The sequence below is a fragment of the Quercus robur genome, chromosome 1 (genome assembly GCF_932294415.1).
Source record: "Quercus robur chromosome 1, dhQueRobu3.1, whole genome shotgun sequence".
NCBI lineage: Eukaryota > Viridiplantae > Streptophyta > Magnoliopsida > Fagales > Fagaceae > Quercus > Quercus robur.
The window spans coordinates 9,677,954-9,747,786 of record NC_065534.1 but is presented as its reverse complement, the minus strand read 5'-3'; the positions used below and the strand labels follow the sequence as shown (position 1 = coordinate 9,747,786).

At 35.9% G+C, this 69,833-nt stretch overlaps 5 protein-coding genes across 5 annotated transcripts; 2 read left to right on the top strand and 3 right to left on the bottom strand.

Annotated features, from left to right (window-relative positions):
* The first annotated feature begins 6,607 nt into the window (after nt 1-6,607).
* Nucleotides 6,608-9,120, top strand: LOC126719761 (ankyrin repeat-containing protein BDA1-like). The gene is made up of 2 exons (XM_050422284.1): nt 6,608-7,240; nt 8,152-9,120. Exons 1-2 carry the CDS (start codon nt 6,647-6,649, stop codon nt 8,947-8,949), a joined length of 1,392 nt encoding a protein of 463 aa, XP_050278241.1. The 5' UTR covers nt 6,608-6,646; the 3' UTR covers nt 8,950-9,120.
* Nucleotides 9,121-26,722: 17,602 nt separating this feature from the next.
* LOC126719751 (mitochondrial dicarboxylate/tricarboxylate transporter DTC) lies at nt 26,723-31,096 on the bottom strand. Its single transcript, XM_050422274.1, has 6 exons — nt 30,862-31,096; nt 30,547-30,630; nt 29,651-29,712; nt 28,918-29,279; nt 27,264-27,478; nt 26,723-27,067 (listed from the first exon to the last, which is right to left on the bottom strand). Exons 1-6 carry the CDS (start codon nt 30,979-30,981, stop codon nt 27,011-27,013), a joined length of 900 nt encoding a protein of 299 aa, XP_050278231.1. The 5' UTR covers nt 30,982-31,096; the 3' UTR covers nt 26,723-27,010.
* An 11,279-nt stretch (nt 31,097-42,375) lies between these two features.
* LOC126719743 (tubulin alpha-3 chain-like) lies at nt 42,376-46,396 on the top strand. The gene is made up of 5 exons (XM_050422269.1): nt 42,376-42,724; nt 43,660-43,874; nt 43,971-44,170; nt 44,506-45,014; nt 45,863-46,396. Exons 1-5 carry the CDS (start codon nt 42,612-42,614, stop codon nt 46,173-46,175), a joined length of 1,350 nt encoding a protein of 449 aa, XP_050278226.1. The 5' UTR covers nt 42,376-42,611; the 3' UTR covers nt 46,176-46,396.
* Nucleotides 46,397-49,745: 3,349 nt separating this feature from the next.
* Nucleotides 49,746-50,903, bottom strand: LOC126719737 (ethylene-responsive transcription factor ERN1). The gene has a single exon (XM_050422264.1). The coding sequence runs from the start codon at nt 50,890-50,892 to the stop codon at nt 50,032-50,034; it is 861 nt and encodes a 286-aa protein (XP_050278221.1). The 5' UTR covers nt 50,893-50,903; the 3' UTR covers nt 49,746-50,031.
* Nucleotides 50,904-54,167: 3,264 nt separating this feature from the next.
* On the bottom strand, nt 54,168-66,032 carry LOC126719667 (uncharacterized). The gene is made up of 20 exons (XM_050422200.1): nt 64,662-66,032; nt 63,796-63,999; nt 62,212-62,316; nt 62,044-62,109; nt 61,806-61,970; nt 61,234-61,308; nt 60,978-61,132; nt 60,394-60,529; nt 60,237-60,306; nt 60,005-60,132; nt 59,766-59,822; nt 58,729-58,914; nt 58,539-58,631; nt 56,990-57,075; nt 56,831-56,897; nt 56,681-56,747; nt 56,464-56,600; nt 56,016-56,107; nt 55,866-55,932; nt 54,168-54,777 (listed from the first exon to the last, which is right to left on the bottom strand). Exons 1-20 carry the CDS (start codon nt 65,889-65,891, stop codon nt 54,613-54,615), a joined length of 3,351 nt encoding a protein of 1,116 aa, XP_050278157.1. The 5' UTR covers nt 65,892-66,032; the 3' UTR covers nt 54,168-54,612.
* Nucleotides 66,033-69,833: the final 3,801 nt, after the last annotated feature.

Below are 69,833 nucleotides of genomic sequence, written 5' to 3'. Positions count from 1 at the left end.
TGCTTCTTCCTCTCTTCGTTCACTGGCGCCTCCCTTTGCTTCTCTTTCTTCTTCTTTCCACCACCAGGTCTATCCTGGTGCTTTTCCTTCTCCCTCTTTTGCTCCTTTCTCTTTCTTTTCATCTCTTCCCTCTTCTTCTCCTCCTTCTTTTACTCATGTCCTCCATCTTCCTCATTCATCTCCTCCAGCTTCCTCATTCAACTCCTCCATCCTCTTCTTCCTTCTCCTTCATCTTCTTCTTCCTTCTCCTTCATTTTTTTCTAAAGCAGGTTCTTCTCTCAACATGAGCAATACTGAGGCAGAGATTGGATAGACTTTGAAGACGAGTTTAAAAGACACCTGACTGTTTACTTATTTGTATTGCGGATGTTATCACTGCTTCGGCAGTTCACCTTTTGTATAGGCTTGTTTAAGCCCATTTTTGTACGTTGTAATAATTTTTCATATTAATAAAAATTGTTGTTATCTTACTTCGCATGTTTTGTCTCTATGTTTTTACAAATTTGCAAACGCTGCTCGGCATAATAGTATAGCATTTGAATCAATGATAACTAAGGCCAAAATACTTGCTAACAAAAAGATATCATTATAACTTTAATAGAATGGTTTAACACAGCAATGCCTACCTGTGAATAGCGATACTTACCCAGAACAATGCCGAGATTAGAACTGGATGCTCTATGCGGTGTAGGAAGTAATCATCCGAAAACATATCACCCGCAAAAATGAACAGCCCCCTTAGGCTACCGAATAGTGGGGCGTCTTGCCATCATCCTAACACTTTTATTGGCCTTAACATTTTACAGTATTTGAGCCGAGGACTTTCCCCATCCGAGTAGTTGGCGTCCCAATAGGCTTGAGTCCGAAGACTTCGCAACACCTTGGCTCTGTCCAACACCTAGTTTTGTCATCCAAGTAGTTGGTTTCCCCATAGGCTTGAGTCCGAGGACCATGCAAAGCCTTGGTTCTGTCCAAAACTTTTTTGAGTTCTTGGTTTCCCCATAGGCTTGAGTACGAGGACCATGCAAGGCCTTGGTTCTGTCCAAAACTTTTTTGAGTGCTTGGTTTCCCCATAGGCTTGAGTCTGAGGACCATGCAAGGCCTTAGTTCTGTCCAAAACTTTTTGAGTGCTTGGCTTCCCCATAGGCTTGAGTCCGAGGACCATGCAAGGCCTTGGTTCTGTCCAAAACTTTTTTGAGTTCAGTTTCTTCCTTTCCTTAGGTATTTCACGAGGTGCCGAGCAGGAGGTTGTCCTCGGCAACGGCTATTCCTCGGCGTGGGCCATAGTCCCTGGGCCCCCATGTAGAACGGGTCTGGGCCGCGAATTCACTAGGCCCACAAATTAAGAGGTATTTCTGTAGTTTTTGGTCACGCGGTACTCTTTGGTGTCCCAGTGTTCGAGGTGCGCCTTCACGAGACTCCTTTAATCTCATGGTTGCAGGTGGCGTTGGAAATTGAGCCAGAGCCATTTTGTCTGTAGCGTTCCTTGGGACGCTGCGTGAATTAAATGCCACCACCTTATCTTTTTAAATAAATAGGAAAGAAAGTTGCTTTACCTACGCACAAATCCTGCAGTCTCCTCCCAAATCACAACTCCCATATCCGGTGCTATCCTCCCTTAGTATAACATGTTTGAGGCGAGGGTTGGGGAAAAGGAACTCTCTTCGCCACAGAGGCGCCGTGTCCTCCTGAGACTCAAAATAGTGAGGTACGGGCAAAGGAGGCATAAATTCAAGAGAATATTCCATTTCGACAGAGGGGAAAGGGTGTTTCTCCCCCTTTTAGTCAAAATCCGAAGCAGGTTCTGTTCATGCCAGAATTTTGGTGTGTCAGAAGAAAGATTCTCCGCCATCATCGCCTCTGCCTTGTTGCAGGCAAATTTTTGGTGAAGGCTCCTCAACTTCCGGCTCCCTGCACCTTTCCTTCAGCGGTGTGAGGCTCAAGTTGGGTTTCATGCACCTTTTCTTCAGCTACGCTAGCCTGAAGCTGGGCTCTCTCTGCACCTTTTCTTCGACGGTGTAGGCCCCAAGCTGGGTTCTTTTGCTGCCTGAGTTATGGGCATGTAAAAGCATTGAGGAAGAACAAGGTCTTGAAGCAGTAGCCAACCTATCCTCTGTGCCACCACCTCGGCTTTATCTTATTCTCTTGTATCTTTCCTTTTGATTATGTGGTTAGCTTTAGAAGCCAACCTCTCGTCTGCACTGCCTCCTCGGCTTTGCCTTATTCTCTTGTATCTTCCTTTTCAATTATGTAGTAAGCTTTGACATAAGCTGATTCCAGCTTTTCATTGTACGCTGTACTATTTCTTTGTTTTAGTAAAAAGGAGAATTTATTTACTTGTTTTGAATACTATTCTTTTTGCAACACTATTTTGTGAAAGGGTGTACTCTATGTGTGTGTTTCTTCAATGATACTTTAGAGTAGGAAACCTTGAAACATAATCCAACTAATTCTAATTTACCAACACTACCAGGCATTACGACGATAATTCATAGTAAGTTAAACTTAGGAAACTAACCGAGGTAACAACTGAATATTCTGTGATAAGTGCGAGAATACCGTCCGAGAATGATAATCTCTAAATAATCCATCCGAGGAGTTGACTGAGCAGTAGGGAACCCCGATCGTTTTTCAGGCGACATATTGCTCTATATTGCATCGATCCCTTTGGTGCTGAAGATTCGAAAGCAGACTTGAGAATCCTCGCAATTTAGGAACTACCCCAATTGTTAGTGGAGAGTTTTCCTAAGGTCCCCGTAATGTAGTTTTTCCTTATAAGTAGTTGGTTTCCCCATAGGCTTGAGTCCGAGGACCATGCAAGGCCTTGGTTCTATCCAAAACTTTTTGAGTACTTGGTTTCCCCATAGGCTTGAGTCCGAGGACCATGCAAGGCCTTGGTTCTGTCCAAAATTTTTTGAGTACTTGGTTTCCCCATAGGCTTGAGTCCGAGGACCATGCAAGGCCTTGGTTCTGTCCAAAACTTTTTGAGTACTTTTTTGTACTTATTTGCTTTTTCGCAGGTCAGCCCCTTGACCATGGCGGGGAGAGCTGACTTGGGGTCGGAAGCCCCTAGAGCTGCCCGTGCCGTTGGCGCTACAGGATGTAAACCCTGGCACAAGTTTATGTCGAAATAACAACTGCATGTCGTCGGAGATGGGGGAAAACCCGCGAATCTCTGCTTGCTAGAGAGTTGACTCGAACGCCACCCGTGCCAACGCGCAAGTCTCCCCACAGACGGCGCCAATTGTAGGGACACGATTTCTTTAACGGCCCAATAATGATGTTGGGCTCGTACGTGAAAGATCCCTCACAATATGATTTGTAGAGAGTGGGCTTGAAAGGCTTGTCTTTGATCACGGGGCGATGGTCCGGTCTTGATTTAAGAGAAATTCATACAGAAAAAGGAGTTAGGTTTGAGCATTTAAACCTTATAGCATCGTATCCTGCGGGGTTGGTCTCCTCGGACTTGGTCCGAGGATCATTAAGGTCTTACCCCGGTTACCCAACGGTGGGTTTTTTCTGTCATGTGCATGAGTTGTTAAGATATTTTCATCCATGGAGTCTTTTTTCTCGAGGTGGGATGGGAGTCCCTCCTTTTTCTCTCCCCCTCTCCAGATTTACTTACTTCTTCTTTTATACTAGCCTGCGTTCGCTGTCCTTCGTTCACGTGTAGGGTCAACCTTTACAAGACTGATATTTGTCCCGTCAATCTAATCCCAGAATTGTTGGGGATGGTTGATAAAGCTGAAGAATACGGCTCTGTTAGGTGCAGAGTCTTCTCTGGGAAGGGTAGTAAGGGTAACTTTCCCAAGATATTTTAGATCTCCTTACAGATTTGTTCCTATACCTCTTTTTTACCCCTCTTCTCAAGGGAGCTTTGGGTCTGCCGAGGACTAAACTGTCCTCGGCTGCACCTCGGGGCCATCTTTTGCCTTATATTTTTGAGCTTGGGCCATAACCTCTTTCGGCTTGGGCCTTTGGGCTTCCCATGAGCAAGTGGGCCTGGCCCATAAACTATTGGGCCCCACATGTTCATTTTTAAAATAATATTTTGAATACCTTTTTGGACCTTATGCCAACTTTGTCTGGAATGATACATATTGACATCGGCCTATTTAGGCATATCCACCCTCTCTCACATGGGATGGTCCCACCAGTGTGAGGTCTATCCTTGTGAGAGGGTAGATAAATGTAATACCAAACCAGTATACCACATCTTGTCGATGTGGCCCACTTGCTTGCATGAAAGTCTCAAAACTAAGTCGAGTTCATACTCCAGTTTTCTGTGCTGCGTTCTGGAAATAGCGTAGTAGTCCTCGCGCCGTGCATTTTTCATAATAAACTTGTTGCTAGCAGTCCAAATTGCTATTGCTCAAACCAACATTGGCCAAAATTACGCGTACAACTCTCTGATCTCTTTATCTTGACTAATTGGTAGCTTTCAAACTACTTTTTTTTTTCTTTTTTTGGCTGAATATTCAAACTACTATACATTGGGTACGATATTTTCACATGAATTGTCCACACATGGCACAACCTTCAAGTTGTTAGATATAAGTCATTTCCATGTCACTAGAATACAAAGTAATAATATATCAAAGATAAGGTACGGAGTGAAGCTTGTGGAGGATATTGACGAGAGGAAAAAAAAAAAAAAAAGATAAATTTTTAAAAAAAAATATTCAGGTGAAGGGAAAAAAATTTCTAAGGTGAGATGCTCATTTGGTGAAAAAAATAAGTTTAGAATATTTTTCTATTATCTTGTTTGCGAGTTTTAATAGAAAGAATAAAAAGTTCATTCATTTGCTTGAAAGTTTAAATAGGATTGAATAAAATGAGTATGAAAAAACACTCATTCATTTCTATTCCCTTAAAACCTCTAATTTTCATTCTCCCAAAAATTAAGAGAAATTGGAGGGAATGAAATTAGATTTAACAAGTTTTTTTATTAAAACTACCCAAATACTCATATATATTCAATCATTTATTTTAAAATATGGGTTAATAGTAATATTTTCATAAAATAATTTTATTTATTTCTCTCTATATTACTCCCAAATAATTTTATTTTATTTCTCTCTCAATTCCATTCTTTTCTATTTGTTTATGATCATTTCATTCCTATATGAACTCCTAAATGACGGCATAAGATAGAGGAGGAAAGAGAAGAAAAGAAGGAAGGTGAATCTTTTTTTTTACTTTAATCACTAATCTCTATGACGAGTGGATGACCTGGACTTTTGGGTTCCTTCTTAGAAGTTTGGTGGTTCCTTCAGTACTAGACCTGGAATGAGACATATTGGCATCGGCCTATTTAGGCATATCCACCCTCTCTCACATGGGATGGTCCCACCAGTGTGAGGTCTATCCCTGTGAGAGGGTAGATAAATGTAATACCATACCAGTATACCACATCTTGTCAATCTGGCCCACTTGCTTGCTTGAAAGTCTCAAAACTAAGTCGAGTTCATACTCCAGTTTTCTGTACTGCGTTCTGGAAATAGCGTAGTAGTCCTCGCGCCGTGCATTTTTCATAATAAACTTGTTGCTAGCAGTCCAAATTGCTATTGCTCAAACCAACATTGGCCAAAATTACGCGTACAACTCTCTGATCTCTTCATCTTGAGTAATTGGTAGCTTTCAAACTACTTTTCTTTTTCTTTTTTTGGCTGAATATTCAAACTACTATACATTGGGTACGATATTTTCACATTAATTTTCCACACATGGCACAACCTTCAAGTTGTTAGATATAAGTCATTTCCATGTCACTAGACTACAAAGTAATAATATATCAAAGATAAGGTACGGAGTGAAGCTTGTGGAGGTTATTGACGAGAGGAAAAAAAAAATATAAATTTAAAAAAAAGAATATTCAGGTGAAGGGAAAAAAATAAGTTTAGAATATTTTTCTATTATTTTGCTTGGAAGTTTTAATAGATAAAATGAAAAGTTCATTTATTTGCTTGAAAGTTTAAATAGGACTGAATGAAATGAGTAGGAGAAAACACTTATTCATTTCCATTCCCTTAAAACCTCTAATTTTCATTCTCCCAAATATTAAAAAGAATTGGAGGGAATGAAATTAGATTTAACAAATTTTTTTATTAAAACTACCCAAATACCCATATATATTCAATCATTTATTTTAAAATATGGATTAATAGTAATATTTTCATAAAATAATTTTATTTATTTCTCTCTATATTTCTCACAAATAAGTTTGCTTACCTTTCAATCTTTTCTATTCCTTTTCATTCCTTTATTTTAAAACATCCAAACAATATTACTTAATTACATTTAACTCATTTCTTTTCCATTCCTTTACTTTAATGCATTTAATTTCATTCCATTTTTTTCTATTTGTTTATGATCATTTTATTCCTATATGAACTCCTAAACGACGGCATAAGATAGAGGAGGAAAGAGAAGAAAAGAAGGAAGGTGAATCTTTTTTTTACTTAATCACTAATCTCTATGACGAGTGGATGACCTGGACTTTTGGGTTCCTTCTTAGAAGTTTGGTGGTTCCTTCTTATACTTAGATGATTACTCCATTAACTTCTTCACTGCAGCTATAAAAATAGACGCTTAACTTTCATACTTCATACCAAGGAAAAGCCTAAAATTAATAGCCTTCTCAAGAATGGATGAGAGAATTCAGAGGTTGAATGGGATTGCTCAACAGGGAGATATTGATGCCTTTTACAACATAATTCGGGAGGATGTAAAACTTTTGGAGCACATCGATGAGTTCCCATTTGTTGATACTCCTTTACACATATCTGCATCTGTTGGGCATTTCCCATTTTCCCGTGAGATGATGATACTAAAGCCCTCTTTTGTCAACAAGCGAAATCCAGATGGGTATACCCCCATTTACCTTGCTCTACTGAATGGTCATACAGAGATGCTGCGTCAACTTCTACAACACAATGAGAACCTTGTTCGTGTCAAAGGAAGGGAGTGTATCACTCCTTTGCATTACGCAGCAACAACAAATGATCACCTTGCTTTATTAGAAATTTTTTTATCAATTTGTCCTGATTCTATTACAGATGTGACGACACGAAATGAGACCGCTCTTCATATTGCTCTCAAATTTGACAAATTGGAGGCTTTTAAATTCTTGGTGGGATGGCTCCAAAGTAAGTGGCATTGTCCGAGGAAAATTTTGGGGCAAAAGGATGTGGAAGGCAATACTGTATTGCACATTGCAGTATTTAACAATCAAACACAGGCAAGCTCTCTCATTTCCTTAGTTATGATTTTTAATTCCAAACTATCATCTACTTCAAATAGAAAAAACCAACAAACATCTACTTATTATTAAAAATATATGAATAAATAAATAAAATACAAAATAACAATTTCTTATTACATTTCAACTCAACTTTTTGTTAAAAGTCTTGTAACTCAATTATTGGTTAACACCTTATTGTGTTTTCAAATTAGATATTTAGGATTGAAATTACCTCTCCCAACCATTGAAGAAAAACAAAACAAAACAAAACAAGAGCTCAATTTTCTATTACACTAAAATGCATAATAATTTCCTTCTTGTAAAAGATCAGAGTTTGAAAGAAAGAAAAAAAAAAAAAAAAAAAAAAAAAAAAAAAAAAAAAAAACTGTCATTTTATTGCGAAACCTGTTTTGACAACATTTATGGAATATTTTACAGGGATCTTCTACCATAAGAATTAGCTAGATGACCACTTTTTTTTTTTTTTTGGAATATTTTTGAGGCCAAGATTTTTTTTTTTCTTTTTCGAAATTTTAAATCTAAATTTGTATTTAATTTTTTTTAAAAAAAATTAGAGGGTCATGGCCTCCCTAACTAGTTCCCTTGGTCTATATATAATTCCGTCTCTAGGAACATATAAAAAAGTTATCTTATCTTTTAAAGAATTATTGGCTTTGCAAATTAGAAGTAATAAAACATGATTTAAGATAGAGGTCTTATGAATTTGGAATAAGAAAAGAGAAGACGGACGACCTTACTTAAACAGGATCTATTCTATGGTTCATACTTCATACGTCAATGTCCTTGATCTCAAAGAAAAGGGATGGCGGTTGAGACTGGTCATGAGTAATATTTTACATAGATGATGAGATTTGTGACAGTATTTTATCACTACATTATGCGTGCAGGCTGTGTCTCACTTACTAGATTGGGGTAGGAGATCTGTGAACATAAACGAGAAGAATTTAGAGGGTAAAACAGCGTTGGACATCTTGGAAGGACAACGAAGACAAGGAGTAGACAACCGCGAGATGAGGGTTATACTAGAGAGTGCTGGAGCTTTAACAGCTTCATCTCTTCCTACTGTTACTTCTTCTTATGCACATTATCTAAGGATGCCCGGAATTTGTCAGCTAGTAAAAATAAAATTTATTGGTAATCAAGTGTCGAAGAGCATATCAGACGAAAAGCGCAATGCGTTGCTGGTGGTTGCTGCACTGCTTGTAACAGTGACCTTTCAAGCGGCAATCACCCCTCCTGGGGGACTTTGGCAAGATGATCTGTTCAAACCCAATACGACAGATGTACCCCAACGTAGCGCAGATGATCTGTACAAATTGAATATCACAGCACCACATAGAGCAGGGTCAGCCATTACTTGGAACACATACCGTTTTACGATTTTCGTGTGGTGTAATTCTCTTATATTTTATTCCTCAATCGTGGCAATGGTTCTCCTGGTTCCACCAGGCGAACGCATTGGTAACATTTTAGCTGTAGTCTCTCTATTCCTCCATCTCAGCTATTCTTGTTCATTGGGGACCATAACCCTGGGTTCAGACCTGTACACAACAGTTTATTTTTTTTCACCAATTATTGCCTTCATAGTATTATTCGTTGTAATCATTGCAATTATACGGTCATATTATTATTTACTGAGTCTTATAAGTAAGGAAGTACTAAAAAAAAAATATAGCCGAGCTTAGAGCTATTGCATCTAGAATGTGTGTCAGTTTGTATTTTTGTTTACTAAGAAATTTGGAGAATAAAATTTAGTTTATATAGGCATGGTTGGAAGTACCCAACGCCATCTATGAATATAATGTATGTATGTATGTATAATATTATTGCAATAAAGCAGTCTGATTGGATTATCATCGCTTTTTGTTTTCTTTTCTTTTTTTGATTTTGCAATGAAATTCCTGACACTCTGTCACACACCCAAATGGCAAAATCCACTTGCATTCAAAATTTATCATCTTTCAGCTAATATAAAAAATTTTGTAATCCTTATTTTCCTCTAGTTAAGAGTTATTTGCTTTGTAAATTTCACAAATTTCACTAGTTAAAACGACTTTTATCAAAACAGAAAACACAGGTCACAAATCTTCACAAAAACTACCAATAATTTCGGTCTACCAATTAAGTCCATTCAAATTCAACGTACAAACATTCTCCACCAAAAAAAAAAAAAAAAAAAACCAACGTAAAATTGCCCATTACATAAACACTCATGGATGAAATATTAAAGAATTTTAGTTCTAGGTGCAAGGTGTGACGACCTCCACCTTAAATGTATACTCTAAAAAGAAAGCAAGATTTGGTTGGTTATCACAATGGATTTTGAGTAACCTTAATTAGACCAATTGGGCTTTGGCTAGGGGGCCGGGCTTACACGTTACAACTGGGTGGACCTTCTTGCTTTCCCTCATAAGGGTTTGATCCCATCAAAAGAGTCAATTACATACTCTACCAACCAGTTGCTGGTACTTAAATTAGTACAAAAACACTTCAATTTCGCCTTTTTTTCTTTTTTTTTTTTGTGAATTCAATATTCCATGTTAGTTTAAAATACTAGCTAGCTATTCAGGATGTCATATAGGAGAAAATATCAAATTTCGGCCAAAAAATAAAAATTCATTGATAAAATAATTTAGACTAAAATGCAAAATCTATCTTCTAAATCTGACTAAAATTCATTTTAGCCCTCTAATTTTATTTTTGTTCAATTGTGTCCTCTAAGTTTTAAATTTAATAGCATTTTTTGATGAAATCAGACAGAATGACTAAATTAATTAAATAAGAAACTTAGATGACTCAATTGAATGAAAGCAAAATTAGAGAATTAAAATAAATTTCAGTCAAACTTATAAAATGCAATTTGCATTTTAACCAATAATCTATCTAAAACAAATAGCTCATATCATCACTCACTTTTCTCTAATATTAACCACCATCTTCTAATTTTGTTGTCCAAAACATCCTCAAATCTATTCCTTTTTTATTTTGCTAAGTGTGCCCCTGCATGACAAATTGAAAATCCGCCACTACACCCACGTGTTCAATTGAGTGCACAATTTGTCTATTCAATTTTTTCTATTATTGCCATTTATCAAAGATAAAAAACAACATGTTGTGATTGTTATATCATCCAAGTATATCAATTTATTATTATTAATGAGCTAATATGTTAGATAGAAAATAGCATATTAAGTGAGATATGTGCTAATTAATTTTGAATATTTTTACCAAATTATATGAATTTTAACCAATAAACACACATACATATATAAGACATAAATAGAAATAGACAAATAGTTGTATTTTTTTAGGAAAATGCTAACGATTGCCCTTAGGGCATTGGTTAATAATCCATTTAAAGAAAATTTTTATGAAGAAAAAGAAGTAATTAATGTTTAGACAATTTTGACATCTTTTTTGACAACTTTCCTAAAATGAATTGTTAATCAATGTTCTAAAAACACTCGTTAGCATGACTCATTTTTTATTATAATATATATAGTTGGCTGTTAAAGTGGAATTGGTGTAGTAACTTACGGTAGTAGATTGTCTTACTTTATTTTATTGTTTTGGGTGACAGTACATGGTGCCTTTTAAAATGGAATTGGTTTGAACTTTGAATGGTTAGTTGCTAAAATTTCATAAAATCAGTTGATTGTAGTGTGAATTGTAGTGCTGAGGTGTCTACATAGTATGTATTTTGTCAGTATTTACCTGTTTTTGTTCGTTCAAGTATTTGTTTATTTGTTGATAATACAAATATAATAATTGATGATTTTCAAAATTTAAAAGAAGGTTGTGTTCTCTCTAATAAATAAATTGTATTGCAACGTATTAAGAAATAATTATTTTGTGCTTGTTTTATGGATTGCCAAAATATATATATATATATATATATATTTAAATACATTTACCAAACACACTTTTAATTTTTATGAAATCTAACAATTAAAAATAGTCAATGGCCGCACCATGAAAATTTAATTAAGGGCATTTTTTCTCTCACCTCATTTATTACAACCTCGTTAAACGTTATTTATTTTTTTGATAGATCTCTTTGAACGTTTAGAGAGAGAATATTATGCAATATTTATTTATTTTGATATATATATCATTCAATATTTATTACTAACTTCTTCTCTTTTTGTACTACTAACTTCCTAAACGTTTAGAGTGAGAAGAGAGAGAACAATCGAGAGAGAAGATGAATTTGCAGAGAAGGTGAATTAGAATTACAAAAAAATTATATTCGTATAAGGTTGTGATAGTTTCTATCTTATGCATAATCCATATACAATTTGATAAAGATTTGGTTTGATTTCCTTTTTCTTTTTTTTACAATAAAAGCAATAGCTAACATCCATTAACAGTAACCCTTCTTCACTCACAGAAATATATCCGCCATTAAGAGCATCCACATTACTACATACCACCCATTGATCATTTTCAGTTTTCACTTAACAACACCTAGCACAGTAGCCATACCCATCCGTTTATGAGTTTAAAACACATTTATTCTCTTGGATATTCCAACAAGCACCTCATCGGCACTATTTCAAATGATGGCACCAATCCCCTGCCTACCCCTTGTTTCAAATAAATCCCATTAACATCAATATATATGTACGTAAATGCAACACAAGTGAGGAAATGGAAGCACTGTGATGTTATGCCATAAGTCTCCATAGCAAGAAGGGTGAAATTAAATAATAATAAAAAATTCTACCAAAATGATCCAAGGAAATTTTTCTCATTTTGACTTAATGAATAAGTAAAGTGAGAGAAATCAATGGTTGAAATAAATAAGGTGAGAAAAAAAAAAAAACCTTAAATAAATTTTGCTAATGTCACCGTTGACTATTTTTAACTATTAAATCTCATTTAACCCATCTTTTATTTTTAAGAGTGGCTTTAGGGTAATTATTAATAAACTATTTTTAAAAAGTTTTGACACTACTCTCATGTGAAATATAAAAAATTGTTTTATCATTTTTCCACAAAATATTTCTAAAAATAGTTCATAAACTTATGCCCTTGAGCATTTGTTAACTTTTTCCTATTTTATATATGGAAATGTTAACAAATACGCTAAGAGCATTGGTTTAAGTACTTTTAGAAAAAAGGGTTTGTGTTGCACTACTCTTTTTTTCCTGACCTAGGTTTTCTCTCGAGAAACCCTAGTGCCGTGAAATTTTTTGCCTACCTTAGGTAGGCCACCTTTTTCTCCTACGGGTAGAATTTTCGTACAATTTTCTCTACACAACTATGGAGGACATCACTGGTAGGTGGGCCAACTTGTCTCTGAACAGCAAGGAGAGTCATACCGTGGACTTGGTAACCCCAGACACTGATAACACCAACAACAGGGTATTAGTGGCGAAGTTTTTTACCAAGAGAAGACCAAATATGGACGCCATAACTCGAACACTGAGGAGCATGTGGAGATCGGGAGGTAACTTTGAGATCAGGGACCTTGGGGCAAACACAGTTCTACTGCTATTTGATGATGAAACGGATGTTAACCGTATTCTAATGCAAGGACCTTGGACTTTTGACAAGTATTTAATAGGGCTTTTCAAGCCTGGGGAGGAGGCAAGCGTTGAAGATGCTAAATTTGACAGAGCCTCTTTTTGGGTTCAAATCCATGGATTACAACTGAGGTGTATGCGGAGGGAGAACGCTGAGGCTATAGGAAAGACGCTAGGGATAGTTGAAGCCGTTGATGTTTCTGCTACAGGGGACTGCAGGGGTAAGTGTATCCGTGTACGAATTAATATTGACATTACTCAACCACTGTGCAGAGGTAGGATGGTGAATATTGGAGGGCCTCAACCACAATGGGTTTCCTTTCAGTATGAGCGTATGCCGATTTTTTGCTATTGGTGTGGAGTGTTGAACCATGATGAAAAGGATTGTAAGCTTTGGCTCAACAGCAAGGGTAGCCTTCGTAGAGAGGAACAACAGTATGGGGTATGGATGCGTGCAACAATGGAAAGGTTTTACAAGTCTCAACCTGTGACTTACCATGGGGGAACTCAGAATGCTTCAGTTAATATTCCACCACAGAGGACTACGCAATCACTCCGGATTACAGAAGTGGTTGACTATGGGGCACATACGGCGGCGACTACATCGGGGACGGTGAATGACCCATGCAAGGAAAACCCGATAAATGTGGAGGAGATAATACAGCCCGGTCCTTCAAATACGGAAATTCTTAACAATCAAGATCTTTTCCAAACGCATCTTGAGGAGATTGATCGTGACTTGGGAACTTTGCCAACTCTTACGGGGGAGGTTTCAATAGAGACTATGCATGGGAAAGACGCTCTTCACACTGATACTAGTAGTTCACAGGTGGAAGAAACTGTTGTGACTAAAACTGCGGGGACAGTCCAAAACCGTAGTACTGTACACATACAAGAGGCGCCTGGAGTTAAAGGACAGGAGCATACCCTTGGTACGTGGAAAAGGGTAACGGACAAGGTTAGGCCAATGGACACCAGGGAGTCATCTAGTGCGAAGTCAGGGCCAAAGCGAAAAAGTGATCAACTGCAGGAGGAAGATGGGATGGATTTTGAGAAGAGGATGAAGATGGATGAAGAGACTCGGGCTCTAGGTCAGTTAATGGCACACAATTTTGGATCGGCGGTGGCTGCTGCGCAGCACCGCCGGGTCCAATGAGTACCCTTAGTTGGAACTGTCGGGGGCTTGGGAACCGGCCGACAGTCCTAGCTCTAAAACGAGCATTGCGTGTGGAAGCTCCCAGGTTTGTCTTTCTCATAGAGACAAAACTTTCTAGTGATAGTATGAATGCGTTGAAGAATGAACTGGGGTATAGTCAAGGGGTTGCAATCTCTAGTGTTGGTTCTAGTGGCGGTCTAGCTTTACTTTGGAAACCAGAATCAACAGTGGAGATTAAGGGTATTACGAGATGGTACATTGATGCTGTAGTTGACAGTGATAGCAATGGAGATGTCTGGAGGTTAACTGGTTTTTACGGTCACCCTGAAACGAGTAAGCGAGAAGAGACATGGCAACTATTGGAGTCACTCAGTCATGTTAGTGCACTTCCATGGCTATGCATAGGGGATTTCAATGAAATAACCAGTGCCACAGAGAAAGCAGGAGGTAATGTCAGACCGGCAAGGCAAATGACTCGGTTTCGCGATGTAATACACTACTGTGGTTTTCATGACCTTGGCTTTCATGGTGTACCGTACACTTGGTTTAAGAACCAACCTAACGAGGAGCGCCTGAGGATTCGGCTAGATAGAGCTCTAGCAAACCATGCATGGAAGTCAAAGTTTGTTGGAGCTGAAGTTCACCATGTTCCTATGTCTACTTCGGATCATTCATTGTTGACACTAAGGTTACCAAAAGAAGAGGAGGACAAAAATCGTAGAGGGCAGAGGATGTTCAGATTTGAGGCTATGTGGTTGCGTGATCCACAGTGTGACGAGGTAGTACAAGAAGCTTGGTATGAGGGATTATGTAAACCAGGTGGATTTCCCTTTACAAACTGTATCAACAATTGTAGGTCAAGGCTACAGGTGTGGAACAAAATGGAGTTTGGCCATGTTGGTAGAAAGATTGCCGGCTTAGAGAAGCAATTAAAGAGGCTAGAGCTTATGCATGGGTCAAAGGAGATTGATGATGAGATTATGGAGGTTCGGAAAGCTTTAAATATATGGCTTGATGCTGAGAGTACAATGTGGCAACAAAGATCCAGGAATTTATGGCTAACTAGTGGAGATCGAAACACTAGTTTTTTCCATGCTAAAGCATCCAATAGATTTCAACGGAACACCATCCGTGGGTTATGTGATGAAACGGGTACTTGGAAGGAGGATGACCGAAGTATAGAACAGACCACACTCAATTATTTTTCAATGATTTTTCAATCTAATGGGCCTACTGATCACAGCAAGGTAGTAGAGGCAATTCAACCAAGGATATCTACGGCTATGAATGAATCCTTATTGCATGTGTTCACGGCTGAGGAAGTGTCAAAGGCTCTAAAGCAAATGCATCCAAAGAAAGCACCAGGTCCTGATGGTATGCCTCCTCTCTTTTACCAACATTTTTGGCCTCTAGTGAGTAATTGTGTCATTAAAACTGTACTTGATTTCCTTAATCATGGTTTACTTCCGCCTAATTTTAATGACACTCATATTGTACTAATCCCAAAAGTTAAGAATCCAACTAAGATCAATCAGTATCGGCCTATTAGTCTTAGTAATGTTGCTTCTAGACTTGCTTCTAAGGTCTTGGCTAATAGGCTAAAGCGGTTATTTCCACAAATTATTAGTGAAAATCAGAGCGCTTTTATGTCTAACCGTCTCATTACAGATAATGTGTTGGTTGCTTTTGAGACAATGCATCACATAAGCCAAAAAAGAAGTGGTAAGGTGGGGGAGATGGCCTTAAAGCTAGACATGAGTAAGGCTTATGATAGGGTGGAATGGGGTTGTTTGGAAGGTATTATGAGGAAGATGGGCTTTGCTGAAGAATGGGTGACTATTATGATGAGGTGTGTTAGTACTGTAAAGTACTCCGTAAAAATTAATGGGAAACCCCGAGGTTGTATCACCCCTACCAGGGGTTTACGCCAAGGGGATCCTCTGTCTCCTTATCTCTTTTTGATTTGTACAGAAGGACTCTCAGCTTTACTTAAGCAATCTGTGGACCAAGGCTCTTTAAAAGGAATTGCAGCTTGTCAGGGTGCACCGGAGATTTCACACCTTCTCTTTGCAGATGACAGCCTTATCTTCTGCAGAGCCACTAGGGATGACTGTATGGCCTTGGAACAGGTGTTGGAGACATATGAGCATGCTTCTGGGCAACAATTGAATAGAGATAAAACCTCCCTTTTCTTTAGCCGCAACACTCCCCAAGACATTCAGGATGAGATCAAAAACAGGTTTGGTGCAGAAGTCATTCAACAGCATGAGAAATATTTGGGCCTCCCATCTTTGGTGGGAAAGAATAAACGTAACACATTCCGACAGCTCATTGAAAGACTAAACAATAAGCTCTCTGGATGGAAAGAAAAACTCCTCTCACAGGCTGGAAAGGAAATACTCATCAAGTACAATGAGTGTTTTCAAGTTACCAGACACTTTATGTGATGAGATGACTGCTATGGTTCGAAAGTTTTGGTGGGGTCAATCAAATGAAAGAAACAAGATGGCTTGGCTAAGCTGGGATAAGATGTGTCTTCCAAAAGGGGAGGGGGGTCTCGGCTTCAGGGATCTCAAGGCCTTTAATTTGGCACTGTTGGCAAAACAAGGTTGGCGATTGCAAACATGTCACAGTACTCTTCTGTATAAGGTGTACAAAGCTCGTTACTTCCCCCAGGGTGACTTCCTTACAGCTGAACTTGGGAATAATCCATCCTTTGCATGGCGAAGCATCTTCTCAGCTCAAAGTATTGTGCGTAAAGGGTATCGGTGGCAGGTTGGGAATGGAGCGTCAATTGATATCAGAAGGGATAAATGGCTGCCTAGCCCGGACACTTTCAAACTCATCAACCCTCCAGTGGCGCTACCAATGGGAATGACAGTTGACAACTTAATTGACCCACACCATGGCACTTGGCAGAGAGATTTGATTCAGCACACCTTTTCTCCAGATGATGCACGGTCAATTATGAGCATTCCATTGAGCTCTAGGCTACCCCCAGATCGGCTAATATGGGCATACACTTCCAAAGGCAATTTTACGGTTCGAAGTGCTTATAAGATAGCCTTGTCTTCTTCTTCGGATCAGAGAACTGACAGTTCCAGCAGTGGAAATCGTAGTAGCTTTTGGAAAAATCTCTGGCGATTAAATGTCCCAAATAAAGTTAAGTCATTTGCTTGGCGAGCGAGTCGTAATATTTTACCTACAAAGGACGATTTGTGTCATCGGAAAGTCCTTAATGATCCGATTTGCGAAGCATGTGGGTTAGGCGCTGAATCCGATGGTCACCTATTCTGGAGTTGTGACCGAGCTCAGGAAGTATGGAAGTTATCAGGAATTCCGTTTGATAATTGTGGGGTACACTTTCGAGACTTCATTGATCTCTTGTGGCATCTACAATTCTATCAGCGGGTGGGTAATGAATTGTTGGAACTTGTAATAACAGTTGCCTGGAGTATGTGGTTTAACAGGAATGCAGTCCGACAAGGAAAGGCACGACAAACGGCAGCAACGATTCTGCAGAAGGCACGACTGTTGCTTGAGGAGTTTCAGCTTGCCAACTTCCAACCTTCACAGACGGTGATGCATGTTAGGGAACAGTGGACCAACCCTTCTCCGCCATGGTACAAGGTCAACGTCGATGGAGCAGTTTTTGAGGCCCAACAGGCATCGGGTGTGGGGGTCATCATCAGAGACCATGGTGGCCTGGTAGCAGCAGCCTTGAGCAAGAAGGTGTTCTGTCCTTTGGGTCCTTTAGAAGCTGAGGCTAAAGCTCTGAAGGAAGCTGTGGACTTTGCTTGGGATGTTGGTATAAGGGATGTTCATTTTGAATGTGATTCAAAAATGATCGTAGATGCTATGCTCGGTGCTAGCTGTCCTCAAGCATCCATCTATAACATCATTATAGGCATTGGTCAGAAGGTACAGGCATTCAGGTCATTCCAGTTTTCACATGTTAAGCGAATAGGGAACCGGCCAGCTCACATATTGGTTCAACATGCCAAGAATATTGACAATTATGTAACTTGGATAGAGGAAAATCCAGACTTTATTGAGTCCGCCTTGGCTCAAGATATACTGCTTTTATCTTCTTCTTAATAAAGTTACTGTCTTTTCATCAAAAAAAAAAAAGTACTTTTAGAAAAATTTTATGGAAAAAAAAAATAATGGATTTTTTTGACAATTTTTTATATTTCTAATAAAAGTGATATTAAAATTTTCTTAAAATAATCTATTATAAAATGTCCAAAATGCCATTAGGAATCATTGTTGGATTCTAATAAATGTATGGTATTATTGCACATTTATTGCTTACTAAATTATTTAATTCTAGAGCATTTTTCTCTCTCTTATTCATTACAATTATCTAAGAAAGAAAAAAAAATTATGCAAAAAGAAAAGCCTTTAAAGAACCTAAACTTAAACAATAGTCCAACCATAGAAATAGTAGCTATTATATTCTCAAATCTCACACCATCTCCATCTAAATAGTCCCCCCTTGTTCAAGCCAACATGCAACCTCACATACTTGCGTAATTTTTTTAACACACAATAGTTTTTCCTACATCACCAAACAAAAAACATGAATCTGTTCTTTCTCTCATTACATTGGGTTCCAACCATCTTTCTTGTACTCATTCTCATCCTCTCTTTGTCATTTCTTTTGAAACAAAGGAAAGTGAAGAAAGCAGCCAACCTTCCCCCAGGCCCTTCAAAGCTTCCCATCATTGGCAACCTCTTCATCAAATTGGAAACGGCAATCACCATTCCCTATGGAATCTCTCTAAAAAATACGGACCTGCCATGCACTTACAACTAGGTCAAAACCAAGTTCTTATCGATTGTCATCTCATCCCCACAAATGGCCAAAGAGGTGTTAAAGAACCATGATGTTGAGTGTTGCACGAGCCTAAATTACACGCCCAAAAGAAGCTCACTTACAAAGATTCATGGAGACAAATGCGTAAACTTTTCATGATGGAGCTTTTCGCTAAAAGTCTAAAAGTAAGATGCAATCCTTTGAGTGCACAAGAAAAGTCAATGTCACTCGATTGACTCCATCGCTCAGAATTCGCCAAACTTAATTGATCTCAGTGAGAAGGCACTTACTTTAACATACTCCATCATATATCACATAGCATTCAGTAGAGAACTAGAGATTATGAAGAAATTGAGGGAGGTAAGCTTAAAGAGCTCAGTGAAGAAGCCATGCAAATATTAGGCACAATTTCGACTGTGGACATTCTTCCATGGCTCGGGGGGGATTGTAGATGCAATAATGGGACTTCCACGGCGGATTGAAATATGTTATCATAGATTTGATTCGTTATACGAAAGGTTGCTTGATGAACATCTTGATCCAGCCAGGCCAAAGTTAGAGCAAGAAGACATTGTTGATGTTATGCTAAAGATTTTAAAGGATGAAAAAACTCATTTCATTCCAACAAAAGAACACATCAAAGCAGTTCTCTTGGTTAGCCATGGGTCTTGTTTCCCTCTATTTTTTTAAAGGAATATTATAATCAATTAAAATTTAGGGTTAGGGCCACTTTAAATTTTTTTTTTTTAATTTCCATAATTGCTTTTTTTTAAATGTATCATACCAACTTAACATAGAGTATTATCTTTATATATATAAACTATCCATTCCTGTTTGATCTATCAATAAGAAAATCACTATTTATCATATAACAAATAAAGTTTGACAAATACTTAGCAATAATGACCTCCTTGTTAAATTTTTTGCTAAGATGCAAATTATATTCTTAATTGCCTAAAATTCAATTGAGTTCTCTAACTTTATTTTTTGTTCAAATCAGTCCTCTAACTTTTAAAATTATTTAATTTAGGTCTTCCTTTAAGTTCTGTCAAGTAGTTGGGGCTAGTTGCTATTAATTATAAATTTTGTCAATTTTTTAATTAAAAAAATAAAAAAACATATTTTAAGAGAGAGAGAGAGATCCCTATGCCTATGAACAGGGACAAAACCACATAAGAGCCATTACACACCCCCCACCCCCCCGAGGCTGGGGGTTTGAAAAAAAAAATCCTATATATTTTTGGGCTTAATTGAAGTTTGGGTTTAAGAAAATAGAATCTGGCCTCATTACCTCTAAAATCTTGGCGCCCCTTCCTTCAAAATCTTGACCCTTGTACCAAAATCTAGCCCAAATGACATCACAAATCAAACCCAACCCAAAAAAACTGAATGAGCCCAAACAACCACAAATCATAAGCCCACAAAATTTAATAAAACTTCACAAAAATAAGTTTGAAAATTTGACACCCACTGCGCACACAGGTCTACGCATTAGCCCATTTTATGTTGAGAAATTGACCCAAAAAAAAAACCCAGTAAAGACAAGAGAGTCTAAAACGAAGAAAACAAAGAGAGAGATATATGAAGAGAATTTTACAAATTGACCCATGAAGCCAAAAAAATAGAACTCCACATATTTGGTTGGAAGAGGGGATAGTGGAAGTAGAATAGAGTTGAACAAAAATTAGACCTCCATCAAAATTGGCCCTTACTAAATCATTGAGTTTCCTCACGTGACGAAAAGAAATGGAAGGATACGGTATATTTGATACCGTTTGTTGAGATGGTTAAGTTGACCAAAAGCTGAAATTTAGATAGGATATCTAAAGAATAGACTGATATATGATATTAGCTTTTTTGAACTTCTTTTTTGTAAAATATATATATATATATATATTTTATTAGTTTTCTGAATTTTTAATTAGAAAAAATTGAAAAATAAATAAATTAAAACTAACGACTACTACTTTGACAAAATTTAATAGAATATCTGAAATGAATAACTTTGAAAGTTAGAGAACATAATTGAACTAAAGTAAAATAATAAGAATTAATTGAATGAAATTTTCATTTTAACCTAATTTTTTCTATTCCCAACACTTTTTTTTCTATCTTGTCCATTGATATTAAAAAAAAAAATGTATACATGTATAAGTTGCATATGCCATGCAAATCTAATTCGGTAATTTGTGTTTTTGTGTGTGTGTATATATATAGGACATTCTTCTCGATGGAACAGACACAACTTATGTTGCTCAGTGCCAGCCCTAGGCTTAAGCCAATTAGGCCATTGCCTAGGGCCCCCTTACTAGAGAAGGCTCCAAATTTGGGGGCAAATTTTTTATTTTTTTATTTTTTATATATAAATATTTTTGGGAGATATTAAAACATTTAGTTTACATTTTTTTCACTATTAAAAAGGCTCAAAGAATTAAGTAATGCTAAAGATAGAAATAAGACAAATTTAAATAAATAGGTCTTACAAATAGATATGTCACTAATCACAAGTAATTCAAATAGAAAAATGTTAAAAATTCTATAAATTTTACTACATAACTTTTATTTATTTAATTATTTTTATACAAGATAAAAAATCTACTCTAACATAATCTAAGTGCATATGTGTATGAAACTCTCTTCTAGAGACTTAAATCTTAGTCATTGCCACCCATACCCCACAAGAACTTATACTTGTGAAGTGATCACTGCACTAAGGGTGCATGGTCGTTTTCATAACTTTTATAATTTGATGTGATAATGAATATGATAGGTAGATTTCAACAAACTATTTGTAGGGGTATTGGGCCCAGGAGCTCACTATCAATGTTTATATTGGACCTGAGGCCCAAGCCGAGGATAAGGGGTCATCCAAGGAAGGGTGAACAGCGTCAAAGGAGCTCGTGTTAGTAAATGAAGAAGTTAATTTTGATCATAATGGCCCAGGAGGTTGAGCCGAGGAAGAATGCCTCCTTGGCCAACCAAAGCCGAGATCCGTAAAGGTGGTCTGCTGTCTAGGGGAATGTTCTAAGAAGTTCCAATGGTATGGGTAAACATTGCAGAAACATGGGACAAGGGGGGAGTCCTAAAATATCTAAGGAAATAGATGCTATCACTGCATTGAATGCTCTGCAGATAACATTCTGGCTGCATTAATGTGGAGAAGACATATTGGCTACCCCAACGCACTAAAGACCTGAGAGGGTGGCTGATGGAACAAGCACTCAAGTAAAAACTTGGATAGTCAACAAGTGGAGGGCCAAGATCATCTAAAGAGAACTATATAATAGAAAAAACCTTTCATGAAAAATGGATTGAGAAATCAAAATAGAAACACTGTAGCAATCAAGAACCAAATTTGTAATCAAACTTAAGAGAAATATACAAAAAATCGATCTCCTTGGACTTTGCCAATGACAATTTTCTTCAATTTAAATCAATCTATCTTTCTGTTCTTGTCATTTGGACCCACTCTATCTGTCATCCAACTCATTCTAACCCAATTTTCCAACTCACTCTCTACAAATTTGTTGTTTTAGACTTTTTGAGTCTGAGTTCATCCATCACTTGGGCTAAAAACCAAATCTGATCCTTACGCTATTGAATGCATTTTTGAATGAATATTTGTGATTCATGATATATCTTTGTAATTCTCATATTATAAATTTTATAATATTTCTAGTATTTTTGTAAGTCTCATGTCTTTAATAACATTCATTACAACACCAATTTGTAGTAAAATTTGTTATAACTTTAGCATTTTCTCTATAAAAAATCATATTAAAATGTAAAGAGAATGGATTTTAAAAAAATTATTATATAAAATGCAAGTTAAATACTCCTTATTTAAGTGGTAACATAAAGTCCTCATTTGAAGATTTCGCCTAAGAACTCCAAAACGCTTGAGCCTCCAAAATGCTTGGGCCGGCCCTGATGTTGCTATTGTGTGGGCAAAGACACAGCTTGTTAAAAATCCAAGAGTGATGAAGAAAGTCCAAAAAGAAATTAGAAGTTGTGTTGGAAGGAAGCCAAACGTCAATGAAAGTTAGTTAGAAAAGCTTGGGTACTTGAAAATGGTGGTGAAGGAAACTCTACGATTGCACCCTCCAATTGGTTTACTTCCTTGTGACTTGTGAGGCAATGTCACATTTTAAGTTAGTTGATTATGACATCAACCCAAAAGCAAGAAACTTGATTAATGCTTGGGCTATTGGGAGAAATCCAAACAGTTGGAAGAATACAAATGGGCCAAAATGGCCCATTAGCATTAATTTTTGAAATATTTACCAACAGAGCACTGTTTTAAAAATAATTAGGGAAATACCACTTTTTCTGGTACTCGAGCTTGATGAGCTCGAGTACCATGTTTTTTTAATCCACCGTCGCCCCATATTCAAGGAGCCCTATAGTGGCGTTTTTAAGCCCTATAGTGACATTTTCGGGCCCTATAGCGGCGTTTTTAAGCCCCCATACCAGGTTAAGGGGCCCTATAGTGACGTTTTCGGGCCCTATAGCGGCGTTTTCCTGCAAAAATTTTTTTGTCCCCATAATAGGTTCAAGGGGCCCTATAGTGGCGTTTTTAAGCCCTATAGTGACGTTTTTGGGCCCTATAGCGGCGTTTTTTTTTTTGAGAAGATGTTTGACCAATGAAAAGATGGTACTCGAGCTCACCATGCTCGAGTATCAGAAAAAGTGGTATTTCCCTAATTATTTCTGAAACAGTGCTCTGTTGCTAAATATTTCAAAAATTAATGCTAATGGGCCATTTTGGCCATACAAATGAGTTTTATCCTGAGAGGTTTGCGGACAATGTCATCGACTTTATGGGTCACAATTTTGAACTCATACCATTTGGGTCTGGTAGGAGGATGTGTCCTGGAATTTCAATGGGATCTACTACTGTCATGGTTACATTGGCGAACCTTTTGTACCGTTTTGATTGGGAAGTGCCGAATGGGATGAAGAGGGAAGATATTAGCTTGGGAGAGAATGTTGGTATTCCAATTTCTAGGAAGTCACCTCTTTACCTTGTGCCTATTATTTATGATTTTAAAAAAGGTGAAAGTTCTAATGTGGGGTGAGTGTAAAAACACATTGCCAACAGAACTTTGAGTCTCAGATGGTTTGGATTGAGGAAACACCCAATGGCCTGGAATGTATTCTTGAGCAGGATGTATCTCATTAAGAATTAATTAAATTGGCAATCTTTTCTTTATATATATAAAATCAAATTTAAAAACTAAAAAAAATAAAAAAAAATCCGAAGAAACAATATTCTTGATTAATCATCAATTAGAAAAGGTTAAATAGTACAATGCAATATATGAATGTATTCCATTTCTCCCCATAAGTACTTGGTGCACTGTAAAATAGCTATAAACTTGTCTCAAGAAGTGACAACTTCATTCATATTTCAGTAAGATTTTGCAAATTGTCAAGTCATTAACATCAGAATTGACAACAATTTGAGCATAATTTGGTAGTCCTAAGGAATGTCCAGTATGGGTGTAAAATTTTTTTTTTTTTTTTTTTTTTTAGAAGGGGGTATAAAACTCCATCGTCTTAAATTGTATTTCTATTCACAACAAGAAGAAGAAGTCAAACAATAACAACAACATCAAACAAAAAACAAAAAAACCTGTACCTGTGGGTTTTGACTTACATTTTGTGTAGATGATGCAACATTAGGATAGTGAATACTTGGATTTTGTGATGGGACTCAAAGACACATCATTCTCAATCATAATATCGCAACAACTGACTTTGTTATATCCTTAATAATGGACCAATACTATGGTGATGGTTTAGATTTTTTTGTAGCCTGCCATTTACATGGAGGAACAGAGAACATTTTATTTAGAGTTCATTAAGGCTTGGATGGCCATGTTTATAAACATGTCCTATATAAGCAACGACTTTGCACCTGAACGTCTTGACAATAAACAATTTGCACCACCAATTCACCCTAGGTTTGAAATGTTCCACAGTAAAAAAAATGGCCCCAAGTTATTAATTTGCTATCTCAAAAAAAAAAAAAAAAAAACAAACAAACAAGAGCTAAGGGAGTAACAAGGACTCCGGACAAAGCCTGTTAAAATACAATTCATATAAGTCAAAATGAAAAACACCAGCCAACTGGGGTGGAGGAGCGCTAAAGGACACAAAATCAGTAATTTGGGAGGCTCCAATTTTTGCTAAGACATCAGCACAACAATTTGCCTCCCTGAAACATTGAGACGGTCTCCAACGGAAAATTTGAGAAACCAATAGCCTGCAATCATCAAGAAGAGAAGAGATAGGACCATTAGTGTCCTTCACACTATAAACAAAATCTACAACAGCTTTAGCATCCAATTCAATTTCTAACAGCTGAACTCTAAAGGTTTTTGCAAAGCAATAACTCATTTCAAAGAGCCCAGAACTTAGTGAGGAAGTTAGAAGTCAACCCAGTATTTGTAGAAAATCCTTGGATCCAGTTACCACATCATCTCTGATAACCCTGCCACTATAAACCAATCCAAGATAACCCAAGGCAGATTCATCAGTATTAAGCTAGAACCAGCCAACTGAAGGTCTATCCCATTAGTACTTCGAGGAGCCGAAACCCCTTTCATATAGGCACAATGCATAAACTCTATTGTCATTCTCCTCCAAAAAATGTAGCCAGGATTTTTACAGGACTCTAGGATTGGAGCTGGCCTGAGACTCAGATAAATGGACTATGGAAACAATTTTTGTTGCCCTGGGGTTTTGAACCCGCATTGCACCATACCATCTTTCTAATCAGACCAAAATCCCATGCATCATTAACAATAACCCTCAATGGCATTTTCCGCCACGTAGGTTCCTTCAACCTGCAATCTCACATATCATCTTATAGGAGGACTGGAGGTGCCACCTTCTAAAGCCATTCACTGCATTTTTCTGTTTATTGGTTTTACAGACAAGGTTTTATTTTGTAACATTATTATGCAAGTAATGGCCTGCAACTCAGGTGCATTCACATTTTGAAAGAGATGAATTTTGTGGCTGCTACTTATGGCTAATTTGGATGGAGGGAGAGTAAAGTAAAATTGGCCGAAAATTTGTCTAATTTCTGACCAGTCCTACTCTACTCTGCCTCCCTCTCCCTCCATCCAACTGGCCATTAAGCATATATATAATAACTAATCCTTCAATATATTGAACTTCCATAAGTTGTTTTTGTTCCAAAACTTTTTTACTTCCATTTCAACCTTTGTGCCTATACTGACTTAAAACTCTTTCTTTTAAAATTAAATGGAAGCCTCGTGTCCGTTCCAATCCAATCCCTTGTCATATAAATATGATGAACATCTTATTACAATTGAAACGCCCATTGTTTGTCCTTTGCAAAATCTATCACACATTAAAAAGAAAAAACAAGAAGTGACGAAGCTATTGAATATTATCTACAATATCCAAAACCAATGGCCATGACAATATCAATATTCACAAATTCTCAGATAATATTTTTTGCCCACAAATTTTCAAAATCTTATTTTGATCCAAAAATTTAGTAGACTTGTTGATAATTCTCTTAAAAACTCATGGCATAAAATGCTATGAAGGGTCCTGACAAAAATGACATAATAAATAAATAACACCAGCAATTACCAAAAAATAATCCGTCCCTACCAGAAGGATCCCCCAGCTCTTGCCATTCATTCATTTAATCATGTAAATGCTGTAATAAATAGATAAGAAAATGCAAAAAACAAAATTAGGGTTTTATCTACCACCATCACCATGTGCACTTTTATGGATCTTATTTATGCAATAATGAGCTTTCAACCACATCCACATGCCACCAAACCAAAGAGAAAAATGAAGAACAGAACGTAGAAATTCATATTCCATTCATCATCGCTTGGTTGTAAGAAAATTTTCTTAAGAACATATGGAAGCAAAATACAAAACTTGCCGCAAATAACTGTTCATAGAGTACAAAAACTCATTTTATTAAGACATTTCTCCTCAAGAATATTCGCATGAGAGACTCTCCAGGTTCAAAAGGGTAGTAATATCCTCTGTTTCAATCACACCCTAAAAATAACTAATACAACTTAGAAAATTGTAGATCCCTACTTCAACCGCAATGAAATTATCTGAATAAATGGTTTTACTTTGAGGGTGTGAATCTGTCAAATCAGCAAAAACTACAAGACAGTGAAAAATAACATTATTAAAGCTTCACCAGTACAGAGATCCCCATCCCTGCAGAGAAACTATAAACCAACACTTTTCTCCAGCTTTTGAATCTGGTTGAGGAAAATCCATGTCATCTGCATAAAAAAACAAACATCCAAAAATCAGAAAATACATGAAAAAAAATCCAAGAACAGTGGACAATCGAGGGAAAGTAAATTTTCAGCAAATGGTTCAGTAGCGTGCCAGTACCCAAAAAAAAACATCTGAGTATAAAACTCAACACCAATATGTAAATGCACACACATAGAGAGAAAAAGAGAGAGAGAGTACCATGACATGGGGGGCAATTCTAACACAATATACTGGAAATCCAGTGTAAAATTTAAAAGGTCCTCCACTTTTCAGGGTTTTGAGCGCACAATCTAAAGAGCCAGAGTAAGGAAGCTTCCCCTCAGCATCAGGTTGCATCTTCTGAATCTGGGTTTTGACATAATCAAATGGCAAACTGCAAGCTGCAGCAAAGAACCCTGAAATGGTACTAGCACCTGAGGAGAAAAAAAAATAAGACATTTATCAAAACAAAGACAAGATAAATATTTTCTGAGAATGAAAGCCAATGCCTTTTTTTCATAAGTAATGAACGCAAAATACTTGTTGAAATAGAGTTTGAATTGGACTAAATCAAGACTCCTATTTGCACACTCCTTAGTAGAAGACAGAGTAAATGATTTATTCTTTGCATACTTTTTACTACACACACACACACACAGCATCTAGAAGGCTCCTTGGATGCATATACATTTTCGCCTAGGAACCTCAAAAATCATAGGCTGAATACTCATAATACCCAACTGAATTTCACTGTGGTTTTTGCGTATTAAGAGGGACCAAAAAACAGGCACCGCTCTCGCCTTAGCGCCATTTACATGGTTTAAGGCAAGCTCCTCACTAAAGGCACCTTCAAAAGTGTTGCCTACCTTTGCCTACTATGTGTGACAGTCCCAAAAAATGAATGTCAATACTACCAATTAAATAAATATTTTATTTATTATTATGTCTTTAGTATTCTAAAAAGTCATGTGACTAGCATGTGGCCTTTAATGAAGTTGGATGCTTAGGATTTAATTGTTTTATGTAAGATGAAGGGCTAGGATTCTAGGGTTACTATTTGAATATTTCTAGAGCTCTTTGAGCTTAGAAATTGATATGTGATTGTTCCTAATTCAATCCTATTATCTTTTTCTTTGCCTTAAATGGTTGTTGTTGGAATTTCTTCTTAAACCCTTCTCCAACACTAGATCTAAGTTCTCACCACAACAACCCCGCCCCTGCCCTTTCCCCAGCTTTGACAAATTAAATAGCAACAAAACAACCTTATTCCATTAGTGCCCCCACACCTGCCCTCTAAAGACGTCCAAGATCTATTCCTACTTGGAAGAGAGGGTGAAATGGAAACAACTTGTCTTTGCTGCATGATAATAATCGTCTTTATTAGCCAAAAGGAAAATGGAAAGCCATTTAACAAGCAAATGCAACGCAATATAAGACATGCCCCCCCCCCCCCCCCCAAAAAAAAACTCTCACACAGGCCATTAGAGAGAGAATACAAACATATATCCAACATGAACTCCCATGGTTACATTTTAACTCAATCGAAAACATAAAATATATGTTCAAACCCAAGCCTTCATATACAAGAGCTCTCTATCAAAGAAGAATGCTAAATTAATGCAAAGAATAAATCTGCTTCAAAAATCTTTCCTAAGGTTAAACAAAACTCCTGCTAACATTTGAACCCGAAATCTTTTACAATGTCGTATATTTACCTCCTGAAGAAAAGGATTTGTTAAAATAAGCAGAGTCCATAATACTATTATAGACTAAATTTCAACTATAAAGTATTCTGCTGCCAAACTCACGCAAAATAGTAATACTAAACTTTTTAACCTGAACCAATATCTATACTTCTTGCAAAGAATCTTACCTATCACTGTAGCACCTTCACCAAAACCAAGATTATCCTTGAAAAGCTCCACACTTTGATCATAAGAGGCAAGCATTCCCATGTTCAGTGCCATTGCTCTCACTACAGTAGGTCCAGCACCTTTCCAGAGTGCCAAAACTCCCTCATCTTTAACAATACGAGAGAGTGCATGGAAGGCATTTTTGTAATGCCGTTTCTGGGCTTCTGGCAAAGTGGCATCAGCCTGCATACGGATAAGTGCTAGATCTGCTGGACTACCAACAGATGCTCCAATAGCACCAGCAGTAAGCCCACACAAAGCTTTCTGATAAAGAGGTAGCGGCTTTCCATCATTGGCTTCAATTGCTTTGTTCGTCAAAATCCTAAGGAAAACAAAGGCAACCATTTGGATACATAAAAATGGTAATAGTATATAATACAAAGTTTTTTGTTTTATTTTTAAGTATTACATCCACCCACTAGGAGCCTAGGGCTTGAGCCCATGACCTCACCCTCTACCTTGCTCTTGCAAGGGAAGGAGGTGTCATTTGAACTAGAGCTCACTGCCAAAATAAATAATTTAGGTGTGATTTCAAAAGTTGAACCCACTTGAAAAGATCTAGATTCACAAAACCAAATGTTCAAAAAAACCACGTACCCTAAGAATTTTTTTTATCTTTTAACAAGAACTAGGTAATACTTAAGTTGGTAAGATGTTTTCTAAGCTAAATAGACAATGCTGCCAAAAACTTACTTGAATGATCCAAGTCGTGCTGTGGTATATGTTGCTTGTCTGAGTAGTCCAGCAGATAGCCCCTGCTCAAAATAATGCAATTAGACCAACTAATGTGCTTTTGTGTGCGCAATGTGTGTGTTGCCAGACAGGGTAGGCAGGGACCAAATATCAAGACACAACACATAGGTACAATTTGAATCAAACAAATCACAATAATTACAGCCAAATTAAATTACACCATTAAGCATGTAACCCTTCATTAGCCTCTTATTCTGACATTTAAACAAGCACCCTCTACATAAATTCATACACCAAACTAAACAACAGGCAAATACTTAAGTAACTTAACACAATCCAAACCATATAGCTCATTTGAAAATAATGAGGATATCACCCTAATGTACACACTATATGATAAATTTAAATCCTCAACTAAATCATTGTAAAGATCCATTTTTTTAATACAGATCTCGAATAACAAAAACCAAGTTCAATAGGTACAATTTGAATCAAACAACACATAGGTACAATTTGAATCAAACAAATCACAATAATTACGGCCAAATTAAATTACACCATTAAGTATGTAACCCTTCATTAGCCTCTTATTCTGACATTTAAACAAGCACCCTCTACATAAATTCATACACCAAACTAAACAACGGGCAAATACTTAACACAATCCAAACCATATAGCTCATTTGAAAATAATGAGGATATCACCCTAATGTACACACTATATGATAAATTTAAATCCTCAACTAAATCATTGTAAAGATCCATTTTTTTAATACAGATCTCGAATAACAAAAACCAAGTTCGATACTTGAAAACACATACATGTCTTTATAGCTGAGATAAACAAATCATATTGTATAAAAATCCAAACTTTTTATTATTTTGTAGAACCAAACCTTGTAAAAGGCACCAAAGCCCTCCTCCTTAAGCATGTTCCTCGCTACCGAGCCTGCTGATCCCTGACCCAATTGAATCCTCACCTATACCAATCCAAAAAACGAGAAACAATAACAAACCCAACATAAATTAGTACCCATTAAACCATACTACACAATTTAGCAAATAAAAAAAAAATCCCTTTAAATCACAGATCTAAAACCCATCAGAGAAAACAAATATGCAGCACAAAAAGATCAATTTTTTTTAAAGGGTGTCAATGAAAACAGAGAAACAGAAACATGGGTATTGATCCAAACATGAAAAGGACTCACCTTGATCATATCGATGGGTTGGATGACACAGGTGGCGAGCATACCAGAAGTTCCACCATTAACAAAAGGCTTCACTGTTGGCCACACACCAATGGGCTTGGCTTTCTTCTCATCACCCATTCTTGGATTTGAAAGAATGAGTGGTTTGGGAGCTCAAAAGGGAGAGAGAGAGAGAGCAAGAGAAGAAAGGTAGTTTTTTTTTTTAAAGAGAGTATGGGAGAGAAAGAGGGGGCAATATATTGCTATATAGAAAGAAATAAAAACCCTCTCTCTCTCTCTCGCTCACACTCTGTTTCTTTCTCTCCCCCAAGTGTGAAGGAAAATTAGTGTACTTCAATTTTTGTTAGTTGTATTTTTTTGAGTGAGTAATGTATGTTAATTATTTTTTTTTTTTTTGAACGGATGTATGTTAATTATTTGACCCTTGATTTCGGATGAAATACAATCGTACCACCACAGCACCACTTTAGATTGACTTGATGGTTATAAAAGTTTTTGATGAACTCATGGTCATAAAAGTTATAACTTGTGACTTGTGAGTACAGAGTACTGCAGCTGACTTTGTTACTGTTAGTTTGTTACCAAGAAAAAATAAATAAATAAAATAGAAGGGATCTATAAATAGTACTAAAAAAAAATGTAATAAGACTCATAAATAGTAGTAAAAATAAACTATAAACTCAAATAAGTTTAAGTTTTCATTACTTCCCAAACATACTCTTAGTATGAGTTGACTTTGTTATAATTTGCTTCACAAACTTTCAATTATTGCATTTGACTTCATAAAAGTTGGGATAAAATAAAATCGTTAAGAGTTTCATCCAAAATATTTGTAACAATTTTATTTAAATTCAAACATGATGGAATCAAAATGTAACAATTGAAAAGGCTTGTGAACTAAATTGCGGTGCTCCCGGTTAGTAAGACTTTGTAGTTATATCTGAAAATTATTCTCTACTTTTTGGATATAGTGTTGTGGTACTCTAACCTCTCATGCGATTAATGCATTTCACTATGAATTTAATGGAAAATTATTGTATATTTCGGGAGTACCATAAATGCGTACTCCCCCCTTTCACATGAATTGTGAGTCTCACCATAAATTTAATTAGTGAAACTCACAATTATATGAGAGGGAGGAGTATGCATTTATGGTACTTCAGCAATACTATATAATTACCCGAATTTAATTAGCATGATTTACTGTTATATGAGATAAAGATATATCACGTCACTATACACTTAAAGTATTAAATAATTACTTTTACATCAAAGTTTTAATTAATTACGAGGTAAATGTATTTATTATCTATAGCTATTGTATTAATTATTTATGTAGGGGCGGTTTTTGGGGCCCAGGCCCAACAAGTAAGTGGTTCTGGCCCAAAAGTCCCTAGACAATGAATTTGTAGAGAGCGGGTTACAGAACTAGGACTGGACGAAGTGAACGTGAGCTAATTGTATGCCATGCAACAGTCTGAACGTGAGAATATCTCATTTAAGTTTACAGGATGCCTGTTCGAGGAGACGTGTAAGTACACCTCTTGCTCTAGTTAAAGATTACAGAATTCTTTAACCTCTCCCTCTCTTTTTCCTCTAAATTCTCCCATCCTTTCTTCATGGGAATTTCCTTCTCTTATATAGCCTCCTTCAATTGATAAGGGCCTTACACTTGTTGACCATCTAGACCTTCATTTGAGTGCCTGTCCCATCGGACATCCACATTATCTTTCTGTGAGTTGCACTGGCCAATGTAACACTGTTCGCCTGTTTTCTCCACATTAATACGGCTGAAAAAGTAGCTTCCTTGCATTTAATGCGGCAGTTGTGGCTTCTCCCTGGATATCTTACATTTTCCCCTTTTCCTGCTGTATAAGGCTCATCCTACTACCCACGTTTGTCTTGGATGGTTCTTCACTGTGGAGGGGGCGAGCATAGGGCCCATATTTGTGTGTCCAAGGAGACATTTCTCCTCAGACGTCTTTTAAAGTGAACTGGGCTCAACAGGATTGGGCCAGAAGCCTTTTGGTCCCCTTTTCCCTTTTGGTCATGGCTGGGCTCCGTACAAGGCCCAAGGCCCATTGTTGACTTTGGGAATTTTACCCCTACAATTTATGATAATGAATCTATATAGTTATTTTTCTTTAATTTTATACCATAAACCATTTATTTTAAATCTGAAATTATTGCTCAAATATAATTGCTTTTCCATTAAATAAAACGAAAAACAACAAAAGGCATATGCAATTTCGATAACCCACACAATCAAGAATATAAAAATTGATTGTGCCCTTCAAGTTAGTTGAAATAATTGAATATTCGTCAATTTGTTCAAGCAGATATTTATATTCTTAATTATATTAATCTTAACAATTTAAATTTCCTCTATTTTATTTTTTAATGGCATATAAAAGTAGGAATGAAAGCTACATTAACCATATTCTTAATAATATTAATCTTAACAATTTGAATTTCCTCCATTTCTATTTTTTAATGACATATAAAAGTAGGAACCAAGGCTACAATGACCAAAATTTGTGCCATGTGTCACTTTCTTTTTAAAGAAAAATGTAATATTCTTTATTTACCTGTCCCTTCACCATTATTTACCTATAAAAAAATCAAATAATAATAAGAAATTTTTACCAAGTTCAATGATTAATTAATTATTCAAACCCAAAAATAATGTGACTCTACTATTCTTTGTGTGTGTGTATATATATATTGATAATTATAATAAGATTTAAAACTCGCAATATCAACTCTATAATAATTACTTTTTCATACAATAAAATGAAGATAACAATTGATTTTTTTTTTCTTTTTTTGGTGTAAGCAAGATTGGAATTTGTTTTTTTTTTTTTTTTTTTTAACATCAATAAAAGTTATCATTTGAACTAATGGAAAGTCAGCAATAATTTTCTTTTCTTTTCTTTTCTTTTTTGTTAATGAAGGTGTCCAGAACGGAAAATTATTGAATATTTCGGAAATACCATAAATGCGTACTCCCCCTCTCATATGAATTATGGATCCCACCATAAAGAACTCACAGATATGTAAGAGAAGGGAGTACGCATTTATAGTACTCCAAAAATACCCAATAATTACCCATCCAGAACACCTCGAATACCTGACTATTTCCCATATATACATATATACACACTTTTCCATCTTGACATACCAGGAAGTTACAAAAAAAAAATTCACCTACAATTCTTGTTTCACTTCTTTCATTTCACTACATATTTACATGATTACGAAGCAGATAAAAAACCCCCCACCCAAAGGGATTAAACAGGCAATTTACTAGATTTGGTTGTTCTTTTTTTGACTTCAAAGCAACCCCATTGACCTTCTGTTGAGCAAAGACTGATGTGCAAGTAAACACCTATGCTTTGCTTGTGGTAGACTACACTACAGTGACATTTTAATGTAATTTAAGAAAACAAGAAGGGCCAAACATTACTTCAATTTGCAGACATTGGACTTAACTATTAGGCATGACGTTGTGGGGTTTTTTTTTTTTTTTTTTTTTTTTTTTTTTTTTTTTTTAATTCCGGCATGAGTTTTTGAAAGTGTGATTGATTTGCTAAGCAATGGCTAGAAAGTAAATATAGCAATGTCAAGAGGTAATTTGGTAAATCCAAAATTTGAGATGCCAGTGTTGGTCCAGTTGGCCACTTCATGAGGGCCTCAATTTCCAACCTATCCATCCTGTGCTAGCGTTTTGGGACCAATGCCTGGTTTTACAAAATTGTTGTTCCAACTTTGTTGAAATAACGACAATATCCCTCTTGAAAGTGTCGTTAATTTAGCTTATAATAAAATAATATTAATAATTACAAAAAAAAAAAAAAAAAGGATATTACTATTTTTTTTTTTTTTTTTTTTTTTGAATAGAAAAGGATATTACTATTAGATCAACGCCACAAAATATATTAATGAAACTAAACCCTTTTTGTCTGTTAGCCTTCCACCAATGTTACTTTTGGGTTTAGAACAGCTTTTAATGGCCGGAAAAGTCACTAATGTTTTCAAAAGTTTTCAATTGAAAAACTATTCAATATTGTTGGTTCTTTTCACATGAATAATGGATTATTATATTGTGAATTTAATTAATAAAATATATTGTTTAAAAGGAGGGAGTTTTACTTTGTAATTTAAGAACAACTAGTATTATCTTTTTCCGAGACAATTACACCCATTATAACTATATATTTAAACTTAATTAAAAAAAAACCTAGTGTACCAACTACCAATCACAAAGGCTCTTAATTCGGCTTCCCTATGTTTAAGTTCCTTTGTTCGCATTGTTGATGATTCCAGAGCCATTGCTTTGAATTTTGTTTCCTTTTCTTTCTCACATGTAAAACGACAAGGAAATGTTGTTGCTGATAAATTAGCTGAGTTCACAAATAGTAATGTTCAACAACTTATACTTGCTGATAGAGTTTTCTATTGATTTATAAAAATCACTATTTTGTTTTTCAAAAAAATTATATATATATATATACACATACATATTGTACCTAAAATTTGCCATGAGTTCAATTGTTGAATGAAGCCTTGTGAGGAAGCCTTACTCCTGGATTAATGAATAATGAGTGGCTATAATGGTTATTAGAATTGAGGGAGAGAGTTTGACTCTGAAATGCTGACTTGGGTTGTCTACAAATGAATGTATGAGGCCATAAAGAAACCAACCATGGAGGCAAGGCAACAAGACAACTTGAAGATTCTACGAGGAAGAGGAGAATCAATGGTCCATCCCCTTTTATCTCCTGGTATCAAACCTTCTTTTTTTTCATTGAGAAGATTCTGGCATCAATCCTAGTTGGCAAGTTTCATCTATTATATTGGGCATTTATAATCAGATGTCAAAAATCTTTCCCTCTTTGTACTTTTTTATCGGAAAAAATCTAATACTACAAACTATTACACAACTTCTTTACCATAACTGTAATGTGGTAAAGTGTGAGTGGTGAAAAAAAAAACAGTAAGTAGATTTATATATGTATAAGTGATAGACAGCTACTTATAATTTTTCGCGTTAAAGTCGTAGCAAAAACAAATTATAAAATAATTTGTGATCTTAGAACCACTCTTTCTATTGGGACCAACTTTGATGCAGACAATGCAGCACATGTATTAGGAGTTAGGACGGTGGGCTCTAAACAGCCAACTTTGAAAGTTTGCTGCTACCTTCCAATCCCCAGTTGTGATGCAGTATTATGGATCGTTGGGTTTGTGTATTTTTTTATTTTATTTTTTCTAATTGATATTATTTCTTGTAGTGTTTTTTGCTAAGGAGATAATGATGTTGCTAACCAACCAAATAAGGATTAATGTTTTTAGAGACTTTGTTTTGAGGTTTTCCTTTTCAAAAATAAAAAATAAAAATCTAGGATTGTGCTGATAGGCATCTAGTATTTTTAAGAAAATGGTATCCAAAATACTCAAACTGATCTAATTTTTTTTCAGTGTAAAAGTGTCAAGGCGAGATGTTAGTTTTTGTTTTTTTTTTTAGAAGCAAGATGTTAGTTTTTAAGTTAACTATATCACATTAAGAATATGAACAAACCATTTCCAAAGGAAGAAATATAACAAAAGTTTTGTGAACCGTGATAAATTACTGAATATAAAAGATAGTTAGTTCAAGATGGCATTTTTTTAGTTTATTTTCTGCCTACCTCTTATTAATGCATTCAAGGTATAGAAATAGACTAAAATGAGATAGCTTCATCAACAAATCCTAAAATATAAGAATCAATTTTTTTAAAGAAAAATACTAATCTACTATGCTATCTTATTAGATAAAGATTTATCACTAAACTTGAATTTAAACACTTCTAATTCAAATAACAATTTATCTAGCACATCATCTTAATTCATAACAAAAAGGATCAAAAATTTGGACATCTTTTTTTTTTTTTTTTTTTTTTTATGGGAAGACCGGAAATTCTTTTATTGAAATTGAGAAACAACCGTTACATCACGGAGAATAGCTTGTTCTATAAAATAAGGTTTCTCTTCGATCCAAATAGAAAAATCATCAATGCCTACAGCATGCTTTAATAGTAAATGGGCTGGCCTATGATCTTTGCCTACGAACATGGGAAAAGTCCACCCAGACGAAAATCATGAGTAGCCACAACAGCAGCCACTGAGGAGAGGGGAGGCGAAATTTCCTTCAAGGCATTCCACTAATACCAGCGAGTCTCCTTCGAGGATGAAGTATTGGATGAGCAGATCCCTTGCGAAATGGAGCCCAAACTCAAAGGCCTTTGCCTCAATCTCAACCGCAACAAGAGGAGCCATAATCTTCTTGCTACATGCCCCCACCACCCTACCCTCTGCATCTCTAACAAGTACAACCAGACCGGCCTCCTTCTGAGATGCAAAAACCGTGCCATCGACATTAATCTTATAATGCTCATGAGGAGGAGGAGGAGGAGTCCAGTTCGAAGCTACAACATTAGAATTTACTTTAGCAGGAACCTCACGGCATGCTTGGTACTCACCCAACTTTTATGGAACATATGTCATAGATTTAAATTATGTTGTATAAAAAAAAATCAAAATCAAAATCAAAATCCCTCTCCTGTTGTATAAAACTAGTCTAGTAAATGTGTATATAATGTAGACGTAAATAAGAAAGCCGGATATAAATGTGACTCAAAACATTCTATTTTTTTTTTTTTTGGAGACTACAAATTTTCAATTGAAGTGAAACAGGCATGGGGCTTATTTGTGGAAGTCCAAATCTTATTTTCCTATGGTTAATTTAAACTCTCCCAAAGTGGCAGCTTTCATGTGGGATACCCATTAACCAATAAGACAGTTTTGAGTGGGAAGAGATCTCAAACTCAAAAGTGTAATTTAAATGGGTGTTTCCGTTTGGACTTTGGACTTTGGACATCTTTTTTTTATTGGCCAATAATCTTTGATTGAACAAGATGAGTCATAAGAGGGAAAAGGAACATAAGCCCATACATTCCATCAGTAGATAAAACCTTTTTAGGAGGGAGAAGATATTGAAATGGAAGCCCAATGGGCTATGTTTTGAGAAGCTTGATTAGCCTCCCAGTGAAAAAAGCTAATGGGCCAATAAAGGAAAATAAGGCCTTTGATATGTGATTTGATAAAGACCAATCTGATAGGGAAGAGATGAGAGTTTTCTTGAATTGCTGGAAACACATTTTAGCCTCACCTGCTGCAAAGTTCATATATGGAAGACAAAGTTAACTTGATTGCTTCCAAAATAGCAGGCTAGCAAGACTGCCCAAGTAGCATCAAGCATAGATGAACAAACACTAAACAAAATTTTGTTGTGGATACCAATGACTAATAAGTGGTCTTAATCTCGCATATCTTGGGTTGGTAGAATCAATGTTCAATATCTTTGCAGACTTGCAGTGTTGTGTCTTAAATTTGTCTATCTTTGATTACATATGTAATAATAGGACCGTGATAATCTAGCTAGGATGAACTTAACAAACTTCCTCTATTATGTTGTTAAAATATAAACAAGAAAATAAAATGATGTAAAAAAAGATAAAACTAGAGAATTAATTTGATGGTCTACATTCACAGTAGAAACTCAATATATGAGTACATATAATAATATTTTATGATAATTTTAAAATCACAGTAACTCACGGTATTACAAATCCATAATAATCTATGGTATTCTGTAAAACCACAGTCTACTCATTTATGGAAATATCCTAATATATTATAATATTGGCCTTACTTGCATTCAAAATATACAAATTTGTGGGAGAAATGATTATATATGATCATAATGTTTACCATTTACCATGTTCAACTATATTAATTTATTATTTTTCTTCTCCTTTGGGAGGTGGTTGAGGATGTAGGTGAAATATCAAAGTATACTCATTGTGCAGCCAGAGAGGAGGAATATTAGCATGTGAATGCCAACTTACTAAGCTCACTAATATAAGGTGCTAAGTGACAACTAACCAATAACCATGTTAGTCCAACCGCCGGCAATAGGTGGAAGGATACAAATATAAGAATTAGATTTGGAGGTTCATCACCGGCTTTTCATTTTGGTTTTATTAGCATGGCTCTCTCTCTCTCTCTCTCTCTCTCTCTCTAAACACACACATTCCCAAAGCTTCAATTATTTTGTTTTTATTAAAATGGCATACGTACATGAAAGGAAGCTAGAACTTAGAACAAGGCAAGATTGAACTTGAGAATTTAAAAAAATAAAATTGAAAGGTGGAGACAATAATAATAATAATAATCTATACCATTATTATTATTATTTTGCTATGTGAGTAAGCCTGCTTCAGGGATATCAAATAATTAATTAATCTCATGGAGTCAGTAGTATGACATCATGCTATTAGCCCATTGGCACTATTTTTTTTTTTTTTGATAAGTAAAAATGCACTTTTATTAAGATCATTAATAATTTTGTTTCACGCAATAGCTATGTAATAAACAGGTCATTGCATATATATGCATATATATATATATATATATATTGTTATTAATTTTGTGTATTAATTTAACTATTAGGACTTAGGAGTATAATTAAAACTCAAAAGAAAATGTGGGTTCCGGTTAACTCTATTAATAAAATCTCTAATAGCTGAATAAGAGGCTTGAAGTTTAATCTCCGTTTGTACCAAAAATTAATTGATATTTTGATCTGATGATATTTATCATCAAGAGTATATGTCACAGGTTGAAACTTTTTTGAAAAAATAAAATAAAAAAAATAGATGTTGTATAAATTTTTTTTTCCTGTGCTGAATAAAGTTGAGAAATAGACAACGAAGCATGATATGGATATACTTTTTTTTTTTAATCAAATATCACGTATTCTTTTAGCTAAATAGCATTTCAATATTCTCAACAACAAAAAATAGCATTTCAATTATTATTTAATAAAAACAAAAAAATAAAAATAAAAAACAGCTATTCAATTGGTTCGTTTCACATGGCCAAGCTGGCCATCCTTTTCTATTTTGCCCATTCTTCTTTTTTTTTTTTTTTTTTGAGAAACTATTTTGCCCATTCTACCCCTGCCGAATCCAGCATATTCCTTTTTAGACCATGCCTAAGGTGTGTGGATCCAATGAGTCTGCCCCCACTCCCCAATAAAACTCGACAATAATTAGTGCATTTATATTAATTTTCTTTTTATTTTTTTAAAAAAGTTTACCCCTTAGTCCTTACCGACTTTTCCTTTTTTTCAAAGTTTGCTCCTTACTCCTTAGTCCTTAGCGACTTTTCCTTTATAAAGTCAACATTATTTTTTTTTTTCCTTTTCAAAGAGACGTTTTTCCAAGCTAAACTTATCAAATAATCAACGAAAATTTGAAATAAATCTTTAAAATAGTTACCAAAAGAATTGAAAATATATTTATATATTTTAATCTGGGTGAGGCTTTCTTGAGACACCTGAGGGAGAAACTTAATCCAACACTGGAAATTAATTAATTATTTTAATCTCTTTTGTAATTTTGAATCCTAAAAAAAAAATCTATTTATTTTATAAAAAAAATAAGTTTTTACTATAAAAAAAAAAAAAAAACCAAAATTGCCTAGTTGAGCTTGACCCAAAATCATTGAACTTGGACAATCCAAAGGCGTTCTGTCGAGCTCTGAGACAATTGAGTGAACAAGTTCTAGGCATGACCCTTCGGTTAAAGCAGTTAAATAGAAATGAACAATACCCTAGAGTAATCAAACTACAAGACATCCAATGATAGGTCAAGCTCAAAAGAGCCAAGGTAAGGCAACAACCATATACTTCTACCTGAAAATGAGTGTTGATGTGGAATCATCACCCTTCATATTTGCATCTAGTATGCCTAATATGTCTTCAATTGCATATAATGTAGCATGATAGGGCTCTCTACAACATTGAGGAAAGTGCTCTAGGATCACATTTCCTCATATGACCTTGGAGGATGGTGTTAATAGAGCTCTTTATTGACAACATGGAGGAAGTGTTTACCAATCTCCACTTGTATAATACTATAAATTCCCCCTCAAATCTGAATGGAAGTTATATTTCTCTTGATGATTGTTGCTCTGTAATTTTTCTCTAGACTTGCACTATGATTCCCTTCCCTAACTTAACACTAAGAGTGCTTCTAACCAATCCCACCTATTGGTATTTGGCCCAAATAAAAGGCTTGTTCTCATTTGCATGCCCCTAATTAGTGAGTCCTTAAGGGTCTAAACTATGTTTTAGACAAAGTCTTTATTGCGATGCGGTTTTGTTTCCTAACCTACCCACCTGCACTAGATTTGATGAAAATTCACCATTACATATGTAATTCTATTAAATTCATGGTAAGAATGCCAATCTTGTAATGAGATAATTGTGACATGAACCACCTACATTATGATAGAATTGGAGTTCTTTTGAGAAGTTTAATTTTTAAGCATATGAAGGATTACTTTAGTATATAGTATCAACTCCGATATAAATTTATTGTATTTGCTTATGTTAGACATTAAGGATATGTTTGGTAGACTGTAATAGGCTATGCAATAATATAATTATTCTGTAGTTTAGTTATGTGTTTTATTATATGGAATAGTTATTCCATATAAGTAGCTATTCTTTTAAATAAGAAATAATTATTCCTCTTTAAAAGGGTTATAATAACTATTTCTTAATAGGTGTAATAATTTATAAAATCAATATATTTTCAAATAAACAAACTTTCCATATGCACATAACATTTATAAAAATAAAAAATCATCAAAAAATATCTCATTTCTCTCTCAAATTTAAAACAACATTATTTTTTATGAAATATAATTGTATAAATAAGATATTTCATAAAATAGATCTTAAGTCTTATTATAATGTTATAACTTACAACGAAACTTATGAATATGTTTAATTATTACATTACAACATATTTTTTTTCCAATAATAAAAATTACCATTTATGTCATAATTTCTATTCAGTATACCAAATGACACTAAAAAAAATTCAAAAACTAAAATAAAATGGTTGATAATATCATAATATACTATTAGTTTATAACATTTGTATCTAGTTTTTTATTCTCTAAATTTGAAAAGTTCTTTTATAATTCTTCTAAAAAAAAAAAAAGAGTAAAGAATTATAATTACAAGACAAGAATGATAAAACTTGATGACACGTTTTATAATTTTCTATTAGGACTAAAAACAAAATTTTCAAATTTAAAAGTCTAAAATAATAAAATAAGTATGGCACAAAATTTAAGGACATTTTTAATAACAGTCAAAATAAAAAGTAGAGGGGGGAGGCAATATGGTCATTTGGGAGATATAGGAGGGGCCCAATGAAAGGCTGGCGCCAAATGGTGGGCCCCCCAATGTGACCATTTGAAGTAGAAGACAAGTCTTAAAAAAAATATCTTCTCAAATTTTATTTGATTTTAAATTATTTTTTATTTTAATTTTAAAAGGAAAAAAAGGTAGTGGGTAGTAAAGAGAAATTATAGAAAGCACAATTGATGTTTTGAGAGAGAAAAACACAACACAAAAAGTCACAAACACAGAGCACAAAACAAAGAAACCACAAAGGTTGTGTGTGCTGTGCGTTTCCTTATTCCATTTTGCATTTAGGTCAAATCTCAGAAGCGCCACTTTTCGTTTCTTTTTCTTTCTTTCAGTCTCTCTCTCTCTCACACACACACAAACAAACCCAGAAAGACAAAGAAGAAGAAGAAGAAGCAAAAGAAGAAGAAAGAGAAGCAGGATGAGAGAGATAATAAGCATACATATTGGTCAGGCTGGGATTCAGGTGGGAAATTCTTGTTGGGAACTCTATTGCCTTGAGCATGACATTCACCCTGATGGTACAATGCCCAGGTATTTCTTTTTCTTTTTCTTTTTCTTTTTCTTTATGTGTGTGGACTTGAATCTGAAGCGATCTACCAGTGGCTGATTATTACTATTTTATTTGTTTGTCATTTCCATTTCCTACTTTTTTGTTTTCCAATGCGTTTTGTAATGTGTTTTTGCGTTCTGGGTTTACATATATTTATGTGTGTATGTTGCTAGATTTGGTTTTTATTAAATTCCCAGCAATGAAATTCATCTGGGTCTTTGTAATTTTGGATGAATCTGAGAGTTGGGATTTTTCTGTTGTATCATTGTATTTGTATTTGGAGATTGTTTGAAGATGTGGTTATATATTGCATATGATGTTTTTGTAATTGGAGAGGGCTTTTGGGTTTGTTGAAGTTTTCAGATCTGAGCAATGTTAGTGAAAATAAAGAGAAAAGAGAAGGAAAATGAATAAATAACACACAGATTTATGTGGTTCAGCAATGTGCCATACCCAGTAGTTGAGAATTCCACTACATGAAATATAAGGGTTTACAATGAATTTATACTGCCCCAAGAAACCCTAACCCGGTACGTTTAATTTGCCAATATATGCTTGTCAGTTGTCATACTAGTCTTACTCTCTCATTCAGAATATGAGCCACTATCTAACAGGCTTAGTAAGAGAGGATTTTAAGGTTTTCAGTTGGATTTGGTGAGTTCAGAAATGGGCATTGCTCAATTTTTCCTGGATTTGGAACAATAACATATTGCATTGTTGTCAAATTCTCACAATGTTTGTTAACTATTTTAGGCCTTGCACTTGTTGGGTTAGATTTGGCTGACCCTAATTATTTTGTTGAGGAACCATTGTTGGCCCTGAAATTTAGGGACTAAGGTTTTTGTAATTGTAGTTCTGTTGTGCTTGCTGGGTTAGATTTGTACTGAGCTGCTTATGAACCTCTATGTCTTTGCAGTGACCTTTCTGTGGGTGTTGCACACGATGCTTTCAATACCTTCTTCAGTGAGACTGGTTCAGGTAAGCATGTGCCTAGGGCCATATTTGTTGACTTGGAACCAACTGTTATTGATGAAGTTAGGACTGGAGCTTACCGGCAACTATTCCATCCCGAGCAGCTAATTTCTGGCAAGGAAGATGCAGCTAATAATTTTGCAAGAGGGCATTATACAGGTAAGTGATAAGTGACATTGTTTGCAAATTGCATAAAGTGGAAAATTTTAATATGTTAATCATGTTGCTTTAACCTTATTCTGGCTTGTTGTGCAGTTGGGAAGGAAATTGTAGATCTGTGCCTTGATCGAGTAAGGAAATTAGCTGATAACTGTACTGGCTTGCAAGGGTTTTTGGTGTTTAGTGCTGTTGGTGGTGGTACTGGTTCTGGTCTAGGGTCATTGTTGTTAGAACGCCTGTCAGTAGACTATGGGAAGAAGTCGAAGCTTGGATTCACCATCTATCCTTCTCCCCAGGTACAGATGGTTACTAATATCTTGATCCTTTACTCTTTGCTAAAAGTTTGTATATAGCATTGTTGTTGGAGGTGTATTTTTAACAATGGTTAGTTGGAAACATTTCTGGAAGGTTCTATCACATATGGGCATAAAAGGAAAGAAATTCAGGGTTGTTTTTGAACTCTATATGATGGAAACACTTTTTTTCATGGATTGTGGTTTTTATTGCGCTTATTGATGCTCATTTTAGTGCAATTTATGTAAGAAATATAATTTCAAAAGAAACACTTTGCTTCACTATTCAATTAAAGCTAATACTGGGTTCAACTCTGGTGAACTCTTTTTTTTGGTAGGTTTCAACGGCAGTTGTGGAGCCTTATAACAGTGTCCTTTCTACTCATTCTTTGCTTGAACACACAGACGTGTCTGTGCTCTTGGACAATGAAGCTATCTATGACATTTGCCGAAGATCCCTTGATATTGAGAGGCCAACTTATACCAATTTGAACCGATTGATATCTCAAATCATTTCATCCTTGACAACTTCATTGAGATTTGATGGGGCTATTAATGTGGATATTACTGAGTTCCAGACCAACCTTGTACCATATCCCCGGATCCATTTCATGCTTTCTTCATATGCCCCAGTCATCTCAGCTGAAAAGGCATATCATGAGCAGCTTTCAATTCCTGAAATCACAAATGCAGTGTTTGAGCCCTCAAGCATGATGGCTAAGTGTGATCCAAGGCATGGGAAATACATGGCCTGCTGCTTAATGTACCGGGGAGATGTTGTTCCCAAGGATGTTAATGCTGCCGTTGGCACCATCAAAACCAAAAGAACTGTTCAGTTTGTTGACTGGTAAGAGGGAAAAAATGCATTCAACAAGGCAAAGACTAAGGCATACTTGAGTAAAGTTGGATGAAATATAACCATGAACTTAATCTTGGGAAAATGCTGTCTAAGATTGTTTATCAAACTTCTTTGGTTAAGCTATCCTTGGCATTGTTTATTGGATTATATTGTTTGTAGTTGTGTATTTAAAGTTTTAAACCCATTTGACCTAATTAGTCTCACCATCTAGACTCATCAAATACATACCTCGTATAACTCTAGATTGCTCTGCTAGAGTTCAGGGGTAAATTCTTTCTTGTTTTGCTCTACTGTCTCCTTTTAGAGAAAATTGTTTGGCCTGAAACTTTTTTTCCCTGGTTTGGAGATTGGCTTGGTTTATCAATTCTATAGAGGTAATGTTGGCTTGGTTCAATATTTAATGAATGGGATTGCCTAGAGTCAAGATCGGATAGAGATCAATGTGGTGAAAAGGGTTGGTGACATTGACTGTGTTTCTTTGTTCCCAGCTTCCAATTTTTCTTTTTTCTTTTTCTTTTTTTGGTGTGTGCGGGGGAATGGGATTGCATGATCTTACAATATCTGGATGTTAAAACTTTGATGAGGACAACTTTTGGAAGTATGACTGGAGCGTCAGCTTTATACCTGTTTATATGTTAGATCTGCCTGCCAACTTAAGATTTAGATGAATTTACTATTGCTTTTCTTTTTGAAGTAGTTTGTTAAAGCACAATATATTATTGATTTTTGTGTTGTCTCTCCCAGTTGGACAACTTGCAATGCAAACTTTTAAACAGCATCCTTATTGCCCTATATTCCAATGAGATCTGAAAATTTTGTTGTGTTGGATTTCATAGGTGCCCAACTGGCTTCAAATGTGGCATCAACTATCAGCCTCCAACAGTTGTACCCGGTGGTGATCTTGCCAAGGTGCAGCGAGCTGTCTGCATGATCAGCAACAACACAGCAGTAGCTGAGGTTTTCTCACGTATTGACCACAAATTTGATCTCATGTATTCCAAAAGAGCATTTGTTCACTGGTATGTTGGTGAGGGCATGGAGGAAGGGGAGTTCTCAGAAGCCCGTGAAGATCTGGCTGCTCTTGAGAAAGATTATGAAGAAGTTGGTGCTGAAGGTGTTGATGATGAAGAGGAAGCTGAAGATTACTAAAGTAGTTCTGTGAGGGTGTTCGTATGAAGTTTGCATCTGTATATGAGCATTTGCCTTTGCCCCTATGCTTTATTTTCATGTTCTTCTATTTCTTGTATCAATGTTTTGTGCATGCCATGAAATTATCAGAGTTTGTCTGTTCTGAATAATTGTTCTTTTTGTGATAGTAATGACTTGTTATTTCAGGATCATGGTATTAATGAAATGATATTTCAGGATGAGTTACAGTTTCTCTTTGAATTTCTTTGTTTAATTTTTGTGACCATTCGGAGAATGTAATTTCTGGATGCCTATATATATATATTGGTAGTCACCTCATTGATAAATATGCATATTAGCCCTGATGTGGGGTGTAATTAATTGATGAAGAATGATGGTTCAAGTCATTTGATCTACAGTCCAACAGTTAACAACCAAATTATCTTTGAGACAATCTGCTTTGTATCTTATACTTTGTTTACTTCTTTCAGATCTCGTTTCATTAGACCAATTCTCTCTCTTCTTTTCTCATTGCTCTTAGATCTATTTAATCTTCTCTTTATTCTTTTTCAGTTTTTCTTCCTCGCTATATCGAGGCTGGCCTTTGTTTAGACTTCGAGCTGGCGTTCGAAGATGTGGTGAGTAGTCAAGTCTGTTGGTGTTTGTAGATGTGGTGAGTATGTTATGATTTATTTGATTGGGTTTGTTGAGCTTGGTGATTGGGTGTTTACAAGGTGTATGGTTGCCATGAAAGCTGGTTTTGTGAGTTTGAGATATTATTTTTAGACTTGTGGTGACAGATAGATTATGGGTAAGGTAGTTTTGGCAAGATTGACCCCTTAAAACACTATTATGTATGGGTGATGGTTCTGGGGCTAAGGATTTCAGACCCCCAATTTCACTCCCTACACGCTATATATTTTTTTTCGTTAACAGGTTGTGGTTTTACACTCTTTTTAAGTGCATTATTATTCATTTGTCATCTCGGGCCTTTCCCATTCAGCAATAACCTTTTTGACATAACACAAAAACAAAAGTTTAAAAACTAAAAAGCATTACACTTGAAAGAGTATGGACCATTTTGGAACACAAGACAAAAGAGGATCAAAATGGAAATAAATCCTTATAATTTCTTTATTTTGAGAGGAAGACTGAGAAAAAGGAATGAAAGTATGCTACATTATTCTAGTGGTGGCATGCAAAGGTCTTTCCTCACCTAAGAAAATGGGGTATACATTATGCTTTTACTCCAAAAATTCTATAACCACAATAAAAATTGATGGCAGATTGTAACTAGTATAACATATATGGGAGTATTATTGACATCACTTTTATTGCATACAATCGCAACATACCAATCACTTAGCTTGTTTGTGGTCAAACTATCATGACCAGGTACTATTTACAAATTTCACTTAGCTTAGTTTCTTTTCAAAAAGTCATAATCATATACTATTTGCGAGTCTCACTGTATGTTTTTTGCTTATTGCAAGACTCACTTTTTTTTTTATTACTTTCAACAAACCACAAAAAATAAAAAGCTAAATAAATTGTTTCCATACAACACTTAAATACTTATTGATACATGCTAGTCAAGGCTAGGTTCAAAAACATCTAGGAGTGCTTTCTTTCTTGAGTCTAAACAAAAAAACCCATCTATGCCTTTTCATTCTTGACAGCCTAAATTGATTTCCTTTGAAACTACATAAGTAGTTAACATTTGTTCGTGAGTTCACTAATGTACTGAAGTTCTAGATTGGCGCAGACGAGTCTGTTTGTGGTGGGAATTTTTGAGCCGTTGTGGTAGTAGGTGAACGGATCGTTTGCTAGGTAATACATAGCATTTATCTGCTGAGGTTTTGTGAGTATAAGTCATTGTAACAAAACTCTTTCTATAGTGAATTTTCAGTAGGGTAGGCTACTTCTGGAGTGGGATTTTTTTTTCGTTGCTTAGAGGGAAATTAGGGAGGATAGAGAGGAGAGAAAATAGGAGAGAAAACGAGGTAAATAAGTGTTTATTTGGTTGGTTGGAAAGGGAAGGAGGGGAGAAAATAGTGGGACCCTGCAATTTTCTCTCTGGGCCCACCAAATTCCAACCCCCCAATTTGGAGAGAAAATATAGGAGAATATAGATGGTTGATGGTAATTACAATTAGGATAAAATTTTGTTACAAAATTGGTTGTAAATTAAAACTACAACCTTACTCAATATCATTTACATTACTATATTTTTTGAAAATCTAATTATTAGACTGCATGTTTTTTACACTCTTAATACACATCAAATTTTGTGGCAATTGGATATTATTTACTATATAATCTATAAAATTATATTTTATGTATAATTTTAAACTACAAAAACTTGCAATTTAAACAATTTAATGATAATATTGCTATTTTTCTTAAATTTTCTAGAAAATTTTACAAGCATTAAGGATATAAGAAAAAAATGTAATCCAATGGTGTATTTGTCAAAACTTACTTCCAATAAAAATATATTAAGTAAGGATGTAACCTTAGGTTACAACTAATTTTATAACTAAATTTTTTCTTTACAATTATGCCTCCCAATTGCTTAGGAGTCACACTTTGTCCCACCACTTGGTGGACGAAATCTTCCCTCTCCCCCTGTTTAGACATTGGTTTTCTCTCTCTTTTTCCTCCTTTTTTTTTTTTTTTCACTGAATTTAATGTTTGGTATAATTTTTTATACCCAACTCCAGTTTTTTTTTTTACTAATATAATATTTAAATATATATATATATATTATTTAATAGAGGTGTAAGAGTAAATTTCTACAAATATTTTTTATCAAAACAAAAGAATTTTTTATCCCTCCTCTTTTTCTCCATCAAAAGTCAAATCATACACCATAAAGGAAAACTAAAATTTCTTTTATTCCTCTACTTTTCTATCCCCTCCCCCATTGTCCCACTTTTCTATCCATCCAACCAAATAGACCTAAAGAGTATTTCAAAAATTTTCCACTTTGTCACCAAATTTTTGTGTTAATTTTATACTTTATTTTACTACTTTTGAATTGTGGTGATATTCTTGTGATTATTTTATCATTGTGTTTGGTAAATCATTGTTGATTAAATTGGTTGAAGTGATAATCAATTTGTTGGGTAAAAGTTAGATCAACTGATAAAGTTTCTTGTCGTCAAATAAAAAATTTAAAATTTAAATTTTACCGTATTTATAATTAAAAAAAAAATAGTGATAATCAATCTGGTAATTAGGCTCTAGATTTTAGAATCTCAATACTTAAATTAACTTTGACAGATGGGACTCTATCAACTTTTATCTGAGCGATTGAGTAAATATGAACTATTTTTGAACTTTTACAAGTTGAGTAGACTGATGGTGCTAGATTTGCTAGTAGGGCGTGTGCAGGATCTTGAGGTTTTCAAAATCTTTCATTCAAGGGGAGAGCTGTTGAGAAAAGTCCATGGGGCCAATTTCATGATAGCCTTCCATGTAATTATTACTATAGGCCATTCCTTGTTCCTAAAAAATGATGAGAAATAATTAATAGGACTATGTTCAATCTTAGGCCATTCGTTGTCCCAAAAATTGGTGACACTTGAATGAGCAAAAAAAATTGATTTATTATCTTATGCACAGCAGCCAAAAGCCAATAGGATTACTTGAGAGGAAGACCTTACAGAGCTCACAAGTTGTGTAATACAGTCTTGATCTTCCTACATGAATACTACAACATCCTCATTGCACCACCAAAAATAGTACCTCTTCTTGAAAGTAGAACAAAGCAGACTTTCAGTACCATTGAATTAATCAAATACAGCATTACAGCTTCCAATCTCTCCTTACCTTCATGCTTTGATAGTTCAATGTATTAAGAGAGGAGAGGGCATCAACTTGTGCAGAACAAGTGACACAAAGTAGAAAGATCCCAGAGAGAATCACTAGCATCATATGGATTCTCCATGCACTCGTTCACTCCGTTCATAGCGTATAATGATGCTGACATTTGTCTTTCTACCTTCATGTGCTCAAATTCTGTGAAGTCCAGCCCTGTTGTACCAGGCAATAAACCACCATGTTTTGGGGACTCCAGCTTCTCTTGGACTAATGGAAGCTGATCAAACTCGGGCGGTAATGGCCACAAGTGACCAGAATAAGACCTAGTTGCTTCAAGTTCAGCAATGCAGTTGCTCAAGTCTGGTCTATATGCATCTCCAGACATTTGGGTGTCTTGGACTTTGACACTAGAGGGAGCACTAAAATTCAAACAGTAGCTAGAACTATCATTGGTAATATGATTGGAACTATCATCAGGGAAGGTATTAGTGACAAAACAGCCAGAACTAATTCTAGTACATGGTTTAACAGTACTGGGGGTTGCTGAAGGGTGTTGTTTCATATTCTTTTTCTGATTGAGGAGGTTTTTGACTTTCAAAGAGATGGGTGAATTGGGGGAGACATTAGTGGCAAAGTTGGTTCGAGTATTCGAACCGCGAAGCAGGTAAGCAGCTTCATCATAAGCTCGAGCAGCTTCTTCAGCAGTCTCAAAGGTCCCCAGCCACATCCTTATCTTCTGTGTTGTGTCTTTGATCTCTGCAACCCATTTCCCAGAAGGCCTTTGCCTCACCCCAACAAACTTGCTTCTACTATTGTTGGTAGTCCTCTCTTTAAATTTGCTTGGTTTGTAGACTGAAACTCCTTTCTGCTGCTTTTGAAGTAGATGTTCCATTGCTAACTTCGAATGGAACATGAATTAGAGAAATGAGAGAAAGGGACTTATTTATACAAGGGAGTCAAGGAGGTTTGTAAGTTCTTATCTTAGTGGGTCGCTCGTTTTTTTTTTTTCTTGTCAGCATGTCAACTCAAATTTGTTCCTTTTAAATTTTGAATGATATCTCAATGTTTAGTTAAAGACTAGATCATATCAAGTACCTTGGAAATGTTCTCTCTCAGAGAGACATGCAAGCCATTCCACAAGAAAAACCAAAACTAGAAAAGGGAAAATATAAATATGTTTCTCTCTACCAGATACATGGAAGCCATTTCCGCAAGAGGATGGAAAGAATAAAAAAAACAAAAGGAAAGGAAAGGAAAGAATTAATTATTGAAGACAAGTTAAGATTATTATTTGTATTTTCTTAATATTAACAGGTTTGGCAGGCCGGACTTCTTGTCCTCACCTTCACTTTGTCAACGACAACGATATACTAGAAAAATTCGTGAAGGCACGAAGGCTGGACACTTGGAGCCTTGACAATCAAACTAGAAAATTAAGATTATTGAACCCTTCTAAAAGCCACAGAGGGTTTTTCTTTTTCTTTTGCCCCTAAGGGCTAAGAAAAGCCAAGAAGAAAACAAGTAAACACCAATTTCGATTGGAGTCAGTAGCGGAATGTGGGTTTTGTCAATCACTCCTCTCAGTCTCACCTGTTTAAAATTACTGCGGTAAAATCATTTTTGCCCTTTAGATTCCCCCACTTTAGATCTCATATTATAAATTTATTTATGTTTTCCTTTTTAATACTCATTTTAAATGATAATTATAATTAATACACTATTATGTCTTTTATATTGGTCTCAACTACTTTTTTTTCTTTTTTTTTAACAAGATAGAAATTTTATATTGGTTTCAACTACTAATCTAAGTTTATATGTGTGTAAAATTCAAAGACTAAGACTTAGATGGTCATGCAATCACCAAGCTCTATCTAACTTCTTCCTTGACTTTTCTCAAGACAAACATCTAAGAAACCTCTGTATTCCCACGGGTAAACACAAATCTGAATTCTCACCTCTAACTTTAATCTCTTTTCTACTGATTACTGACTTAGCAATTTTAAACAAGTGAAAGTCTTTTAGTGAAATGGTGATAAATAACATGGTCCACCATAAGTACCATATAATTTCTCGTCTCATAATCACCCAAAATTGTTGGCATGAATTTTACAATATGGATCTTTGGCATGCTAAAAGATCTGACCAGTTCTGAACAATATGACATTTTTTAATTGATTTTTTAATTTTTAATTTTTTATTTGGTGCAAATAGGAATTTTATTTAAAAGAAAACAAATTATAGGATAACATGTCCAGCTGTAGGCACTTCTCTATGACTGCCTATTTGAAAACTGTCCCTAATATACTGCTTATAAACAAAAATAGGGCAGGTTTCACAATACAAGCAATTCTCTATGAATTGTTCACTTTAGTAAAATAAACCTAGGTGAACTAAATACGATTTAAAAAAAAAAAAACCAAATCAAATTTTCATTTGTTCAGCTTGTCTGTCCGAGGTTGGTTTGGCAAAAAACCCTTAGAGGAAAACAAAAAGAGTTCGTATTAGGTTGTTTTATTGAATAACTCAAATAACACTTAACACCCAATCCAATTCAGTCTTGAGATTGGATGCTTTATTGGTAATGAATTCGGAGTCCAGTGTTACTTTCATCTATTTCAATTGGTAATCTACAATCTATATCACCATTTTCAGTCACTTGCATTGTATAAACTGTCCACAGGTATAACAGATCCAGATTTAATAGTCACCTTCAAGCGCCATAAACAACAAAATCATCTTCACAACACCTTTTCTTATTAAGGCTCCTTTAGTATCACTGTTGTAAGTCAGTGATATAATCCATCTCTTTTCCTGGTAATTCACTTCGTACAATTGAAACAAGCTCTGTATTTTCAAGGTTCTAACCAAACTAGAGAGGGCATTCCCATCAGGTGTGTTAAATGCCAAATATTTGACATTTGGCACACCAAACACCAAAAACAGACAATCATAAGGTGTGTTAAATGCAAAACTGTTTGGTGTGCCAAATGCCAAAAAGTTTTGGTATTTGCTACAGTAGAATCTCATCTTTGAAACGGTATGAAAGGAAATACCATTTATTTTTTATTCATCTTTCTCTCTCATCTCAAATAAAATATCTCTTCTTATCTTTCACTTTGAGCCACACATTCACTACTTCACCCTCTCCACTCTAACAGACTCTTTTATTCTCCCCTCTTCTCTTCCCATTTATGAGCCACCACCAATTTCCTCTCTACTATCTCACAAATTCCATCATCACTAATCTATAAAATCTCCTTCACCCTTTTTTTTCCCACTATTTTTTCACCCTTTCCTCTATGTTCTATCTCATACACCGAAGCTACTTGGTTCGGTTTAGTTCATCTCAGAGCAAAGCATTACTATTTCGTCCAGCATCTCAACTTATTGGGTTTGTATTTCAGTGTTTGATTTTGGGTGTTTGATGTGGTGGTTTTGGTGTCTTTGATGGTGGGTTGTGAGGTGATGGATGATGGTGACTGGTGAGGTGGGGTGTGGGGCAGCAGTGGGGGTGGTGGGTTATTTATTTTGTATTTTTACATATTGTAGGTTTTTTTAACATGTTGTATATATTATTTTAATTTATGAAATTGAAAAATAGAACATGTGATGTAAAATATATTGTAAAATGATATGATAAAATAATAAAATAAACTTTTTGGTGTGTAAAAATAGAAAATAGAATATTTATACAATATCTTATGAGAATACTCTAGGTAAGCCAAATTATTAAACAAACCGAGCGCATAGTGCTTCAGAAATGAATGCACGGATGGTCATTGCAATTTCAGTCAATTTGTAATGCAAAAAGATTTAACATTTAGCACACCCAAAAAATACTTTATCTATTTTAACATACTACTTAACAATACACTCTACATATATTTTTTTACCAATTCATTTAAATATTATTCCCTTGTTATTATTGTTATTTTATTCAATTCAAGAGAGAATTGAATAAAAAAACATTTTTTTTTTAATGTTTAACTTGTTGCTACAGTAAACTGCTACCAGATAAAAAAAATTATAGCAATAACAATTTGGTATTTGGGTTGCTAAAAATGGCATTATTTTGGGTATTTTAGCACGCCCAATGTGACAGAAACTACAGCTTATCACCCAACAGAGAATATAAATCATGGTACTGTCCAGTGTCTGCAAGAATCAATTCATATAATTGGACACGGGTTTCAAAAACTGCAAGCGTCAAAAAAGAATTCACCATTAATAATTCAGAAGAATATTCCAAGTGTGTTTGAAATGAAAAACACAATGGGGCCAAAACTGCTACAAGAATTGCCTCACTTGACAACCCTCAAATCTCACGCACCAACCACCAATAAATTTGGCAAAAGGGTGAAAAAAGAAAATCTCAAAAATCACCATAGCTACCCTTCTCTTATGAGAACCACACTATAAATAAAACTTGTAATATACACATCCTACATCCATTTGCAATCGCAACGATGACTTACACACTCAAATTGATGCCGGCTTGTTGTATAGCATCATGCAAAAAGGGAATGACGGGAACCATCTTATGGAAAAGAATGGGTAATAAATATATTTGACACAAACAGACCAGAAAATGCCGTCTCCAAAAACAGCACGGTGCCACCTTTCATCAAAGATACTATTGAGAGAGGATAGATTGCAAGGCAAGCTGCTGCTGGGGTTGCAAAGAGGACCAAGTAGAGGCCAGGGTGGATGGTGGTAAAGTCTGCTGAAGCTGCCTTAGCAGATTAATCATTCGGCTTGCAGTTTGTTCTGTTGCTAGATCCTTACCAGCACATAGAACCTAAGAAAATTGCAGGCAGTGTTAACAAGTACAATTATTTTCTGTAGTGTATCAAAAATCTTTAACAGTGAGTGGCAATAATTCAAGCAACATGCTTAATAAGTACACTAAATATTTAGGTGCATCATGCAAGTCAAAGCAGACTCTCCACAGGGACAAAAGATTGGCATTGGATAAGACCAAAAAGCACACTTTAGATTACAAGGAAATTACTAGTAACCAACACATTCCCTAAAATAAAAAACTAATACAAGTCTGTCATGGGTACAAAGATGAGTACCCAATCAATCTTTATCTCAAGATTTTGCAATATGGGTGTGCCTAAAAAGAATCAAAGTGTACAAATTCTTTCTTTCACATCCTATGCTAGATGAAGGAAATTTGCAACATAGGCACTTCAGTCTTATCACAAAGACTATTTAAGAGAATAATAGAATATTATAGGCACCAGCTAGTTCAAGTTACAAAGCCTCTTGGTATCGTACAGATTTGGGATCAAATCCCACCCCTCTATTAGAAATTAGGGGGATTTGAGGATGGAGAAGAACCTCATGTTGAAAAAATAAATGAGTATATAAGGCCTAATAACTTATGGCTAGTCGGATAACTTTTTCTTTTATCTTGAGAGCATGGTTTATTAGTTAGATGTTTGTAAGATGGACATGAGTGTAAGGTTTTGGACTCAAATTCCACACCAAACTCTACTGTTTTTGGAATGCACGAAGCGGGCATGGGTGTGACATGGTGTTTCTAAAGGTATTAGTTTCCTATAAAATCCAGTTTTGAGGATTGGTGAATACGTTCTGTATTCTCTGGAGATGGTGTGTCATTGTAACACACACACAAACAGAAGCCTAGCCTTTACCTCAGATCACTACTTATTGTTGCATACTACAAAGTTAACTAGTAGATGCATAAACCAGATATAGTGGAGAAAAGATGGATTTCAGACGTTTACAATACAGTACTGGAAGATAAAACAGATTGCCTAAGCACACATCTTTTGAGGTCACCAAAACATTTTCATTATTAGATAATCAGGCACTGAAATTAAGGGTGCTTAATCAATACAACCATGAGAAACTAACCTCAGCAAATACTGCCACAATTTTAGGAAGGTATTGATTGTTGGGACCCAAAATTTCGCTGTCTGACCTGTAGATTGAAAGAAACTCCTTAATTAATATGATGGAAGTTAATGATAAGAGGAGCACAACTCAACCCAGATTGAAGTTTACCTCTCCACCATTGAACAAAGCTGCTCATGAACAACTTTCGCCTCAATCAAATCACTTTTTATTGGCAAGCAGTTTAACCATGCAGGAACAACCTGCGAAACCAGAAGGAGCTGCAATCTGAGGAAAGGCCAATGCAAAACAACAACAACAACACACACACACACACACACACACACACACACGCACACACACACAAAAAAAAAAAGAAAAAAAAAAAAAAAAAAAAGAAACAAAGGATAGCTACCAAAATCGTCTTTTGTAGCGCTTTGAATGTTAGTAAGAAATATATTTATAAACATCATCAGACCTATGTAATTATGTAATTTCAATGGAGACAAAATACTGACAGACGTACAGTATCACATCCAATGATCCAATAGCTTTTTTCTCTTCTTTTTTTTTTTTTTTTTGGGGGGGGGGTGGGGTTCAAATAGAGATGTGGAAGTACCTGAGATGAATCTATGCTGTCACGATGGAACTGGCATATTTTTCCCAGTGCAGAAACAGCATTATCATACGCCATAATATTATCAGGTTCCAGGGCATTGGGATGCCGTATCACAGCATTTAGCCTCGAAAGAGCCTCTGGATAAAGAAGTAAATATTTTAACTATTATACAACTCCTTAGATATTAAAATCCTCCAAAAGATGCAAGCAAAAATACCTCCAACCAGAGGTTTGACTACTGATCCACCAAACTCTGCACAAACCCCAAGTCCATATACAGCTGCCTGAAAAAAATAGAAGTACAAGTCAAATGACAACAACTACAAATTTAAAGCATTGTAACCACAAAGTTTTACCAAGTGCAGACCTGTCGAACATCAGGATTGTCATCATTGCAAGCCTCCAACAGGAAGGGAAGAAACGTGTCATAGTACCTGTTCCATCCACAACAGGGGGAAAATGATGGGATTATATTAATTTCTTTATGACGTTCATTATTCAAAATAAACACTAAGCTAGAGCATACTTAAGTGCTGCTTCACGACACTGTTCTGCCACATCATCAAAGATGCAAATTGCAATCCTCCTCTCTTCAGGTGTCTTATCCTTACCCTATAATCAGAACAAAACACAGTATTCAAGGGGGCAAAAATAACTGATCACAAAACACAAACAGTGAAAAATAGGTGTTCACAAAACAAAATATCATCACAGCAAATCAAAGAGTTAGCAAGAATCTTGTAAAGGTCCAAGACATCCCACAAGAAAATAAGTTGAAATCTGCCAAATTAAATTTAGATACATTGTACAGTATTTTTGAAATGAAGAGGATGAAAGAGCTGGTTACAAAAGATTTATACACACATACACAAACATGGAATTGTCTCTAGATTTACTACACATGATGTGATTTTCAAAATAAACCAGAAGAGATAACAAGCAGTGGCCAAGTCATACAAAAAGAAAGCAAGAGAGTGTTATTGAAACCTTGGGTAGGAGATTCCACAAAAATCATAAAGAACTATCATGTAGATGCAACCTTCCATGAGCAATGATGTTAACTACACTCAAGAAAACCTTGAACCAGACATTCAAGTCAACTACAAAATTGTTTGCTCACAACAACACTCTATTTCAGGCCATATCTACAATTATTTCATAAGTCATGGGACCTTCCTCTAGTGTCCATGCACTTCATCCACTTGAGTCTTCTCCTCCTACGGAATATTGATCAACCCACAGTATCAAAGTTACACTACCAGGGTCCTAATTAGTCTATTCCTTTGTTACCTGTCTCAAAAATAGTGTTTCATAAATTTTCTCTAGAAAAAAAAAAAAACTTAAAAATGCCACCAACAATATACTTATACACTATCGTATCACATTCTAAATATTTCCTACCAAATATTTGTCTTGAAATAGAGAGAGAGAGCAGTTGAAACCCACTGTTGCTGATGATTGTATTCTCACTGCTTATAGCTTCTTAAAAAAGCAATTGAAGATCCTGCGTTTGACTATGATCTTTGGAGAAGGTGCTTACCAAACCAAAATCACATTTTGGCGAGGTCACAACTTTCACCATTACAATTAACCAATAGACTTATGTCATGCCCACTAGATGATTACAAAATAATCAGCACATGGCAACAGGCTATGCAGCTAAAGCCAAGGACGATATAAAGAATATTTTCCAAACAACAAAAAATAAATAATAGTAATAATAAAAAATAAAAACAAAAACAAAAACAAAACAAACAAACAAAAAAAAAAAACCAATTTGGTGAGGGCATCAGTTCAACATGATAAACCGCACGAAAGCAAGCACAAACATTACATGCACCTCATGGGTCTTGAATCCACGACCTCAGCCTCCACCTAGCACTTGCAAGGGGAGGAAGGGCCAATTGAGCTAGAGCTCATTGGCAAAAGAAAGAACAAAACCTATCAACAGTGAGCCCTTAATGAAAGATCCCATACAGATTAAACACTCCAATTTTCCACAAGAATGAGTATTAGAGGAACAAAACATATCAAAATCAAAAGTGAGAGTGAACCAAAAAAGTGGCAGAACTTACCCACATAGGTGTGAGATACGTTGACAGCTCATCAAAGAAGGGCAAGAAAGAGGCTTTGAATGTTTTGATCAAAGTTCCCAAGATTTCACCCACCTAAAGTGAGAAACAAGGAATAAGGCAAGAAACAGGATATTTTATGTATTGTCAAAATATTAACTATGGTTAAAGGATAGAATGTGACAAATCTAACTTGGTCAAAAACTTCTTCTTCTTGCTCATTTTCTTCTTTAATCAATTCACTCTCCTCAGCATCAAAATCTTCAGCTTTGGTCCTCTCAGCCCTCTCTCTTTTTCTACTCGAACTGGCTGTGATAACCTGTTTTATCTCATCCACGATGGACCTGACTTGGATTTCGTCCAAAAGCGTTCCAGATATCTGAAAGACAACAAAAATTTTGGCAATGTAACTTCAGTGATTTTCTATGCTATTCAGCATGCAGAAAATTGGAAAAGGAAATTTTTAAGGAGCGAACTGCCACCAAGAGATTCAAAATGAAGTTTTAACTACAAGTGCAGAAGTAGAACAGATAATGGAACAAGCAACACATCCAAATTTGGAATGTTCATAATGCCCAAGGCTGTGAGCACATACACCCACAACCCTTTTTTTTTTTTTTTTGTGGGGGGGGAGGGTGTACTGGAGAACACTCTATTATAAGGAATAATAGTGTATTAGTAAAAAGAGACTGCTACTAAAAGAAACAAGTTTTTTGTTAAACCAACCAAACATTCTGGCACACTTATAATATAATTAGTAAATTACTTTGTTACACATCCATCTCATATTTGGGAAAATACATCCTCTACCAAAGGTACAACACAAGTAAGGAGAGATATACATAGACACAATTATCCAACAGAATAAATAATAAAATTTACAGGCGACAGGATTGCTTTACATTGTGCACTCCTGATTTTTTTCTTATGTAACTAGATATAATTGCCAAACCCTTTATTTCCACCTCTAAAAGAAAAACATTTTGATGGAAGATAAGTAGTTAGCTTAAGCATCCAGTAAGATCTCAACCAATATAGAATATTCCGAATCCTAATTAATTTGTCAGTCTCTAGCAGAAAATAACAAAGGGATATATAATTCTAATGCAATTCTACACTGATAATGTGATTTCAAGATAGTTAATTGTATTTGATGAAGAATAATTCCAAAACATGACAATTGGATGCCAATGGAGGTTGTGTAATTAAACATCATAGAGTTTGGCAAACCTGTATGCATTCGTTTATTGCATCCAACATACTTGCACAGATCTCTGTATCAGGTTCCTGCAAAATAAATAAATAAATACTTCACCACCCTCAAGAAGAATCATATAAACAAAAATTCCACACCATCAGAACATGAATATCAGGCAAAATAGGGAAAGGGAGCTGGGGGCCACGTGCTTGGGGGAGAGGGGGGGGGGGGGTGCCCATCCACAAGAAATCTTGAACAAAACAACAATCACCTTATGTAATGCTTCCACTAGAGCCGGAACAACATAGTCAGACAATTGCTTAACATAGGACTCATTACGACCTTGAGCTTGCCCCTTCTCCACAGCTAATTTTGCAGAACGCAGTAGCTCCGGCATGGCTTAAAAAAAAAAAAAAAAAAAAAAATGTTCTCCATCAAGAGATTTAGCAAGAATTGGAATGTTGGGAAAAGAAAAGGAGAGTAATATAAAGTCAATTGTATACCCGAAACAGCTGCTTTCCTAACTTCTTCATGGAAATAAAATTTGAGAAGTGGAACCAAAGTTGGGGCCACCTGCATAACAGATGCATCAATCTGTAAGTATCAGAGTTGTTCAAAATCCCAATAAGAAAAATCCAAAAAATATGCATTTTGACTAACCTGATCAATCCATGGGAAGAATCCTTCTTTCAACTCATCAGCATAGCAACATAGCATATTACAAGCTGTAGCTTTTTCCTCTAGGACACTAGTCTTGATCCCTATCCTTTTATCCCCAAGAGTAATGGTCTCCATACTGCAACAGAACCACAACTCTTAGCATGATAACCAATACAATTTAGCAAGACAAACACCAGCATTGAGACACAGCTTGCCTAAAATGCAATGATCACAGCATCAAATAAAGGACTTCAAATGCAATAATATCATGTGCATTTAAATATGCAAGGGCAGTATTGTTTGCATTTGGGTGCACACAAGCATGGACACGTGTGTGTGTGTGTGTGTGTTCATTAATAGAGAGAGATTAAGAACATTAGAGAAAAGAGATCTAAAACAATACCTGTCAAAGTTGCAAAAATAAGGAAACCTTGCATTGCTTAGATAATTAGAAAAACAAAAAAAAAATGTAGGAAAAAAATAATGCCAGAAGGGAACACAAAGACAGACATTATATACTGCATACTCATAACTCTAATTTTGTAGGTATTAAATGAACTTAAAGGTATAAAAAATGTGCAGACCTTTCATCATCAGAGTCTTCAATATCATTATCTGAATCCGCAGATGTAATGGTTACATCAGGTTTAAGTTGAGCAGACTGAAGCAGTGGGGGCATGACAACACTCATATAAGGAAGAAAATCTTGTCCCAAACACTTGCAGAGTCTAGCCCATGCCTACAACATAATAGTGTAGGTGTCATAAAAAGAAAATAACAATAATAATTGTTAGATAATACAATGCTGTTTTTTGTACATATTAAATGATGACAACATACTTGTAGCATGTAACTTGTGGTTGGATCATCTGTCTCCATCTGAGATCCTTGCAAAGACATAAGCACTTCCATAACCTTGCGTTACCCAAAAATAAAACATTAGATACAGTTGCCTATAATAAAGCAAATATAATGAGAGGAAAAAAAAAAATTTTGATGGGGAAGAAAGAGACAGCATCAAGTAAACTGATTGCAAGGCTCAAATTACATCATCTTTCACCATATGGAAGAACACTTTACTACACACTTGTATTATATTTAAAGAAGAAAAATACCCATTAGGAGGTCCATATAAGTGAAAGGAAAAGGGGAGAGAGAGGAAGGGAGAAAATGTAAGACTTTGAGAATGAAAGAAAGAGAGAAAACAGTAAAGGTTCTGGCTTTAGTCTCAATGAATAAAACAAACTAAGCAAATGGTAATGCTTACAAAAAACCATAGAAAATCTTTTATCAATCCATGACCCTTGGGATGAAACAAACTGAATTTAAAATGCATATTCTAAAAGAGAGTGAAGGGGTTGGAGAGAAAAGTGGTAGATAAGGGAGTGTTCTACTTATATAATGCTACTTACCTGCTTAGCATCATCCCTAAACTTCTCCTTTCCAACAGCCATTCCAACTAAACTAATGCACTCCATGGATTTTGCTCGGAGCATGCGGTTTGATTTGTCAGTGGCATTCACCAAGATTGCTTTCAGGTAAGGCATAACCGCATCATAGTATTTTTGGAAGTGCTCCTACGTATACCCTCAGTGTTAGACAGTCATTTGCTAGCAACAAAATTAATGACCAGATTATTTCATGAAGTACCTGAGATGAATCGGCAACTGATGCCAAAGCAGTCAGGGCACCCTCTTGCACCATTTGTTTCCCATTCTGCAAGATGCATATAAGACAATAAGGTATAGAAGAAATTATTTAATTTCATACAGATGTACTGATGGTAAAGTTTTTTGTTTGTTTGTTTGTTTGAGATACCTGCAGTAGTACAAGCAATTTGCTCACTATTCCATCTAAGTAAGGTGTTAAGATATCTGGAGTGCAGTTTTCACTGAAGTTGAGCACCGCTGAAGCAGCATGTGCCTGTAGATAAACAAAATTTGGAGAAAACAAAAATCACCCAGTAGACCTCAAGAACCAACAAACAATAATGTAGTAAATATACCAAGAGACCAAAGATTTCAGTATAAATGCAAAAATAATTCAACCACTTAATAGGTAGCATGGTAAGCAAAATAAGGTCTTGTTATGTCATTCACAAAGAACTCTTAAATTTGTTATGTCATACTCAAAGAAAAACATATACTATTTCCCTAAGATTGAATTTATAGACTCCATCTATCTAACATGCCAACCAAATGGATTTAGACAATAAAAAGGGACCAAGAGGGTGTTAATAGTCAAATTAAATTTATATCTTGCTATTTGTTGTGTAATTTAAAGGCCCCCTCTTGCACCATTTATTTCAAACAAATTACCAAAGGTGAGTATAAATCCGTTGCTTCAGAGAACTGTGTAGAAGATGCTAGATGCAGTTTAGATTCCAAATACACTGGATTAAGTTAGAGGCCATGTGCAGAAAGGATGCCATCAGAAACACAGTTAGAGGAAGGCATAGTCCAATTTTCTTACTAAAACGATAGTTGGGGGTGGGGGATTTGAACCCTGGATTGCCAACGGAAACACTAGGAGGGGAACATCTTGTCAGTGTGGCTTGCACTTGAAGCATTACTCCAATTTTCTATCCAAGCATAAATTAAAAAGCTTGATTTCATCATTTTGATTTAAAATTACACCTAGATCAAGACTAAATTTTCAAATAGAAAACATAAAAAGAGATGTTGAATAGAAAGTTATTAGAATGTCAAACAATTATAAGAAAAAATATACATCTTTTAAACTAAACAGGAAGTTTATACAGAGTAATGCTCCAAAAGCAAGCCACACTAACAAGATATTGGTATAATTACATTCCAATCCATTGACCACAAAACCTCATATTTACTAGATGTGTAAGTATAAATTTCCTATTCAAGAGAATTTCACAAATTATCTATCACTGTTCACAGGTATAATTAGGTGCAAAACACCACTATTTAACAATTAATATTGGCTAATTTCTAAACTCATTTAAGTTAGAAAGTAGCTAAAATCACTTCAAGAATTCAGTAGGTACTAGAAAACAGACATGGAACTTTTTAAATTACTTATTTTTATATCTTAACAGCAAAAGTGAAGGCTGCAACCAAAGAAAGTCCCTAGTAATAAAATTTCCAGACTGCCAGATCATTTTATTCAACAAATTTTATTCCTGAAGTTTCTATTGGCTCTAGCATGACCACTACTCACATACCAACTAAGGTTTATTCCATTGATGACTGATGATCACCAAAAGTAAATAAGGGGGAAAAATTTTATTCTAACACACATTAATCTGATCAGAGTCTAAAAGCAGGTGCAATCTATGCTAATACATTAGATTAAGCATTATCTACTTCTTGTTATAATGCACGGAAACAGTAATTCAGAAAAAAGCACAAAATGCCAACAGAAGCAACTAACCTGTACTCTAGGATTCTGGAAATCATCCATAGATGCAGCAAGTGCTGGCAGCACCTGCCCATGATACTGAACTTGCAAGTCTGGACCCAAATCAGTGGACAATTGCCCAATTGCATTGATAGCTGCCCACCTCACACGGGGGTGTGGGTGTTGGAAAGAATTTAAAACCATTGCCAAAACATGGTCCAAGTTTTTTATCATCACCTGTATAAATAGGAACAGATAATAAAAAATCACTAAAACAACAAAGGAATATAATCCATATAACTAACAGAGAAAGTTTGATCTACAAAACACTCTGCCAAGTAGAACATAATCATCATAAAAGCAAACCCCAATGAACTTCATCAGGTGAACATAAGGTACAGAATAAAAATCACAACAAAGAAAAGTACTTCCAGTAGAGGTGTGTTTGCCAACAATGATAAGAATATTTCCATTTTCCGTTAATCTATTTAATGTGGCATTATCAAATAATGCAAAGTAACTGACCAAAAACTCGACTTTAAACAATGAGCTTCCTTCAATCTCCAAAATATCCCCATTCAAGTTACCCTTTTAGTGACAGTGAATAACTAACGAAACACAATGGAGAACTCATTGCCAGAGTGGAATTCACTGCCAGTGTCATATGAAGCATGTGAAGATTCTAACTAAAATCCATACTCAAATAGTATTCTAAAATTAACTAATATCCCCATTTCCATTACTGAATATTGATTATCAAAAGCCCAACATCTATTATATGACAACAAATCAAAAAATCGTAGTTAACATTCTCTAAGTTCACATTTCAGATATACTAGAACTAAATAGAATCACATTTCATTATCAGAAATAAGCAAACAGTATTAGCATTTCAATACCTTGGCGCAACCCTCTGCAATTTGCGCAAGAGCAATCAAAGCAGCATGGTGTTTCTGCCACTCAGGAGCTGCCAAATACACGGGAAGCTGCTCAGACGCCACGGGAACAATCGTATTGCCTCCCAAAGAAATCGACAACCGGTCCAAACACTCCTGTGCAACACTGTAATTGCTCGTCTCGCCGGCGTCCTCGTCCTCAGTCTCGGCGCTATGCCACGCAGGATCGTCCTCGATATCGAGCAGCAACTTCATCAGGATAGCAAAGAGTCTGCTTATGAATTGTGGCAACTTCCTCATCATCCCTGGAGCTCGCTCCCTCGCCTCCGCGAGGGTTATCACGAACTCGATCGCCAAATGCCTTGTTCCCTCCTCTAACCCGTCGGCTTCCGCTATCTGCAGCATCGATCCCACCACGTCCACCAGCTGCCGCCGTAGAAACCTCGGCTCGGTTCCGGCGAGCTCGATCAAAAGCTCCAAGGCCTCCTGCGCCGTCACCTCGTTACCGTTATTCAACGCCTCGGTCAGCGTCGTCATCATCGCCGGCAGGAGGTCCTGGAACCGGTCGCGATCAGCCGAGCTCGACAAGCACTGAATGAAATTGATCACGGCATTCAACGCGGCGATCTTCACGTCGGAGCTCGACGAAGACGTCAAGCACTGCAAGAACACGGCGTGCAGGTTCTTGATATGCGGCGCGAGCGTGTCGCCGATGTACTGCGACAGCTGCGCGAAGATCAAGAAAGCCGATTCCTGCAGCTTCGGAGAATCAGACGAGACGCATTGGAACATGAACGGCAGCAGCTCCGGCCAGCCGTTATCTGGCAAGATCCCGGAGGCGAGCTCCGACACGGTGTCGCAAAGCTTCTTGGAGATCGACTTCGACTCCTCCCGCTGCAGCGACGACAGCAGAATCGATTTGAGCGAGGCCTGAGTGGAAACGTTGAGGCGCGGCCAGAGGTAGGAGTCGTCGCGCGTGAGCTGCTTGCGGAGGAGGATGGCGGACATGGCACGCGCCTCGAGGTGGGCGGAGAACTGGAGGAGGTGGGCGAGCTTGAGGGAGAGCGAGTCGGGATCGGTCTGCTTGCAGAGGTTGAAGAGCGACTCGGCCTGGGAACGGAGCTCGTTGGAGGAGGACATGAGGTGAGAGATCAAGGTCTCGAAGGGACCCGAGTCGGGACCGAGTATGACGGCGAGTTGCGCTTGCTGCAACTGAGTCGACTCGGGATCCATTATTATTATTTTTTGTTTGTTTGTTTGTTTTGTGTTTTTGGTGAACGAGTTAGGGTTTTTGGTTGTACACGCACGCCTCTCTCTTATTTTGTGAGAGAGAGAGATAGGGAGTGAATGTGTTGTGTTGTACTGGGAGAGAGAGAGGAGAGGTTAGGGATTATGAAGAAAGTGAAGGGAGTGAGTGGGGTAGGATATTTTAGGCAAAAGAGGAAGGCTATGAATGGATGATTAGCTGTATTTTTATGATTAATAAAAAAAAACCCTTTCCACACTTATTTTTGGAGGGAAATCAATTAACAATATCTACCATTCAAGACAAGCCCTACTTTTTCCTTTTTCTTATTCTTATTTTTTATTATTATCACGATCATTTTTTTTATAAATAAAACCATCAAATTTAAAGTTTTTTTTTTATAAGCATAGTTTGATTTAAATGGTTGAAAAATTATTAGGTATTTTTGGAATACCATAAATGCGTATTCCCTCTTCTCACATGAATGGTGGATACTACCATGAATTTAATTAGTAAGACCCATCATTCATGCGAGAAGAGGAAGTACGTATTTATGGTACTTTAAAAGTACACAATAATTTCCCCAAATTGTTTATTTGATGATAAAATATTTTACTAATTGATTTGGAGTTGATAACCAATTCTCTCAAATGAATATATTTTCATGGTTTCCTTTGATTTTTTGATATGAGCCAACAAAATTTTAATAGTCTTTCTGTAGTTTAGCATTTCTCAAATCGAATTGATTTGAGGGAAATTATGTTGTTCACAATCTTACAAAGCATCTTATTCCAGCTTTTTTATATAAAATAAAAATAAAAAATTTTGAGCTTAGCAAAATATTTAGTGTGTTTGGTCCAATTTATTTGTTTTTTGCTTTTTACTTTTTGTATTAGTTTCTTATGCTAATACTTTCTCCAAAAAAAAAAAAAAAAAGTTTCTTATGCTAATAGTTTAACTTTTAGTTTTTTCATAATAAACTAATTTTTAGCTTTTTATTAATATATTTAATACATAAATTATCAAAAATTCTATCTTTTAGTATATAAATAAGATTCCACAAAAGCACAAATTGGCTTTTACTAAAAGATTATTGAGTTTTGGAATTCAGTGTTTCCTTCCACTATTGGATTTTTAATCTATTCTTGGATTAATGATTATTTTTTTATATTGATTTCTGTGTTTGATTTTCTGCTAGATTAGTAATAATAACTGTCACTATCTTTTACTCAAAAAAAAAAAAACTGTCACTATCTTATGTGCTATGACTTTTTGACCAAAATGAATGATTTTCTACCAAAATTGTTAAGAGATAAGAGATTTTAATTTCATTAGCTTTCCGCATCTTGTACAGTTTGTAGTTTACCCAATGTTTTTCCGACTAGACCATAAAAAAATATATATATATATAAAAAACCAATTGTATTTCCAACTAGATGACAGATTTTCTTATCCAACCAACAAAAAACTAGATGACAGATTTTATGTGAACATCCATTTTAGTAAATGTCACTAATTTTATCGAGCTTCATAGCACTGTTACAACCAGCTGGATTTGTAAAAAAAGCATTATAATCAAAATTTAATACAATTTTAGCTAAATTGATCCAAAAACTTTACTTTTACTGTTTCAACAAACTTATATTTAGATACACCTGCATATAACTTCACTTTTTTCTATTTTAACAAACTTATATTTAGATTCATTTACATATAATTTCTCTTTTTTCTATTATAGCAAAGACTAACGTTTTGTTTGTTCGCTTTAAAATATATTCAAATAATGAAAACATTCTATGTTGAAACACATTTTCAATAAAATATTTTCAGGTGTTTGGTGTGAGACGTAAAAATTTTCAAGCACAAATCACAAAAATCGTCAATCAGTCCGACAACTGTTGTTAGCATTCTGATGTCTAAGGCTACCAATCCAGTCAATATAGTCAGCGGTCCGGCAACCGGACCAACAATCTAGCCACCAAATAGGGAGGGAGAGCTACTACATGTTTTGTGAAATATTTTACAAATAGTTTTATGGTGAACGGAATATATTTTCAAGTTTGGCCAAAATTTATAATGAAACAATCATGGTGTTTAAAATGTTTCCTTGACCAAATTTTACAATGAAACATTTTACACCCCTGAAGTTTTTGGTCATTTTAATTTTACCCTCTAACGTTTAAAATTGTTTATACGTTCCCTTTACATTAGGGGTTAGTTTTGAGTAGCAGGCCTCTATTATGTCGTGCTCATTAAATGCCAACCAAGCATGTCAATATATGCTAATTGGCCTAATCAAATCATGTCATGTGGATTTTCAATTACATGTACTTAAATAACTTAAAAAATATAATTAAAACTATAGATTAAAGTTGTAGGGGTGAAATTTACAAGTCAACAGTGGGCTTTGGGCCCCGCGCGGAGTCTAGCCATGACGAGAAGGGAAAACGGGGCCAAAAGATTTCCAGCCCAATCCTGTTGGGCCGGACTTATTTAAGGGGCGTTCGAGGAGGAGTGCCTCCTCAGACATACCAAATGGGAGTCTAACGTACACCCTGCACACAGAGAGGAACCATCCCAAACAAGAGGAAAATGTTAGACGTCCAGGAGGCAACCACAGCTGCCGCATTAAATGCAAGGAAGCTACTTTTTCAGCCGCATTAATGTAGAGAAAACAGGTGAACAGTGTTATCTTGGCCAGTGCAACTCACAGAAGGATAAGGTGGATGCCCGATGGGATAGGCACTCAAGTGAAAGTCCAGATGGTTAACAAGTGTAAGGCCTTTATCAACTTGAGGGTGCTATATAAGAGAAGGAGATCCCCATGAAGAGGAGATCGAAGAATTGAGAAGAAAGGGAGAGAGAGAGATAAAAGAATTCTGTAGTCTGTAACCAAGAGCAAGAGGTGCACTCATACGTCTCCTCAGATCGATACCCTGTGAACTAAAAATGGAATATTCTCACGTTCAATATGCTGCATGGCATACATCTAACTGACGTTCACTTCGTCTAGCCCTAGTTTTGTAACCCGCTCTCTACAAATTCATTGTCTGAGGTCTTTTGGACCAGAACCACTTACTTGCTGGGCCTGGGCCTCAAAAACCGCCCCTACAATTGGCGCCGTCTGTGGGGAGAACTTGTGTCTCGACAAGTGAAACAGTAAGAAATGGAAGGATTAGGTCCGCGCCAAACCGGACGTGCAGAATCTCAACGGCAGGACAATTTTTTAAATCTCGAACGAAGGAAGGACCAAGATAATCAACGAGAGGGCAGTGTGAACACCTCTCACACGAGTAGAAGCCGCTCAAAAGGGAAAGATCATGCATCCCATAAGCAGAATGAGCGAAATGCTCTACAGCAAGAGATTGATGATTTGAAGAAGAAGCTGCGTCGAGCGTAGCGAAAACGTCTTTCACCCGGCTCGGACACTAGTAGTGATGAGGATGGCGAATACAGGCGAAGGTCAAGAACCCCTCCGAGCGAGACTTTTTCCTACGAGGAAGAGCGGCCTCGCAAACGCAGCCACAAAAGCCCGTCTTACCAAGGCTTGGCCAATGATGCCATGAGCAAGACCCTGGACCGCATCTCCCAGTCGCCGTTCACGCGTAGAATAGAGAGGGCAGTGCTTCCTCGGCGGTTCCATCAACCAACGTTTGCCATATACAATGGTCGGACTGACCCAGTAAAGCATGTAAGCCAATTCAACCAGAGGATGGCCGTCCACTCCAGGGATGAGGCGCTCATGTGTAAAGTGTTTCCATCCAGCTTGGGACCCATGGCGATGAGATGGTTTGATGCCCTCCAGCCGAATTCCATAGATTCCTTTAAACAGCTGACGCAGGCTTTTGGTTCCCGCTTCATCACCAGCACTAGAGTCCCTCGGCCCCTCGATTCCCTCTTATCCTTGTCCATGCGGGAAGGAGAAACAC

What these genes read in the sequence shown, in the direction of transcription:
- LOC126719761 (XM_050422284.1), top strand. Translation starts at nt 6,647, where the DNA reads ATGGATGAGAGAATTCAGAGGTTGAATGGGATTGCTCAACAGGGAGAT. An exon ending in TATTTAACAATCAAACACAG is followed by an intron (nt 7,241 to 8,151) that starts GCAAGCTCTCTC and finishes TTATGCGTGCAG; the next exon opens with GCTGTGTCTCACTTACTAGA.
- LOC126719743 (XM_050422269.1), top strand. Translation starts at nt 42,612, where the DNA reads ATGAGAGAGATAATAAGCATACATATTGGTCAGGCTGGGATTCAGGTG. An exon ending in CCTGATGGTACAATGCCCAG is followed by an intron (nt 42,725 to 43,659) that starts GTATTTCTTTTT and finishes ATGTCTTTGCAG; the next exon opens with TGACCTTTCTGTGGGTGTTG. An exon ending in CCATCTATCCTTCTCCCCAG is followed by an intron (nt 44,171 to 44,505) that starts GTACAGATGGTT and finishes TTTTTTTGGTAG; the next exon opens with GTTTCAACGGCAGTTGTGGA.
- LOC126719751 (XM_050422274.1), bottom strand. Translation starts at nt 30,981, where the DNA reads ATGGGTGATGAGAAGAAAGCCAAGCCCATTGGTGTGTGGCCAACAGTG. An exon ending in AACCCATCGATATGATCAAG is followed by an intron (nt 30,631 to 30,861) that starts GTGAGTCCTTTT and finishes GGATTGGTATAG; the next exon opens with GTGAGGATTCAATTGGGTCA. An exon ending in GAATTGCCCCCCATGTCATG is followed by an intron (nt 27,068 to 27,263) that starts GTACTCTCTCTC and finishes TTTTTTATGCAG; the next exon opens with ATGACATGGATTTTCCTCAA.
- LOC126719667 (XM_050422200.1), bottom strand. Translation starts at nt 65,891, where the DNA reads ATGGATCCCGAGTCGACTCAGTTGCAGCAAGCGCAACTCGCCGTCATA. An exon ending in CAGTTGCCGATTCATCTCAG is followed by an intron (nt 61,971 to 62,043) that starts GTACTTCATGAA and finishes GGGTATACGTAG; the next exon opens with GAGCACTTCCAAAAATACTA. An exon ending in TCTTCCCATGGATTGATCAG is followed by an intron (nt 60,307 to 60,393) that starts GTTAGTCAAAAT and finishes TCTGTTATGCAG; the next exon opens with GTGGCCCCAACTTTGGTTCC.
- LOC126719737 (XM_050422264.1), bottom strand. Translation starts at nt 50,892, where the DNA reads ATGTTCCATTCGAAGTTAGCAATGGAACATCTACTTCAAAAGCAGCAG.